The sequence below is a fragment of the Rattus norvegicus genome, chromosome X (assembly GCF_021556685.1).
Source record: "Rattus norvegicus strain SHRSP/BbbUtx chromosome X, alternate assembly SHRSP_T2T, whole genome shotgun sequence".
Classification (NCBI taxonomy): Eukaryota; Metazoa; Chordata; class Mammalia; order Rodentia; family Muridae; genus Rattus; species Rattus norvegicus.
The window spans coordinates 80601125-80673213 of NC_141554.1; the positions used below are offsets into that span (position 1 = coordinate 80601125).

The window sequence follows — 72089 nt, forward strand, 5'->3', positions numbered from 1 at the left end:
TTCCTAGTTGAAGTTAAGGACATCTGACTTTGATAGATGTATAAATAGAGTGACAGTATTAAGATCACAGCTGGTAAAATATTTTCTTAGATTTATTTATGTTCTTTTGTATATATGATTATTTCCCCTGCATGTAAGTATGTTTTCCACATGCATCCCTAGTACTCTGGAATTAAAATATGGATGGTATGGTCTCAGAATTTAAACCTAGTCTTCAATGAAAGCAATAAAATAGCTCTAAATTACTGAACTATCTCTCCAAACACTTGCCTCTTCTTTCCGTTAGTGCAGTCATGGGCTCATCATTCATATTTTGTTCCACATTTCATAGATCACAAACTTTGAGTCCATACAGTTTGAAATGTCTTCTTTTTACTTTCCTGACCATAGATGAGGAGAGAATGAAATGAACACACTGAACACAGAACTTCAGAACAAAGAAATATTTAATATAGCTTTTGAGTCCAAATTTATACCACAGAGACATATAGTTAAATTCAGAATAATGTTGCATGACCTTGGCTTTCTCTGGCAAAAAAATACAAAGAAATTTTAGCAAAATGAAAAATATAGGGGAGCCCAGAAAGAAGAAAATACCACAAACTCTTCAAACTGTTGTGTTTAGACAGTAAGGTCAGAGGAATCTAAGAAAAGAAGAAATAGAAGATCAAAATCATAGCAACTTTTTTTTTAAGCACTCACCTATTTAGAAGAATTCTTGGTTGACAATGTGTAATCATCCTCAGCATGGCTGCTACTATAATATAATAATATGTCATAAATTTTCTTTCTGATTTGCTGCGTTCCTCAGTTTAAACTCCTGGGAAAGAGTTTTTTGATGGGTTCAGATTAAGTGACTTGCCAAGTTTCCTCGTCTGTTCAGTTTCCACATTGAAAACCTGGAAGTAGACGCGAGGCTGAGGAATTCATGTGGAGGTCAGAGCGGAAACAGGTGTGAGTTGAAGCAACAGAAGGAGTCATGGCTGCCAAAGTGTTTGAGTCCATCGGAAAGTTTGGCCTGGCGTTAGCAGTTGCAAGAGGCGTGGTGAACTCTGCTTTATATAACGTGGAAGCCGGACACAGAGCTGTCATCTTCGACTGATTCCGTGCCGAGCAGTACATCGTGGTAGGGGAAGGGACTCACTTCCTCATCCTCTGGGTACAGAAGCTTTGACTGCGGCTCTCGACCTCGGAATGTGCCGGTCATCACGGGCAGCAAAGACTTGCAGAATGTCAACATCACACTACGTATCCTCTTCCGGCCGGTGGCCAGCCAGCTTCCTTGTATCTACACCAGCATTGGCGAGGACTATGATGAGCAGGTGCTGCCATCTAGCACCACAGAGATCCTCAAGTCGGTGATGGCTCGATTCGATGCTGGAGAATTGATTGCCCAGCGAGAGCTGCTCTCCAGGCAGGTGAGCGATGACCTCACAGAGCGAGCAACAACTTTCGGGTTCATCCTGGATGAAGTGTCCCTGACACATCTGACCTTCAGGAAGGAGTTCACAGAGGCGGTGGAAGCCAAACAGGTGGCTCAGCAGGAAGCTGAGAGAGCCAGATTTGTAGTGGAAAAGGCTGAGCAGCAGAAGAAGGCGGCCATCATCTCTGCTGAGGGGGACTCCAAGGCAGCCGAGCTGATCACCAACTCGCTGGCCACCGCCGGGGATGGCCTGATCGGGCTGTGAAAGCTGGAAGCTGCTGAGGACATTGCTTACCAGCTCTCCCATCTCGGAACATCACCTACCTGCCAGCAGTGCAGTCCTTGCTCCTCCAGCTCCCCCAGTAAGGTCACCGCCTGCGTCGCTCTGAATGACGCCTTCCTTGTGCCCCACCCCAGAAATCACTGTGAAATTTAATGATTGGCTTAACATGAAGGAAATAAAGGTAAAATCACTTCAGATCTCTAATTATCAAATGAAGCTTTTATTGTTACACTCTACCCACTTTCATAAACAAAATTGCCAAGTGCCTATGCAGACTGGCCTTCTACCCTGGGTGCTGGCAGTTGGCAGAAGAAAGGCAGGGCAGTGTGTGTGGTAGACCGGGAGCCAGCTGGCAGCCTGAGTAGACCTAGAGCCTCCATTCTGTCATATATTGAAGATTTACAGACAGTGGCACACACACGTGAACCAAAAGGCAAGCCCTCAATTTTCCCAGCCATATGAACCCGGACAGAGGCAGCTAAGGAGGGCCGGAGAAAGTGGTCTGCCTTAACTGTAAGGCCATTCCCTCTTAACCGTGACCAGCGGAAGCAGGTGTGTGTGTGCGACTAGGGCATGGAGTGAAGAATCTGCCCATCAAGGTGGGTGGGCCTAATTTTGCTGCCCCCACCAGAGACCTAAACCTTGGATAGACTTGGATAGGACAAGAGGCCTGGACTGAGATGTGAGTCCTGTGGAAGACTTCCTGTCCGACCCCCCACACACACATCGGTCCTCTCAAATACCCAATGGGATTCCAGCTTGAAGGATTGCATCCTGCCTGCCGGGGGGGGGGGGGGGGGGGAGGCTGAGCACACCTGCCAAGGACACGTGCGTCTGCCCTCCCGCTCCCTCTCTCCGAGATTGCCCTTCCTTCCCAAGGGCTGTGGGCCAGTGCTCCGAAGGAAGCAATCAAGGAAAGAAAACACAATGTAAGCTGCTGTCAACAAATGACACCCAGACCCTCAAAAAAAAAAAAAGAAAAGAAAAAAGAAAGAAAGAAAGAAAGAAAGAAAAGAAAAGAAAAGAAAAGAAAAGAAAAGAAAACATAGAAGTAGTAAGTAGCAGCAAATGAACGGAGAGGATTATTGCTGATATTAGACCTATTGGGCAAGTGTTAACTTTTCAGGCATAAAATAGGATGTTATTAGGAAGGGTGTAGCTTCTGGTAGACAACTTCTGCCCTTGATCTGATCAGTAGCTACCTTAAACCATCTTTGTAGGTTTAAACCAACTGTAGGTTCCATTCACATTATGTATTATTTTATTATGATATTCATATTTTGTTTCGTGACATAAACCAGTCTGGAAGTCTGCAATCCTTGGAACTTACAGAGTAAAGAACATTAGACGTGTCACTGAGATGTGGTTAACTTTAATTCCTTTCTGTGGAAACATGGATTAGTGTAACTGCTCAAAGGCTGACATCTTCTTCACGGATTTTCACAAAAAAGCATTCACAAAAGGTTTCACTATCCCAAAGCTGAACCTGACAATGTGAGTGTCAAACTGCCTAGAATTTCCCAAGTTTTGAATGTTCAGAGCATGCCTCCACCTTGCTACAAGTTGTAAATAATAAAATAATATTACTTCAAGAGATGGTGAAATTCTCTCTGACTATTTTGCAAAAGCATTGTCCAATTTAACTTAAGGCCTGGACTATTTGTTTTCCTTGGTCTTCTTAGTTTGCTTTGATTTTATTGTATCTTTGGCACTAACTTTAGTAATTGGATTAACAACCTAATTTGTCTGGGGACTGAATTCCTCGATCTATTTCCTGGTTGTGTCTTAAATCAATAAATACGGTGCTTATATTCTTCTGACTTCGTTACATCAATTTTAACTTACTCAGTCATGACTGCCTTTTGTCCCTGTGCTTAAGGCCCGAACAGTGCTTTTGTGGCCAAAGCAGGATGTCTAATACAGTATATCAAGATGTATTTTGTTGATGTTTTTAGTTTCCTTTTGTGTGCGGTTCTTTGTTATGAGTTCTTAAGTGAGACAACAGATTATAACTGCAGTTTGCTTTGTTTCTGCTCCGTCCTCCCACCCCTTTCCCAGTATGGGCTGGTCTTTTGCTGCCCTCTGGTGGCAAGCAGTTACCAGCTTCCCTGGAGCTCTCTATAAAACCTAGGAGGATGAAACACCAATTAGAAAAGATGCTTAAGACTTCTCAGGTTTTTCTCTACACCAAAAAGCTCGGACACACACTTAAATTCTATGCATGATATTATGGATACAAGCAAAGTTTAGTGAACCGTACTGAGATTAAAAAAATAATAATACCTTTCTACCAAGAACATCAGTCTTCAGTGATGTTTGATCCTTGGGGGTTATACAGATTGTGAGACATCGGATAAGATCACATTTGATGAAAATAACAAAAGAAGAGGATAAATGTGAAGGAACAAAATATACCAATGTGATTTTATAGTTAAAATAAGAACCATGCTCTTTCTTTTAGAGAACCAAACCATTCTCTTATTTTGTGTATTTACTGAAAGGAACGGGAATAGATTCATTGGCATAAGATTGAGCTATGTTCTTTAATTAACTTTATCAGTTGTGCCAACAATTTCTTAGTAGACAGCTGTAGCTGGGAAGGAGGGAGGGAGAGAGAGAGGGAAGGAGCAAGGGAGGGAGGGCCAATGAAAACCTATCTTTAGCACTTTGACTTAGTTCTCATAGTACTGCTGTTACAACAGTGAAGACAAAGCTCACTGTCACTGCCACAGCTAGCAGACTTACTTGACAGCAATGAATAGATTACAAATTCACTTTTTTTTTACCAGCCAATGTACTGTTTACATGCATTTTACCACAATATATTGAAACAGATTTAGTTTTTTAAAATTTTATAAAGGAATTTTAATCTGGTAACCTGGCTATTCTGGCTGAAATACAGACACACCTTTAATCCCAGGAGACAGAGGCAAGCAGAACTCTGAGTTCAAGGCCAGCCTGGTACAGAGCAAGTTCCAGGTATAGAAAAGCTTAGGTCCAGGTGTGGTGATATGTGCCTTGAATTCCAGCACTCAGGAGTCAATTCTGTGTAATCAATTGAGTTCAGCGCAGTGGAGTAGAGCTCGTCGGTGGGGTATCAGTGCAGTGAGTACAGTGCTGCCGAGTTTGTGAGTGCAGGTCAGTTCTGTGCAGAGCAGCAGAGGCAGCTGAAGTCAGAGAATAAGAAGAAGTCAGGAGATTAGAACAAATTACCATAGAATAAATTAGTTTGAGGCCAAGCAGATCAATTCCGTGAGAAGCTGAGAGAAGCCAGATGGAATCAGTCAGCTTGGAGAGGAATTCGAGCCAGAACAGCTGAGTTTAACCAGACAGCCAGAGTTCAGAAAGAACTAGAAAGGGCGAGCTTACCCAGCTGTAAGCCTGTTACTTTTGTAAATTTTAATATGAAAATATCAAAGCTTAGAAAAGCAGGGTACCTTTTTTGGCTATATGACTAGTTGGAGGCAGAGGTTGTATACAGACACAATTTATTTATACATCCAAGTCTATTTACCTCTTCTGTAAGAACTCAATTGAACAAAAAATTTTATTAAGAAATGCAGCCTGTAACAGGAAAGTTTATAAATTTGCAAATTTTGAAATTGATTTATCAAACACATCCAACAATGTCCTCTGCCTCTTCTCATTTCTCCTCATTGTTTTATAAATTGCGATCCCCCCCTCCAAAGGCTTGACTAACAGTTCTGAAGGATGGGATTTCTGTTCACTATGTCACTAAGCACACACGAGTATTCTCTGCCATTTTCAAGGTCTATTAGTTTTGTCTTCTTCCAAACCTAACAACATCATTTAAGCAAAGGGTTAATGGTTCAAAATTCTCCATGTGACTGAGTATTAAGGGCTCAGGGATCAGTGACTGGGAATTAGAGTGTAGTGGGGTGGGAGACAAAATAAAAGATGCAATATAATTGTCATCATAGAGGTAAATCTTTGGAACAAAATGAGCCGAGTGCTGGAAAGTCTAAGAATCTGAAATGCAGGAGGCAAAAGTGGTGCAAGTAGGTGGAAGTCTCGTAAGTAAATAGGTTAAAGGGATAAGAACATAAACACCCAAGTCCCTTAAAAAGGTTTGCTCCTTGGGTATTTCGTGGAGAGTTGGCTCAGCAGTTAAAAGCAGCTAACCATCAGACAGAGCACGTGACCCCAGTGGAGGAGTTAGAGAAAGGACTGAAGGAGCTGAAGTGGTTTGCAACCCTATAGGAAGAACAACAATATCAACCAATCCCCCACCCACCCAGAGCTCCCAGTCACTAAACTACCAACCAAACAGTACACAGGGAGGAACCCATGGCCCCAGCCACATGTGTAGCAGAGGATGACCTTTTCAGGCATCAGTGGAAGGAGAGGCCCTTGGTCCTGTGAAGGCCTGATGCCCCAGTGTAGGGGAATGCCAGGACGGGGAGTCAGCGGAGAATGGGTGGGTGGGTGTGGGAGCACCCTCATAGAAGCTGGGGGATGGGGAATGGGCGAAGGGAAACCAGGAAAGGGGATAACATTTGAAATGTAAATACAGGGGGTTGGGGATTTAGCTCAGTGGTAGAGCGCTTGCCTAGGAAGCGCAAGGCCCTGGGTTCCGTCCCCAGCTCTGAAAAAAAGAACCAAAAAAAAAAAAAAGTAAATACAAAATACCCAATAAAAAAGAGCACTTGCTCTTGTAGAGGACCCAGGTTAGACTCAGCACCAACATGAAGCTCACAACCATCTACAACTCCAGTTCCAGGGGATCTGAGGCCCTCTTCCGACCTCCATAGGCACCAGACACTCACATGATGCACATACAGCATGCAGGTACTCACAAACATACATACAATACATAATACATCTACATAAAAAGAGTATTTCATTTTAAAATGCCACATTGGTGATATTTTACTGATAAATGAGAAATTGCACCTATATAGAGATGTCATATTGAATAAACACACACTTATGAAATCACCACCTCACCATTGTCATTGAAAAAATTATCCCAAACCGCCATAAATTTACCATCACTGTCATTGTTTTTCTCATTATATTCATTCATTCGTTCGTTTATTTTTATTCTTATCCTTTGTACTTATATCATTTAACATAGGAGATTATGGAGGGCTGGGTGGAAGAATACAAGGGAATTTGTTGGAATGGGGATAAAGTATAGAAGGAGAATCAATGAAACGAATGCCATAATGAAGAAGATCTGACCTAAATGCCCCCTCCCCGAGGACAAACTTTTAAAGGACTGGAAGGAAGGTGCTATACAAACTACTAGGAGGAAAGCAATCAATAGTCCTAGCCATCTGTGATGCTTGTGGACCAGAACTTTGAGCAGCATGACAAAATAGTAAAGGTAGAATAGTGGCACTTAAATCATGGAGCTAACCAAAAGCTATCTAATTTGGTCTTAAGACTGGTTTGACAGGACCAAACTCATGACAGATGTTGGAAACATACTCAATCTTACCTGGGGCTAGTGAGGTCACGGATCTTAGAGAACTGTCTGCCACCACTACTAAACTAGCATACTTTCTAAAGGAGTTATATTATTTCTTCTTATACCCACAGATAAGTGCAGCTCTCACCCTTCATCAAAGAAGCCTCTCTTTGTAGCTGACAAGACCATTACGAAAGCCATATGTTATTAAAATGCAGAGACTAACTGGTTCTAGGTACCCAGCTCCAATTGATACAACTACAACAACAACAACAACAACAAAACAACCGAGAGCTCAGGAACATTGCAGAGGCAAGAGTAGAGAGGACTGTAAGAGCCACAAGTCTAGAGAGTCTGCTGTGAGGTTATGTCTTCTAGATATGACAGAGAAGTTCCATCCATAAAATCTCAGTGGGATGCCGGTCTATAAAGGACCTGAACTGTGATAGCTCCTGGGAAAAGGAAAACCAGTTTTCTTCAAAGGCACGACACTGGGCCTATCAACCACTCTGTAGAGCAGGCCTCCTGCTAAGGAGTAGTTGGCCAACACAGAATGAATCTACATTTGTTTTTGTTTTATTTTTATGCATTTTTTGCTTTTGTTTTTCTTTCAAGAGAGAAACAATGTGGAGTTGGGTGGGTAGCAGATGGGGAGAATCTGACAGTAATTGGAGAGGGGAAAGAATACGGTCAAAATATGATATGAAAAAATTAAATCAATACATAAAAGAACCAATTTCCAAAGACAATGACTAGAATTGATATCTAACATCAAGAAAGTGTGTGTGGGTGGGGGGGGGTAAGGTGATATAAAAATCTTACTATATAAGCATCAATACTCAACTCATTACTTACCCTTTTCCAGATGCCTAATTTAAATATGATTTATTTTTTCTTTTCTTTCTTGTTCTATGCTAGTAATATGTGATCAGTGGTGTAATTTGTTTCTGAAATGAAGTTAAACTACATAGGCCAGGCAGATTTTCAGAAAATATATTTCAACTTTCTAATGATTCTAGAACAAACTGCAATTACCCTTCCGATAATAGCTACTTAGCACTACCATATACCACATTAGCATAACACTGACATTGTTATTGAGTTGCATAAAAGTTCCTATATAGCCACCTAGATATGCAATTTTACTGGGGTGGTTTTAGTTTCACTCCTCAGCAGGATTTGTTAACCATTGGACATGATACTAATCAACTCTACAAAATAAATTTTAAATCTATTTGTATCTTTTATGGAAATCAATTGAAAATGGTTTAAACATGACCAGAGATTGTCCCTTCTATGGGCATTAAACTGTTTGGTACATCTTACTCAGATATTTAATTCCACGTTTAATGGAATTAGATCATGCAGTACATACCTCTTTATGAACGGTACACCATAATGACTAAATTAATCTAGCTAAGTGGATCACATGCTTACAACCTGGTTCTCCCATCCCTATACCTTTCAAATCTATGGTCCTATGTCTGATTCTCTAGAATAGCCCCTTAAGGATGTAATAAAAGATTACAAGAATCTTAGGGATGTAATAAAAGATTACAAGAACCTTAGGGAAATATAGTCTGAAAAAATTAAATAAAAATATTGTACTTCTTTTGAAATTTAAACAAATTTCATTCACTTATTTTTTTAAAAAAAAAACTTGCTCCAACAAATAAATCTAGCACTATAATGGAGAGAAACAGGGGAATTGACATCCTGTTCTTTCCTATTTTAGAAGACATGGTTTTTCTTTTTCACAATTGACTGATGCTAGTTGTGAACACACCACTTTTATCATGCTGAATATTATTTTTCTGTATGCGTTAATGAGATTGCTTCCATAAATAAATATTGAATTTTGTTAAATGCTTTTCTGCATACATGGAAGTGATATGATCTCATCTATTATTTTGTTACTCTTGTCTACTGTATTTATTGATTCACAGACGCAGGTGCCTTTGTTACTTCACAGGAACAAATTTATTTAATCTAATTAATCATTGTGTATAGCCCTTTTTATACTTTCAATGCAACATTTTGCTGATGGTTTTTACATCTCTGTAAAAAGGGTATTTATCTAAAAATTAGTTTCTTGAAATGTCACTGCCAGGAAAAGTTAGAATATGCAGAATTAGATTGGAAGCATTATCACCTGCTTCTCTTTAATTTTAGAAGCATTTGAGGAGGGATTATCATTATTTGTTTATTTTACTTTCACTTATGAGTTTGTAGCATATGCACATTTGTGTGTGTTTGGGTACATGTGGATGTACACATACGTACATGGGCATGTAGACACCAAAGGATCATGTTGGCACTTTCTTAATGTTTTTCACCTTCGGTTTGAGACAGAGTATCTCACTGACCATGGAGCCCATCAATTTTGCTAAGCTACTTGTAAATAAGCTCCGTGGACCCACATTTCTTTACCTCTGCTACTCTGGCATCACAGAAACATTTTAGAAACCCAACTTTTAGATGGGGACTGCTTTGTCTCAAAAAGCAAAGTTTAAACTATGAGCTCAGATGCCTACCCAGGGATGTGGCCCTCACATAACTTGTCAGTCATAGCTGTGCCCACTGTGTTTCCTGCCTTTCCGATGGAGGACAAGGATTCCATTCTGCCCTCGAAGCTTCAGGGAGCCCTGGAACACATTTTGGAGCAGAGGAATGATCAGGCCTGTGACTAGGAAAGAGGCCCACTGGACTGTGTGCATGGTAAATACCAGCGTCTCAGAACAACTGGCCAATGGCTGAGTGAGAAAGCAGGGTTATGAGGAAAGAATGGGGTTCAGTCCCTCACCTGGATTTCATCCCAGTATTAATCATAGGAACTTAGCATTACCTCCCATTTAGGTTGTAAAATACCTCTAAAAAAGAGAAAAAGGCATCTTTAAGTTCCTTTTCTCTTGGAAGGTCACAGGTGACTGTGGAGGGAAGTAGCTATGATCAATAACTGACCTGGGAAGAAGGAGGGAAGGAAGGAGGGAAGGACAAGGGAGGGAAAGGGGGCAGGGAGGGGAAGAGGGGAACGTGATCAGGTATTGGGTTGGGGGAACAGGAGTGAAGCCCTGAGGGCCAGCAGAAAGAATGGAAACAGGCAACCTCGGAGGTTGGGAGAATGTACCAGAGACCTGGGAGGTGAGAGACTCTCAGGACTCAAAGGGTGAGACCTTAGATGAAATGCCCTACAGTGGGGAAAGGGAACTTGTAGAGCAGGTATCAAGTGAGGTATGGGGTTGCCATCCCACAGTCAAAACTCTGACCCACAATTGTTCCTGTCTGAAAAATCTACAGGGGACAAAAATGGAGAAGAGCCTGAGGAAAAGAAGATCCAGCAACAGGCCCAAAGTAGGACCCAGGTCAAGGAGGGGCCTCAAGTCCTGACACCATTACTGAGTCTATGGAGCGTTCACAAAAAGGGACCTATCATGACTGCCCTCCAAAAGACCCAACAAGCAGCTGAAAGAGTCAGATGCAGACATGTGCACCCAACCAATGAACAGAAACTGCTGACTCCTGTGGTTGAATTAGCAAAAAGCTGGAGGAAGTTGAGGAGGAGGAGGATCCTGTAGGAGGACCAGCAGTCTCAATTAACCTGGACCCATGAGCTCTCTCAGAAACTGGATCACCAACCAGGCAGCACACACCAGCTGATGTGAGACCCCCAGTACGTATACAGCAGAGGATTGCATGATTTGGCCTCAGTCAGAGAAGATGCATCTAACCCTCAAGAGACTGGAAGCCCCAGGGAGTGGGAGGTCTGGTGGGGTGGTGGTGGGCATGGGGGGTGGGGACATTCTCATGGAGATGACTCAGGGAGGAAGTAGGAGGTATGGGATGTGGGACAGTCAGAGAGCAGACCAGGAGGCGACTAAAGTCTGGACTGTAAAAATAAGATTCGATAAAATTAGAAAAAAAAGGCAATATTTTATCAGCAGGGCAGTGGTGGTACAGGCCTCTAATCCCAGTATTTGAGAGGCAGAGGTAGGTGGATCTTTGAGTCCAAGGTCTGCCTGTTTTACAATCTGAGTTCCAGGATACAAAGAAACTTTATCTCGAAAGAAAAATAAAGCAATCATAGTTTGTGTTTATGTTATATATCTTCTCTTTCAAGAAATTTAATTTTATTTGAATATTATTTCTTTTCTCAATTAGCCTGTTACAAACTTATTAATTTTATTTACAGTTTTCAAAACAACACAAGTTTAATTCTTATAAAAGTAGCACTAAGAAGAAATTTTACATAAAAATCCCAGAAAAGATTTTTGGTAAAAACAAAAACAAAACCTCCTCAGTTATATGACTGAAGGAACTAGAAAAATCAAGAAAAGTAAGCCCAAATTTAGAAGGAAAGAAATAACAAAGCTTACTACAGATATGTGGAGCCCAGCCACAGTGGGTATATCTTATACCAAATTTTGTTACTTTTTTTTGTTTTTGTTCTAGTGTTTTATTTTTTTTGTTTAGTTTTTGGGGTTTTTTGTTTGTTTGTTTGTTTGTTTGTTTGTTTTTTAATCTCTGGCTCAGGGAACATCATAGAAAAAAATAAAGCCTGTAAGTACTGTTGGGAAGCACTCTTGTCTAGAAATGGATACATAAACAAGATTTGAACAATAGCATTATCAATAAACATGCTGGCGTGGAAGGAGTAAAATTTTACATGGTCACGTCCTGAAACAAAGAACTATAGGCAACTGATGACCACAAAAGACGGATAGTTAATCTCGTCCAGGGATGAGTTCTCTGGTTAGTTGTCTATTACAGGGTGGTGAGCCCTGAAGCCATATACACACAAACAAGAAAAATAGAGACTCAGCAAGTTGAATTTATATATTTTGTGTGTGTGTGTGTGTGTGTGTGTGTGTGTGTGTTTGTATGTGTGTATTTGAATATAGCAATAATAGTCAAAGAAAATGAGGCATTCAATTTGAAAGTTGGAAACTGACAGAGGAGAGTGTCAAAAGGGTACATTGGAGAAACTGGGGAAAGAAAAAGGAAGAAGGAAAGTGAGTTGATTCAACTTAATTAAAATAAATATAGTTTTAAACGTTTATCACAGAAATAAAAGAATTATAACAAAAATAACAAAATTCAACAAAAAATGAGTGTTAAATTAGCTTATATTTAAAGATAAACAAAACTAGTTAAATCAAGAAAGATGATACAATTATTAATAACTTTATTTTAAAAGAACACATTATAATGCATGCCATAAGAGCACAAAATATCTCTGTAGAACTTTTGAACAACTCTATGCCAAAAATTGCAACCCTAAAATATGATTTTAATACACACACACACACACACACACACACACACACACACACACACACACATCGGACCAAGGAACAGAAGTCCTTAACCTACAGGTAATGAGTAATAAAATTGAAACTGTAATTTAAAAGGTCTCCCAGCACAGAAACCAAAACAAAATTTGTTGTTTTGTTTTGTTTTGTTTTGTTTTGTTTTGTTTTTGACACAGGGTGTCTCTATGTAGTCCTGGACATCATGAAACACATTCTATACACCAAGCTTGCCTCAAACTCAAAAGATCTCCTTGTTCCTGCTTCACAAGTGTGGGTTTAAAGGTGCATACCACTACCACTCAGATAAAGAAGATAATTTAACTGCTGAAAGATGTCAACTTTTCAAAGAATCTCCAGCAATTCTTAACAAGTTATTCTGAAAACAATTGAAAGAGAAGGCTTCTAAATATTTTCTTTGGGTTTGGAGCAGATTCTGAAGAAATGGCCACTCAGAGCTTGCCCTACCTGGGGATCCAGCATATATATATATATATATATATATATATATATATATATATATATATATATATCCACAAAAACTAGACAATATTGATGAAGACAAGAAGTACATACTGAGAGGAACCTGATATAGCTGTCTCCTGAGAGGCACAGCCAGAGCATGTCAAATACAGAACCAAATGTTAGAGCCAACCATTAGACGGAGAATGGGGGTCCCTATTGGAGGAGTTAAAGGATTGAAAGAGCTGAAGGGGTTTACAACCCCTAAGAACAACAATATCAACCAACCAGAGCTCCAGGGACTAAACCACTACCCAAAGTATAAACATGAACAGATTCATGGCTCCAGGTGCATATGTAGCAGAGGATGGCCTCGTTGGGCACCAATGGGAAGAGAAGCCCTTGGTCCTGCCAAGGCTGGATCCCCCCAGTGTAGGGGAATGTCAGGGCAGGGATTCAGGAACGGGGTGGTTGGGAGGGGGAACAGCCTTATAGAAGAAGGGGAGGGGGGTGAGATAGTGGGTTTATGACTGGAAAACCGGGAAAGGGAATAATATTTGAAATGTAAACAAAATATATCCAATAAATTTTTTCCTTTGAACAAGACATTGAACCCAAGAACTTCCACAAATGCTGAAGCATTGAACTATATATTGCCAGGTCCTAAATACAGTCACTAATTAAGATTTATTCTAATAGTGGGAAATTATTTCAACATATGTTTATCAATAAACATGATACATCAATAAAGTTGACGGAATCAGAGAAAGAACTGGAAGAGCTTGAAGGGGCTCGAGACCCCATATGTACAACAATGCCAAGCAACCAGAGCTTCCAGGGACTAAGCCACTACCTAAAGACTATACATGGACTGACCCTGGACTCTGACCTCATAGGTAGCAATGAATATCCTAGTAAGAGCACCAGTGGAAGGGGAAGCCCTGGGTCCTGCTAAGACTGAACCCCCAGTGAACTAGACTGTTGGGGGGAGGGGGACAATGGGGGGAGGGTGGGGAGGGGAACACCGATAAGAAAGGGGAGGGGGGAGGGGGATGTTTGCCCGGAAACTGGGAAAGGGAATAACACTCGAAATGTATATAAGAAATACTCAAGCTAATAATAAAAAAAAATAAAAAAAAAATAAAATGAAGAGCAAAATAAATCATTACCAATAGATATAAAAATGAACAAAATTCAACATTATTACATGGTAATAAATGGCACCAAATAATTTTTATGGGAAAAGTACCTCAACAAAATAAAGACGATAAACTAAATCTATAATAAATTAATCACACTATTGTGTATTATATGTACATATATATGTTAGTATGTTTATTTTCATAATTTTTTAAATGAAGTTATGCCACTTGGGCTGAGAGTGCTTCCCACTAAAAACCTGGCAATACAAGTCTTCTTTTGAGTTATTGGCGAGGGTAATTAAAACAACTCTAATACGTGTGTGTGTGTGTGTGTGTGTGTGTGTGTGTGTGTGTGTGTGTGTTATTGCCCTGGGTTACTTGTAGATTTAAAATAAGGCACTTTTGCTCAATAACACACACTCTGAATACAGGACTTGGAAGGTTTGAGCTGGACGTGATAGCTATTATTGGTTTTCAACTTGCTACATTTAGAATTAACTAAAATAAAAAAAAAACAGGGGGCACAATTGTGAAGGATTTCTGCTTAATTTAAAGTAGGAAGGCACACGTGAAATCTGAATCGTGAGGTGGGAAGACACACCTTTAATCTTGGCCATACCTTCTGCTGAAAGGGTATATAAGGACATGGAAAAAAGAAGCTGTTGCTATTTGCCTGATTACTCCTGTCTTGCTAGAAAGTCCACTATTTCACTGTCATTACAGCCTACTTCTTCAGAATTCCATCATCTACTGAAGACCCACTGAGACATCCAACCTTGTGGCCTGAGCAATTTCTGGATTTTTAGACATTCTGTACATAGGCGGCCATTGCTGAAGAAACTGGATCACAACCCATAAGTCATTCTAATAAATCTACTTTATGTATCATTTCTGTTACTACACATCTGGTCAATAACCTCTGGCTAGTGAGGTCATGGATCATAGAAAGAAACTTATCACATCTTTACCTGACCAAAATGATTCCTAACTGAACACTAAAATGTATCTTTATACCCACAGATAAGTATATCTGACTACATCAAAGAACCTTTTGTTTGCAGGAAAGAGATTATTACAGAAAACCACAACTGAACGTTATTTCTGAGAAATAAGTAATCATGGGATCTCAGACTCACACATACATCTACAACACAACTCCTGCACCTAAGGGTCAGGCAACATTGCTCTTTTCAGGAGGCAGAAATGAGCCAGATGACAAGAAAGTCAACTAGGAGAGTGTGTCTTCTAGAAATGCTGGCCAGCTATACCCCATGATACCTTAGCAATAAGGGCACCTAAATATGACATTTACAATATCAATAGACATGATAACACCAAAATGAAAAATCTCAAAGCCCACCCCTAGATAAGGAGCTCTGGACAAGTAATAACTGCTGAGAAGGATAATTAGTCTTTCCTAGAGATTTGCCCCCTTATTGGATATCCAATTCAAAATAGACAACCCTAAAACCCTATACACATAAACAATATCAAGTAGACTGTGAAAGTGCCATGTGGCGTTGAATCAGGAATAAGCAGCCAAAGGACAGTGGAATCTTATCAGAGAACCTAAAAGAGAAAAATTATACACACCCTAAAGTTTGAAGTTCTAGAGAGGAGAATGTAAACTGATAGGATAAATATTTCTTAGGCTGACTTACAGTCCTCCTTATTCTCAAGTTATCAGGGGGATAACCTCAGAGCCCAAGCTTCTTTATCATCCTAATCACTCAAAAGGTGTCCACAAAGCCTTTGCTGATAAGCCTGATGACTGGCATTTGAGTCAGAGAAAACTGACTTCTAGAACTTTCCTCTCACCTCCACATAAGTGCTATGGCACACACACACACACACACACACACACACACACACACACACACACAAATAAATGGAAAAGACTTCTTAAAGGTCTCAAAAAGTGATTGTGTGATATGTTGATGTCTGTTTCCTTCACTGAACTGGCCTGGAATTCCTACAGTCCTCGATCAAGAAGTCATAATCTACTGATTTTGTCATTAATATGTAACTTATTGACTTTTTGATCCTGGGTAGGAAATTGGGAAGCATGGTGCGCTTTTTGCAAAGCAATAAAATTTATGAGAACAAATCATTGAAGTGTTCTCTTTAGAACACTAAGAGCAGAATTCTCAGTCACTTAAAATATTTTCTATAAATATTTGCTTCTCTGTCTCATAGATTTGGAAGGAGGAGGAAAGTTGGAATGCAGCCCAGGTAGTTCACAGAGAACATTGCATGGATCATAGCTCAGTAATCAAAGACATACAAAGAAGGATGATACGAGACACTGGGGAGTGACTGGCAGCCACCAGGTGAAGGTTGCACTGGGCTTCTCAGAATAAAGATCCGATGCTTGACACTTAATTTTCTCCATAAAAGTGACAATCTCCACTTCTTCCCATGATCAAAAAGCCAAAAACTCACATATTTATGTCAGAAATCAGTAGAGTCTGACTTCATGATCAAGGATGGTACAAACCCCAGGCCAGTTCAGTGAAGGAAATAGGAAATCAGATATCAAGTTATTAAACACAAGATGTTACAGCACAAAGAGAAAGGAGTTAATTTACTTAATCTAATAAGCTTGTTGAAGGAATTATGGGTAATACTGAATATGTTTTGTCCCTGAGGCACTATATATTAAAAAATTGACAACCAAATATTCATTGTTTACCATTTTATCAGTAGCATGTGAAATTTGGATACTTTCGTGCATTAATTACCACTCTCCTTTCATTAAAACCTATAAATAATAAAATACTTTAATGTATAAATATATTCAAATGCTATCATTAATAAACAAAACACATTTCCTTGTTTGCTCTTTATCTCTGACACTAACTTTTCACTTTTCTTCTCAGGAAAATCAAAGTCTACAAGCTCTCTTTCTACTGCTTCATGTTTTCTTTTTTAATTTAACCTGATAATATTTTGACAACTTCCCTCATGTTCATATTTCCTACATGCTAAAAAGTTAGTATGTCTTCACATATACATATAATGGTATTTGCTCACATATACTTCCCTAGGAATTCATTCTTCCCCCTACTATTGGTTCCATTCCTCTTCTCTTCACATAGTGAGTACCCTTTACTTTTCCTATTTTAAAACCATGTTTTTAATTAGAATAGAATTCTACCACTTTCCTCTTCTTCCTACCTCCAACCACTCCCAGTCTGAACTCTCTTCCATCTTCCTACTACTCTTAAGTTGATAATCTCTTTTTCTTTTATTATTACTGTTACTTATGTCATGTATGTATATGTGTCTATGTTAAAATACATATAACACAAGGAAAATACAGGAGGAAGGACAAGGGACAAGTAACATGAAAGTGTTTCATAAAGCCTTAATAAATCATATTATTTTATATTTTTTATTGATTTTTATTGAAAATTGCTTATTCTTTCATATAATACCTCCTAACCAGTTACTCATTTTTCAACTCCTCTCAAATCCCCAACACATCTCCCCTTTTCCCAGATTCACTTCCCTTTCATTTGCTCTTCAGAAAAGAACAGGCCTCCAAGAAACAACAGCCAAACAGGACAAAACAAGACACAATAAGATATGGCAAAAGCCCTCATATCAAGGATAGACAAAGCATCCCAGTAGGACGAAAAGAGTGCCAAGAGTAGGGAAAAGAGTCAGATACATACTTGCTCCCACTGTTAGAAGTCCCACAAAAAAATCTAATCTAACAGTCAAAACATATATGCTGAGGACCTTGTGCATACCCTCAGTAGCTCCATAATTGCTACTTCAATTTCTATAAGCCCATATGAGCCCTGCTTTTGAGGTGTCCTTGATCCCCTCTGACTCCTACAGTCTTTCCACCACCTTATCTATGGGGTTCCCCAGTTTCTGAGGCGAGGGACCTCATAGAGACCACTAATTTAGAGTCTTTCTCTGACATAATATTTGGGTGTGGGTATCTACACCCATTCTGATCTACTTTCAGATCTGATACCTACTGTAAAAAAACATCAATATGTATGTAGCAGAATATCATTAAGAATCATTTCATTGATATTTTTGTCTGTCATATTTAGTTCTCCCCTAGGTCTCTAGGTTATCTAGTATCTAGTTCTTGGCTGTCTATGCAGTTTGGGGCATGGACTCCCTCTTAGGGCATGGTTTCATCTTCAAGTTAAACCAAGTATTGGCCACTCTCACAACTGCATGACTATTGCCACAGCAAAACTTGCAGTCAGGACACACCGTAGATGTAGGGTTTTGTGACTGGGTGGGTGCCCAGGTCTCCCTTTCTATAGCCTGCAGAATACCTTCTCTTGCCAAAGATATTAGAACTTTGGGGCAAAAGCTCCATTCAGACACCAGATCAAACTCTTTAAGATCAGTGAGCTGCGTAGAAGTTGTTCTTGGCAGTGGGGACCCACTGTCAGTTTGTAGAGGGTAAACATATGTCTTAGCATCAACCTTGGTTATTTAAGGATTTCCACGGGACCCTGTGGCCAACAACTCAATTAAGTATAACCTAGTCCCACCACTGGAATCCTTGCATGTCTACAAAAGGTGGCCAGTTCAGACTCCCGTCCTCCATTACTAGGAGTCCTCACTAATACCAAACTCATTGATTCCAGAAATTTTCAACTGCACTGAGTTTCCACACGACTCCTCAACTGCCCAAGCCCAATTTCAGCCATCTCTCCCTGCACTCTTTCCCTTTATACTCTCACCTGAATCCTCCCACCTCCATCCCTACCAACCTGAAGTCTACCTATGAAAATCTCTTCTGTCTCCTTCCCAGGCTTGTCCATGTGTCCACCCTCAAGCCCTCCTCATTACCTAACATCACTGGTTCTGTGCATTCTAGCTTGGTTGTCATTTACTTAACAGCTAGCATCTACTTATAAGTGAACACATACCATATTTGTCTTTCTGGGTCTGGAGTACCCTACTCAGGATGATTTTTTTTCTTGTTACATTCACTTGTCTGTTGGGGTGGTTTGAATAAGTTTGGCCCCCATCGATTCATGTGTTTAAATGCTTGGCCATAAAGAGTGGCACTAGGAAGAGGTGTGACCTTGTTGGAGGAAGTGTGACTATATAGTGCTTTGCAGGCTCCTATGCTCAAGCTCCACCCAGGGTAAAATCTGAGCCTCCATTTGGTTGCCTTCAGAAGACAGTCTGTGCCTGGCTGCCTTCGAATCAAGATGTAGACCTCTTGGCTCCTCCAACACCCACCAAGTCTGCCTACATGATGCCATGCTTCCCACCGTGGTGATCATGAACCTCTTAAACTTCATGTAAGCCAGCCCCAGTTAAATATTTGTCTTTGTAAGAGTTGCCTTAGTCATTCTGTCTCTTCACAGCAATGAAACTCAAACTAAGACATCTGTAAATTTTTAGATGTCATTTTTTAAGAGCAGAGTAATATTCCATTGTGAAAATGAACTATATTTTAATCCCTTTTTGAGGTGTTTTTCCCATTAATTAATTTATTCACTTTACATCCTGATCATATCCCCTTACCTCCAAGTCCCTCTATCACATTACCCCTCCCCTATCCCTTCCCTTTATTTCTGAGAAGGGGAGGTCCCCCTCACGACCACACCAACTCACACTGGCACCTCGAATCACTGAAGGACTAGGGACATTCTTTCCTACTGAGGGAAGACAGGGCAAACAAGTTAGAAGAACAGGATCCACAGGCAGGCAGGCAACAGAGTCAGGATAAGCCCTCATTCCACATGAAGACCAGATCGCACATCTGCTACATATGTGCAGGAGGCCTAGGTCCAGCCCCTGAATACTCTTTGGTTGGTGCCTTAGTCTCTGGGAGCCCCAAAAGATCCAAGTTAGTTGACTCTGTTGGTCTTCTGGTAGAGTTCCTGTCTCCTACAGGTTCCTTAGTCCTTCTCCCAACTCTTCCATAAGATTTCCCAAGCTTGGTCTAATGTTTGGCTGTGGATCTCTGCATCTGTTTCTATCAGCTGCTAGTTGAAGCTTTTTAGAGGACTGAAGTGCTAGGTTCCTTTCTATGAATCCAGGCATACAGATAGAAATATAGACTGAGGCTGCAAGGTAGTTAGAGGAAGGCAGGCCTGCAATGTGTCCCTATTGATCCTTGGAGAACTACTCAGCACACACACACACACACACACACACACACACACACACACACACACGCAACTCACACACACAACTCACCCAAATTGGCAGGTATTGTTACTGCATTCATTTATGTTCTCCTCAAGGCCAGCACTGACAAATATAGCTGTCAAAAGTGTCTTCATATGTTGTGTCCTTGTGATGAGGTTTTGATGAATAAAGGCATAAAAGTCTTACAGTCCCCGTGAATCCACTACCCATGCAGTCACAATAGTAGTTGTTTCCTCCATCCACACATAGACCTCCATGGAGATTTGGCTGACTGGCACATTCATCAAAGCTAAGTTCACAGTAGTCGCCAAGGAATCCAGGTACACAGTCACAGAAGTAAGCCCCAAGAACATCCTGACATGTGGTACCATGTGGACACAACTGAGATCCATTTTCACCAATTTCTAGGTCACAGCTCACACCACAATACTCTTGAGAGCAGACACACGTATTTCTTCCTATTTCATAGAGGCATACATCCTCATTCTCATTTATTCATGTAGGGGTCAAAACCATATTCAGCCACTTGTAAGTCACACTGCCTGCCTTTGTATCCAGGCACACAGAAGCAGGAGTGGCCATTGATTCCATCCTAGAACACAGCCCCATTGTGGCAAGGGCTGGAAGCACACTCATTGTCATCTGTCTCACAGAACCTTCCAGCATATCCAGCAGGGCAGATACAGAGTGGTTCAGATCTTTATGGCAGGTACCTCCATGCTGGCAGGCATTCCCTCCACAGGAATTAGTAGCAGTTTCATAGATCAGCCTCCTGTGCCCAGGATGACATTGGCACAGGAAATCCCTTTCTCCTGGAGTATTCACAAAAGTGATAATTCCTTGGCACAGACAGAAGAAGCACAGGTCTTCTAGATCTCCACAGTCTTTGTCCAAATTATTGGCTACGTCTAAGTAACAATGGTTGTCTTGTGAAAAACCCTTATCCACAGACTTGTTTTGACCAGAATTTAAAAGATATCTAGTATTTTTTATTGTAAAATGATTCCTGGCAACTTAAGTCACTACAGGATTAGGTATATTCTCTCCCACTGAAGCCAGTCAAGGCAGCCCAGTTAGGGGAGCAGGATCCACAGGCAGGCAGGCAACAGAGTCAGGGTAAGCCCTCATTCTAGTTGTTGGGAGACCCTCATGAAGACCATGCTGCTTATCTGCTACAAATATTTCCATCAGTTCCTGGTTGGAGCCATTCATAGGACAGTTATGCTAGGCTCCTCTCAGCAAGCATCCTGTCCAGAATAGCCTTAATAGTGTCAGGGATTGGTTCTTGCCCATGGGATGAATCTCAAATTGGGCCAGCCATTGGTTAGCTATTCTCTTGGTTTCTATGACATATTTGTCCCTAGACTTCTTGTAGGCAGGGCAAATTTTTTTTGATGAAGGTTTTGTGGGTGGGCTGGTGTCCTTATTCATACACTGCGAGTCCTGCCTGGCTACAGGAAGAGGGCACTTCAGGCTTCATACTCCCTACTGCTAGGAGCCTCAGCTAGAGCCACCCTCATAGACTCTATGGAGCCTCCCCCACCCCAGGTCTCTGGCACATCCTATAGATGCTCTCCCCTTCCTCCCTCCATCCCTCACCAATTTCTGTTCTCATTGACTCTACGTACATCTGATGCCACTCCCATTCCCCTGCCCATTTCCTCTTGCACCCAGTTTCTTCCATCCATTCACTTCTGATGACCATTTCATTTTCCCTTCTGAGAAAGCATCCTCCTTTGGGTCCTCCTTGTTTATTTAGCTTTTTTTTGGTCTGTGGATTTTAGCATGGTTATCCTGTACTTTATGGATAATATCCACATAAAAGTGAGTACAACCATGCATGTCCTTTTGGGTCTGAGTTACTTCACTCGTGATGATATTTTATAGTTCAATCCATTTCCCTGCAAATTCATAATGTCTTTTTCAATATTTGAATAGTATTTTATTGTGTAGATGTACCACATTTTCTGTATCCGTTCTTTAGTTGAGGGACATCTAGGTTGTTTCTAGTTTCTGGCTATTACAAATAAAGCTGCTATGAATGTAGTTGAGCAAGTATGTTTGTGGGGTGGTGGGGCATCTTTTGGATATATACCTAGGAGTAGTATAGCTGGATTTTGAGGGATAACTATTCTCATTTTTCTGAGAAACTGCCAAACTAATTTCCAGAGTAGATATACAAGTTTGCACTCCCACCAGCAATGCATGAGTGTCTGCCTTGCTCCATGTCATGGCCAGTATACTCTGTCCTTTGAGGTTTATTAATTAATTAATTAATTAATTAATTAATTTTATATCCCATCACTGCCACAATCCCAGTCACCCCTTACAGGGTCCTCTCCCTCCCCCTCCCCTGTTTTTTTGAGAAGGTGGACCCCCCTGGTTATCCCCCTACCCTGACACATATAGTCTCTGTAGGGTCAAGCACATTCTCCCTCACTGAGACCACACAAGGTAGCCTTGTTGGGGAATGAATTCCACAGACAGACAACAATTTTAGGGATAGCCCTTGATCCCGTTGAGGGACCCACAAGGAGACTGAGCTGCACATCTGGGGCCTTCTTCCCCGCATGTGCTCTTTAGATAGTGGCCCAGTCTCTGAAAACTCCTATGGGTCCATATTAGTTGACTCTGCTGGTTTTACTATGGAGTTCCTGTCCCCTTCAGGACCTTCAGTCTTTCCCTTACTCTTCATAATACTCCCCAATTTCTGTCCAATGCTTGGCTGTGTGTATCTGCATCTGCTTCAGTCAGCTGCTGGGTAGAACCTCTTAGAGGGGTGTTATTTCAGGCTCCTGCCTTGTTCTGGGCAGAAGCAGTTCTCCTGGGAGGCAGGCAGAGGTATGGGGTGGAAAGTGGAGTGAAAACCCACAATTGCCGATAGTGTTGTAGACCAGAAGGAAATTAACCACATTTTCTTTGTCCATTCTTTTTTTTTTTTTTTTAATTTCTTTTTTTTTTTTTTTATTAACTTGAGTATTTCTTATATACATTTCGAGTGTTAATCCCTTTCCCGGTTTCCGGGCAAACATCCCCCTCCCCCCTCCCCTTCCTTATGGGTGTTCCCCTCCCAACCCTCCCCCCATTGCCGCCCTCCCCCCATAGACTAGTTCACTGTGGGTTCAGTCTTAGCAGGACCCAGGGCTTCCCCTTCCACTGGTGCTCTTACTAGGATATTCATTGCTACCTATGGGGTCAGAGTCCAGGGTCAGTCCATGTATAGTCTTTAGGTAGTGGCTTAGTCCCTGGAAGCTCTGGTTGCTTGGCATTGTTGTACTTTTGGGGTCTCGAGCCCCTTCAAGCTCTTCCAGTTCTTTCTCTGATTCCTTCAATAGGGGACCTATTCTCAGTTCAGTGGTTTGCTGCTGGCATTCGCCTCTATATTTGCTGTATTCTGGCTGTGTCTCTCAGGAGCGATCTACATCCGGCTCCTGTCGGTCTGCACTTCTTTGCTTCATCCATCTTGTCTAATTGGGTGGCTGTATATGTATGGGCCACATGTGGGGCAGGCTCTGAATGGGTGTTCCTTCAGTCTCTGTTTTAATCTTTGCCTCTCCCTTCCCTGCCAAGGGTATTCTTTTTCCTCATTTAAAGAAGGAGTGAAGCATTCACATTTTGATCATCCGTCTTGAGTTTCGTTTGTTCTAGGGATCTAGGGTAATTCAAGCATTTGGGCTAATAGCCACTTATCAATGAGTGCATACCATGTATGTCTTTCTGTGATTGGGTTAGCTCACTCAGGATGATATTTTCCAGTTCCAACCATTTGCCTACGAATTTCATAAACTCGTTGTTTTTGATAGCTGAGTAATATTCCATTGTGTAGATGTACCACATTTTCTGTATCCATTCCTCTGTTGAAGGGCATCTGGGTTCTTTCCAGCTTCTGGCTATTATAAATAAGGCTGCGATGAACATAGTGGAGCACGTGTCTCTTTTATATGTTGAGGCATCTTTTGGGTATATGCCCAAGAGAGGTATAGCTGGATCATCAGGCAGTTCAATGTCCAATTTTCTGAGGAACCTCCAGACTGATTTCCAGAATGGTTTTACCAGTCTGCAATCCCACCAACAATGGAGGAGTGTTCCTCTTTCTCCACATCCTCACCAGCATCTGCTGTCACCTGAGTTTTTGATCTTAGCCAATCGCACTGGTGTGAGGTGAAATCTCAGGGTTGTTTTGATTTGCATTTCCCTTATGACTAAAGATGTTGAACATTTCTTTAGGTGTTTCTCAGCCATTCGGCATTCCTCAGCTGTGAATTCTTTGTTTAGCTCTGAACCCCATTTTTTAATAGGGTTATTTGTTTCCCTGCGGTCTAACTTCTTGAGTTCTTTGTATATTTTGGAAATAAGGCCTCTATCTGTTGTAGGATTGGTAAAGATCTTTTCCCAATCTGTTGGTTGCCGTTTTGTCCTAACCACAGTGTCCTTTGCCTTACAGAAGCTTTGCAGTTTTATGAGATCCCATTTGTCGATTCTTGATCTTAGAGCATAAGCCATTGGTGTTTTGTTCAGGAAATTTTTTCCAGTGCCCATGTGTTCCAGATGCTTCCCTAGTTTTTCTTCTATTAGTTTGAGTGTGTCTGGTTTGATGTGGAGGTCCTTGATCCACTTGGACTTAAGCTTTGTACAGGGTGATAAGGATGGATCGATCTGCATTCTTCTACATGTTGCCCTCCAGTTGAACCAGCACCATTTGCTGAAAATACTATCTTTTTTCCATTGGATGGTTTTGGCTCCTTTGTCAAAAATCAAGTGACCATAGGTGTGTGGGTTCATTTCTGGGTCTTCAATTCTATTCCATTGGTCTATCTGTCTGTCTCTGTACCAATACCATGCAGTTTTTATCACTATTGCTCTGTAATACTGCTTGAGTTCAGGGATAGTGATTCCCCCTGAAGTCCTTTTATTGTTGAGGATAGCTTTAGCTATCCTGGGTTTTTTGTTATTCCAGATGAATTTGCAAATTGTTCTGTCTAACTCTTTGAAGAATTGGATTGGTATTTTGATGGGGATTGCATTGAATCTGTAGATTGCTTTTGGTAAAATGGCCATTTTTACCATATTAATCCTGCCAATCCATGAGCATGGGAGATCTTTCCATCTTCTGAGGTCTTCTTCAATTTCTTTCCTCAGTGTCTTGAAGTTCTTATTGTACAGATCTTTTACTTGCTTGGTTAAAGTCACACCGAGGTACTTTATATTATTTGGGTCTATTATGAAGGGTGTCGTTTCCCTAATTTCTTTCTCGGCTTGTTTCTCTTTTGTATAGAGGAAGGCAACTGATTTATTTGAGTTAATTTTATACCCAGCCACTTTGCTGAAGTTGTTTATCAGCTTTAGTAGTTCTCTGGTGGAACTTTTGGGATCACTTAAATATACTATCATGTCATCTGCAAATAGTGATATTTTGACCTCTTCTTTTCCGATCTGTATCCCTTTGATCTCCTTTTGTTGCCTGATTGCTCTGGCTAGAACTTCAAGAACTATATTGAATAAGTAGGGAGAGAGTGGGCAGCCTTGTCTAGTCCCTGATTTTAGTGGGATTGCTTCAAGTTTCTCTCCATTTAGTTTAATGTTAGCAACTGGTTTGCTGTATATGGCTTTTACTATGTTTAGGTATGGGCCTTGAATTCCTATTCTTTCCAGGACTTTTATCATGAAGGGGTGTTGAATTTTGTCAAATGCTTTCTCAGCATCTAATGAAATGATCATGTGGTTCTGTTCTTTCAGTTTGTTTATATAATGGATCACGTTGATGGTTTTCCGTATATTAAACCATCCCTGCATGCCTGGGATGAAGCCTACTTGATCATGGTGGATGATTGTTTTGATGTGCTCTTGAATTCGGTTTGCCAGAATTTTATTGAGTATTTTTGCGTCGATATTCATAAGGGAAATTGGTCTGAAGTTCTCTTTCTTTGTTGTGTCTTTGTGTGGTTTAGGTATAAGAGTAATTGTGGCTTCATAGAAGGAATTCGGTAGTGCTCCATCTGTTTCAATTTTGTGGAATAGTTTGGATAATATTGGTATGAGGTCTTCTATGAAGGTTTGATAGAATTCTGCACTAAACCCGTCTGGACCTGGGCTCTTTTTGGTTGGGAGACCTTTAATGACTGCTTCTATTTCCTTAGGAGTTATGGGGTTGTTTAACTGGTTTATCTGTTCCTGATTTAACTTCGATACCTGGTATCTGTCTAGGAAATTGTCCATATCCTGAAGATTTTCAAATTTTGTTGAATATAGGTTTTTATAGTAAGATCTGATGATTTTTTGAATTTCCTCCGAATCTGTAGTTATGTCTCCCTTTTCATTTCTGATTTTGTTAATTTGGACACACTCTCTGTGTCCTCTCGTTAGTCTGGCTAAGGGTTTATCTATCTTGTTGATTTTCTCAAAGAACCAACTTTTGGTTCTGTTGATTCTTTCTATGGTCCTTTTTGTTTCTACTTGGTTGATTTCAGCTCTGAGTTTGATTATTTCCTGCCTTCTACTCCTCCTGGGTGTATTTGCTTCTTTTTGTTCTAGAGCTTTTAGGTGTGCTGTCAAGCTGCTGACATATGCTCTTTCCTGTTTCTTTCTGCAGGCACTCAGCGCTATGAGTTTTCCTCTTAGCACAGCTTTCATTGTGTCCCATAAGTTTGAGTATGTTGTATCTTCATTTTCATTAAATTCTAAAAAGTTTTTAATTTCTTTCTTTATTTCTTCCTTGACCAGGTTATCATTGAGTAGAGCATTGTTGAATTTCCACGTATATGTGGGCATTCTTCCCTTATTGTTATTGAAGACCAGTTTTAGGCCGTGGTGGTCCGATAGCACACATGGGATTATTTCTATCTTTCTGTACCTGTTGAGGCCCGTTTTTTGACCAATTATATGGTTAATTTTGGAGAAAGTACCATGAGGAGCTGAGAAGAAGGTATATCCTTTTGCTTTAGGATAGAATGTTCTATAAATATCCGTTAAGTCCATTTGGCTCATGACTTCTCTTAGTCTGTCTACATCACTGTTTAATTTCTGTTTCCATGATCTGTCCATTGATGAGAGTGGGGTGTTGAAATCTCCCACTATTATTGTGTGAGGTGCAATGTGTGTTTTGAGCTTTAGTAAGGTTTCTTTTACATATGTAGGTGCCCTTGTATTTGGGGCATAGATATTTAGGATTGAGAGTTCATCTTGGTGGATTTTTCCTTTGATGAATATGAAGTGTCCTTCCTTATCTTTTTTGATGACTTTTAGTTGGAAATTGATTTTATTTGATATTAGAATGGCTACTCCAGCTTGCTTCTTCTGACCATTTGCTTGGAAAGTTGTTTTCCAGCCTTTCACTCTGAGGTAGTGTCTGTCTTTGTCTCTGAGGTGTGTTTCCTGTAGGCAGCAGAATGCAGGGTCCTCGTTGCGTATCCAGTTTGTTAATCTATGTCTTTTTATTGGGGAGTTGAGGCCATTGATATTGAGAGATATTAAGGAATAGTGATTATTGCTTCCCGTTATATTCATATTTGATGTGAGGTTATGTTTGTGTGCTTTCATTCTCTTTGTTTTGTTGCCAAGACGATTAGTTTCTTGCTTCTTCTAGGGTATAGCTTGCCTCCTTATGTTGGGCTTTACCATTTATTATCCTTTGTAGTGCTGGATTTGTAGAAAGATATTGTGTAAATTTGGTTTTGTCATGGAATATCTTGGTTTCTCCATCAATGTTAATTGAGAGTTTTGCTGGATACAGTAATCTGGGCTGGCATTTGTGTTCTCTTAGGGTCTGTATAACATCAGTCCAGGATCTTCTGGCCTTCATAGTTTCTGGCGAGAAGTCTGGTGTGATTCTGATAGGTCTCCCTTTATATGTTACTTGACCTTTTTCCCTTACTGCTTTTAATATTCTTTCTTTATTTTGTGCGTTTGGTGTTTTGACAATTATGTGACGGGAGGTGTTTCTTTTCTGGTCCAATCTATTTGGAGTTCTGTAGGCTTCCTGTATGTCTATGGGTATCTCTTTTTTTAGGTTAGGGAAGTTTTCTTCTATGATTTTGTTGAAGATATTTACTGGTCCTTTGAGCTGGGAGTCTTCACTCTCTTCTATACCTATTATCCTTAGGTTTGATCTTCTCATTGAGTCCTGGATTTCCTGTATGTTTTGGACCAGTAGCTTTTTCCGCTTTACATTATCTTTGACAGTTGAGTCAATGATTTCTATGGAATCTTCTGCTCCTGAGATTCTCTCTTCCATCTCTTGTATTCTGTTGGTGAAGCTTGTATCTACAGCTCCTTTTCTCTTCTTTTGGTTTTCTATATCCAGGGTTGTTTCCATGTGTTCTTTCTTGATTGCTTCTATTTCCATTTTTAATTCCTTCAACTGTTTGATTGTGTTTTCCTGGAATTCTTTCAGGGATTTTTGCGATTCCTCTCTGTAGGCTTTTACTTGTTTATTAATGTTTTCCTTGCTTCCCTAAGTGTGTTCAGGTCTTTCCTGAAGTCCTCCAGCATCATGATCAAATATGATTTTGAAACTAGATCTTGCTTTTCTGGTGTGTTTGGATATTCCATGTTTGTTTTGGTGGGAGAATTGGGCTCCGATGATGGCATGTAGTCTTGGTTTCTGTTGCTTGGGTTCCTGCGCTTGCCTCTCGCCATCAGATTATCTCTAGTGTTACTTTGTTCTGCTATTTCTGACAGTGGCTAGACTGTCCTATAAGCCTGTGTGTCAGGAGTGCTGTAGACCTGTTTTCCTCTCTTTCAGTCAGTTATGGGGACAGAGTGTTCTGCTTTCGGGCGTGTAGTTTTTCCTCTCTACAGGTCTTCAGCTGTTCCTGTGGGCCTGTGTCTTGAGTTCACCAGGCAGCTTTCTTGCAGCAGAAAATTTGGTCTTACCTGTGGTCCCGAGGCTCAGGTTTGCTCGTGGGGTGCTGTCCAGGGGCTCTCTGCAGCGGCAGCAACCAGGAAGACCTGTGCCGCCCCTTCCGGGAGCTTCAGTGCACCAGGGTTCCAGATGGTCTTTGGCTTTTTCCTCTGGCGTCCGAGATGTGTGTGCAGGGAGCAGTCTCTTCTGGTTTCCCAGGCCTGTCTGCCTCTCTGAAGGTTTAGCTCTCCCTCCCACGGGATTTGGGTGCAGAGAACTGTTTATCCGGTCTGTTTCCTTCAGGGTCCGGCGGTGTCTCCGGCAGGGGTCCTGCCGCTCCTGGGCCCTCCCCCACGGGAGCCCAGAGGCCTTATACAGTTTCCTCTTGGGCCAGGGATGTGGGCAGGGGTGAGCAGTGTTGGTGGTCTCTTCCGCTCTGCAGCCTCAGGAGTGCCCACCTGACCAGGCGGTTGGGTCTCTCTCTCACCGGGTCTGGGAGCAGAGAGCTGCTGCGGGCCGGGATCCGCGGGTGTGGGACTTCTGGTAAACACAGAACGTGCCCGGTTCTAGAGAAATTCTGCTTCCGTGTGTCCCAAGCTCACCAGGCAGCTTTCTTGCAGCAGAAAATTTGGTCTTACCTGTGGTCCCGAGGCTCAAGTTCGCTCGTGGGGTGCTGCCCAGGGGCTCTCTGCAGCGGCAGCAACCAGGAAGACCTGTGCCGCCCCTTCCGGGAGCTTCAGTGCACCAGGGTTCCAGATGGTCTTTGGCTTTTTCCTCTGGCGTCCGAGATGTGTGTGCAGGGAGCAGTCTCTTCTGGTTTCCCAGGCCTGTCTGCCTCTCTGAAGGTTTAGCTCTCCCTCCCACGGGATTTGGGTGCAGAGAACTGTTTATCCGGTCTGTTTCCTTCAGGGTCCGGCGGTGTCTCTGGCAGGGGTCCTGCCGCTCCTGGGCCCTTCCCCACGGGAGCCCAGAGGCCTTATACAGTTTCCTCTTGGGCCAGGGATGTGGGCAGGGGTGAGCAGTGTTGGTGGTCTCTTCCGCTCTGCAGCCTCAGGAGTGCCCACCTGACCAGGCGGTTGGGTCTCTCTCTCACCGGGTCTGGGAGCAGAGAGCTGCAGCGGGCCGGGATCCGCGGGTGTGGGACTTCCAGTAAACACAGAACGTGCCCGGTTCTAGAGAAATTCTGCTTCCGTGTGTCCCAAGCTCACCAGGCAGCTTTCTTGCAGCAGAAAATTTGGTCTTACCTGTGGTCCCGAGGCTCAGGTTTGCTCGTGGGGTGCTGTCCAGGGGCTCTCTGCCGTCCATTCTTTTGTTGAGGAACATCTGAATTGTTTCCAGCCTCTGGCTATTATAAATATTCCTCAATGAACATAGTTGAGAAAGTGCCATTATAGTACTATGGAGCATCCTTTGGTATATCCCAGGAGTGATATAAATGGGTCTTGAGTTAGATTGCTTCCCAACTTTCTGAGGAAATTCTGTATTGATTTTCATAGTGGCTATAGAAGTTCACACTCCTACCAGCAGTGGAAGGAAGCTCCCTACTCTCGATCCTCACCAGCACGCGCTGTGACTTGTGCTATTAGCCATTCTGACAGGTGTAAGAGGGAATCTCAAAGTAGTTTTAATGTGCATTTCCATAATGCCTAAGGACGTTTAACATGTCTCAGACATTTGAGATTCCTCTGTTGAGAATTCTGCTTAGATCTGTAACCCAGTTTTGGTTTCTTGGTGCCTATTTTTTAAATTTCTTTATATATTTTGGATACCAGCCCCTTGTTGGCTTGGTGAGGATCTTTTCCCAATTTGATGGCTACTGTTTTGTCTTGTTGATGGTTTCCTTTGCCTTACAGAAGCCTTTCAGTTTCACGAGGTTCCATTTGTTAATTGTTGATCTTAGTGACTGCACTATCGGTGCTCTGTTCAGAAAGTTGTCAGCTGTGCCAATGCATTCAAGTCTATTTCCCACTTTCTCTTCTATCAGGCTCAGTGTGTCTGGCTTTATGTTGAGGTCTTTGATCCACTTGAATATCAGTTTTGTTCAGGGTGATAGATATGGATCTATTATTTGTCTAAAAGACATCCAATTAGAATGTCACCGTTTGTTGGAGACACTTTTTTTTCCCATTGTATCCTTCTGCTTTTATCATAAATCAGATGTCCACGGGTGTGTGCAATTATGTATTGGTCTACTATTCAATTTATCTGGTCAAGGTTCCTGTTTTTATGCCAGTACCATGAGGCTTTTATTGCTATTACTCAATAGTACAGCTTAAAGTCAGGGATGTTGAATCCTCTAGAAGTCCTATTATTGTTAAAGATTGTTTTAGCAATCCTGTGTTTTTGTTTTTCCATATTAAGTAGAGAATTTTCCTTTCAAAGTCAGTTAATAATGGTGTTGGAATTTTAATATGGATTGCATTGAATCTGCAGATTGTTTTTGGTAGGATGGCCATTTTCACTATGTTCAGCCTTATGGCCTATGAGCATGGGAGATCTTTCCATCTTCTGATATCTTCAATTTATATCTTGAAAGATTCAAAGTTTTGTCATACATGTTTTTCACTTGCTTGGTTAGAGTTACTCGGTGATGTTTTGTATTATTTGTGGCTATTGTGAAGGGTGTTATTTCCCTTACTTTTTATTCAGTCCATTTGCCACATGTATACAAGAGGGCTACTGATTTTTTTTAAATAATCTTATAACTAAACACTTTGCTGAAAGTATTTATAAGTTGTAGAAGTGCCCTAATGGAATTTTTAAAATTATCTATCCTATCACATCATCTGTAAATAAGTATACTTTGCTTCTTCCTTTCCCATTTGTGTCGCTTGATCTGTTGCAGTTGTCTTATTGCTTTATGTAGAGCTATAAGCACTGTATGTCTTATTTAGGGTTTTGCTGCTGTGAACAGACATCATGACAAAGGCAACTCCTATAAGGACAGTATTTAATTGGGGCTGGCTTACAGTTTCAGAGGGTCAATTCAATATCATCAAGACAGGAGCATGGCAGCATCCAGGCAGGCATGGTGTAAGCATAGCTGAGGGTTCGACATCTTTATCTGAAAGCGTCTAGTTGAAGACTAACTTCCAGGCAGTAGGGTGAGGGTCTTATAACCCATACCCACAGTGACACACCTACTCCAGCGGGGCCACACTTTCTAATATTTCCACACTCTGGGCCAAGCATATAGAAACCATAACTATATTAAATAGATATGGGGAGAGTGTCTTGTCTTATTCCTAATTTCAATGGAATTGTTTGGGTTTCTCTCCACTCAATTTGACGTTCCTATAGGATTGCTATAAATTGCTTTTATTATGCTGAACTATGCCCCTTCTATTCCTGATCTCTCCAAAATTTTTATTATGAGGAGGTACTGTCAAGGGTTTTTTCAGCATCTAGTAAAATGGTTGTGTGTTTTTTTCCTTTCAGTTTATTTATTTATAGATGATTACATCAATAGATTCTTATATATTGAACCATCCCTGCATCTCTAGGCTGAAGTCTACTTGGTCATTGTGCATGATCTTTTTGATGTTTTCTTGAAGTCATTTTGAAAATAATTTAATGTGTATTTTGCATCTATGTTTATAAGAAAATAAAGAATTGATGGTGAACATCTGGTCCTAGCCTTATGGATTTACCAAAGGTGGTTGGTTTGGGAAACCAAATGCCAACAGAGAAGTAACTTACTCAGAAATGGTGGTTCAAATACAAAAAAGACACATGGGACACATGTCTGGAGGTAAGTATTTGGGTTTGCAGGTTGTGGTAGGTCTTGAATTTTTTTATAAAATTAATTTTTAATTAAAATATTAGTACATCATTTTCTACCTCCCTTTTGGTTTTATGTATTTTTTTATTTCTGTAATAAAATACAATGATCAAAAATGACTTGGGGGTGGAAAAGGGTTCGTTCAGTTTTTGGTCCATAATCCAAAGAAGCCAGGAAAAGAATAAAGGTAGAAACTCAGAAGCGTGAACTCAAGCAGAAGCCACTGGAGAAATTCTGTTTACTATTTTGCTCCATAAAACTTGATCGGGCTGCTTTCTTTTTTTTTTTTTTTTTTTTTATTATTAACTTGAGTATTTCTTATATACATTTCGAGTGTTATTCCCTTTCCCAGTTTCCGGGCAAACATCCCCCTCCCCCCTCCCCTTTCTTATCGGTGTTCCCCTCCCCACCCTCCCCACATTGTCCCCCTCCCCCCAACAGTCTAGTTCACTGGGGGTTCAGTCTTAGCAGGACCCAGGGCTTCCCCTTCCACTGGTGCTCTTACTAGGATATTCATTGCTACCTATGAGGTCAGAGTCCAGGGTCAGTCCATGTATAGTCTTTAGGTAGTGGCTTAGTCCCTGGAAGCTCTGGTTGCTTGGCATTGTTGTACATATGGGGTCTCGAGCCCCTTCAAGCTCTTCCAGTTCTTTCTCTGATTCCTTCAACGGGGGTCCTATTCTCAGTTCAGTGGTTTGCTGCTGGTATTCGCCTCTGTATTTGCTGTATTCTGGCTGTGTCTCTCAGGAGCGATCTACATCCAGCTCCTGTCGGTCTGCACTTCTTTGCTTCATCCATCTTGTCTAATTGGATGGCTGTATATGCATGGGCCACATGTGGGGCAGACTCTGAATGGGTGTTCCTTCAGTCTCTGTTTTAATCTTTGCCTCTCTCTTCCCTGCCAAGGGTATTCTTGTTCCCCTTTTAAAGAAGGAGTGAACCATTCACATTTTGATCATCTGTCTTGAGTTTCATTTGTTCTAGGCATTTAGGGTAATTCAAGCATTTGGGCTAATATCCACTTATCAATGAGTGCACACTATGTGTGTTTTTCTGTGATTGGGTTACCTCACTCAGAATGATATTTTCCAGTTCCATCCATTTGCCTATGAATTTCATAAAGTCATTGTTTTTGATAGCTGAGTAATATTCCATTGTGTAGATGTACCACATTTTCTATATCCATTCCTCTGTTGAAGGGCATCTGGGTTCTTTATGGTTGTTTTATAAAGATGGCATAATTATTTGCCTAGATGCCTAAAGGCTCTATAAAAACATATAACAATTTTGATAATGGCTGTATGGAAGGTTTATAACTATTTGGCAGTATTTTCTCCTCATATAAATAGATATAGATAAAGATATATAAATAGAGACAGAGATAGATATAGAAATAGATATAGATTAGATATAGGTGACATAGATAGATATAGTTGTGGATAGATGAGATAGAGATAGAGATAGATAATGAGTGTGTGTGTGTGTGTGTGTGTGTGTGTGTGTGTGTGTGTGTGTGATCTGTACCATAATAAAGAAGATCTATCTGTTTTTTTTTAAGGTAAGGTTTCACTGTGCATCCTGGGCTGCCTGTAACTCTGTAGACTATGCTGGCCTCAAACTCACTGAGATGTGCCTGCCCATGCCTCCCTAGTGCTTGTATTAAAGGTGTGCACCACAACTAATGATCTATGTGTAAATCTCTGTATATTTTTTGTCGAAACGTGATCCAAGAATAGAGCCAAGTGGGGACAATTCTGAGTACTTGTGAGAAAACTCCAAGAATCCAAGACAGGGGGTCTTATGACCTCAGCTTCTTCAAAAACATACATTCGTTCCTGGAATGTGTTTTCATGCCCCTCCCATGTGTAGCAGATAGGAATATTCACTTCATATTATTCATTACTGACTTTTGTTATTTGTTTTATATTCCACTATGGAAATCATGTTTTGCCACATGAGGCTTCTCTCCCACGTGTGGTTTATTCTTGGGATTAGATATTTTATTCATGTGGTTCTTTTAATTCTAATAGTATAAATTGTCTGATGCTCTGAGTAAAGTTAGCTGTTGCTTGAGACTTTAGTTCACCTCATTTATACTTTCCACTCTCACATCTTGCACTACCTGGAGACTGGTGACAGTCTTAACCTGAAACTCTGGGAAGTGGCTTCACACCATTTGTTTCTTTAATATTTCATGAGCATGCTAGTTGTATTAAAGGATTTATGAAAATGTGAAAATGGAAGAATGGACAACATTTTATTTGTTGAGCCAGAAAATGGAGGATATTTAATTCACTCGGTGTGCATTAAGCAAAGTTATTTATTAATTTTATTTTTGTTTTTGTTTTGCTTTCGTTTTTATTGGTTATTTTACTTATCTACATTTCACATGTTATCCCCCTTCCTGGTTTCCCCTCCACAAGCCCTCTATACCATCCCCCTCCCCCTGCTAACATGAGGGTGCTCTCTCACCTACCCTCCCATTCGGCCTACACTGTACATTGGGGCATTGAGCCTCCACAGGGCCAAGGGACTCCCCTCCCACTGATGCCAGATAAGGCAATCCTCTGCTACATATGCAGCTGCAGTAACGACTCAAAGTGTCATTGGATCTTTATCGGCTTGGAATTCCAACAAAAAATAAATAAATCAGGGATGTGAACAGAAATATTTTATAGTTGTAAGGAATGTGAATGCCATTTTGCATGTCAATTATTTCTAAATTCATTTGGAAAGCTACAGACATTCCAAAGATGCTGCCTTAATCACACATGAGTGATTTTATGAGTATTTTAAGTTTATGAGTATTGATTCTAAGACCTCTTATTACATTAGATAGGAGTTGTATCCTTGAAATATATCCAAGGTCCTCAAATTTTTTTAACCTAACATTTTTATAGATACTCTGAGAACTTTACATCATGCAACCCAATCATAGTACAGACCACAAACATGGCCCCCAGCTTCAGTATGACCATGGACCTCAGAGGCACCCTGGACCATCAACATGACTTTAGGTGGTAGCACGGGCCACTCACATCAACATGGGTTCAGGCTGCAGCACAGACCAGGGATATCTGTACGGCCCTTGGAGGCAAATGGGGACATGGACAGCAACACAGAACCTGGCCACAGCAGGACCATAGACGCAGACATGGCCCTCAGTGAAAGCATAGGCCCAACATCACCATGGCCTCAAGTGACAGTGCAGGATGCTCAGACCCTTATGACCAAGGCCCTCCGGCTACTTTCTATTTTGAGATAGAGTCTCATTAAATATCCCAGGTTGGCCATGAGCTTAAGATTCTCTTGCTTTGGCCTCCTAAACAATTAAGCTGCAATTTCAGATCTGTGCTACTACTGTAAAAATGATAGCCTCTTTTTTTGAATATTATTGTCACACATATATGTATGCATAAATATGCACAAATATGTAAATACAACTTGCTGAGTCTGTTTTTGTTTTTTGTGTGTATGTGGCTCTAGGACTGACTATTTTGTATTGGGTAGCTAATTACTGGGCTCGTCTCTTACAGAGGCTAATTCACCAGTTATTCATTTCCATTAGTAGCTTTTTCTGTAGAGATGGCCACGAAAGAATTTTCTCCTTTCTGCATTAGCATGGCTATTGATATTGACATCATTGCAGTCTTGTTTATGCAGATATTTCTAGGAGAAAATGTTTCACTGTAGACTTCTTGGTATTCTAGCTCTTACAGTCATTCTGGTACCATTTACTGATATTCCCGAAGTCATATCTGTGGGAACTGTGGTGCAGATGTATCCACTGGGGCTTCGTTCTACACTATCCACTGATCTACTTGCTCTTTTTTTTTTTTTGTTATGGTCTCCATTTTCTGTAAAGAGAAGTTTATTTAATAAGGGGTAATAATTACAGTTATGCAACAAAGGCAGCTCATGAATAAAGGGAAGCTGAGCTTTACATGTAGTGTGCATAAGAAAAAGAATCTTGAAAAATTAACATTTTCATTATTGACTTATTTTTCTGTGACTTACTCATTTTGCCTAAAAACTCACCTCAGGAAAAATAAATAAAAAATAATACAGCAAAAAATTTTCCATTTTTTTCTTTTTTTTATTGGGTACTTTTTAATTTATATTTCAAATGTTATTCCTGTTCCTGATTTCTCATCCATAAGCCTCCTATGCCATTCCCCTGCCCCTTCTTCTATGAGGGTGTACCCACTCCCCAACCACTTCCCACTTCACACCCTGACATTCCCCTACACTGGGTGGGAGGTCCAGCCTTGACAGTACCATGGACTTCTTCTCCCTTTGGTGCCCAACATGGCCATCCTCTGCTACATATGCAGCTGGAGCCATGGGTCTGTCCATGTGTATGTACTCTTTGGTTGGTGGTTTAGTCCCTGGGAGCTCTGGTTGGTTGATATTGTTGTTCTTATGGGATTGCAAGCTCCTTCAGCTCCTTCAATCCTTTCTCTAACTCCTCCAATGGGGACCCCATTCTCAGTTCAAACGTTCGATGCGAGCATTTGCCTCTGTATTTGCTATGCTCTGGCTGAGCCTCTCAGGAGACAGCTATATCAGTCTCCTGTCAGAATGCACTTTTTGGCTTCATTAATATTGTCTAGGTTTGGTGGCTGTATATATATGTGGGCTGGATCCCCAGGTAGGGCAGTCTCTGGATGGCCTTTCTTTCAGTGTCTGCTCCAAACGTTGTCTCCCTATCTCCTCCTATGAATATTTTTTGTTCCCCCGTTTAAGAAAGACTGACACATCTGCACTTTGGTTGTCCTTCTTCTTCAGCTTCATGTGGTCTGTGGATTATATCTTGGGTAATTCGAGCTTTTGGGCAAAAAAAATTATAAATTTAATTAATCATTTTATTTATTTACATCCCAAATGTCGTCCCCTTCTAGTCCCCCCTCACAGAGTTCTTCCCCTTTTCTCCTCTCCTTCAGTTCTGAAGTATGCCTGTACTGGGCATACCCCCTTTTAAAAGGCCCACTGTGTACAATAAATGTGTTCCACTATTTGGTATTTATTAGTACTCAGTACTGTTTTAATTAATTATCATTTTAGTAATACAGGATTTTGGAGAAACATTTAATGGCATTATTTTTTTTTTTGCTTAGAAGATTTTATTTTATGGTTCTTTTTGGGAGACATATATCTTCCCTTAATCTTCCCAAGTCAAATCGCTATTTCTCCCTCCATCTTGTGATATGTTACTTTTAGCCTCACTTTCAGAGCTAAGTTATTTATGTGTATATGTTTCTCATTGGTTATTTATTCCTAAATATGTTTTTCTAGAATGTTAACTTTTGAAACATTATAAAATATTATTTAATTCTATTACAAATACATGCCAAAACCTATAAAAAAATCATAAACAGACTTGAACATAGGTTTTTGTAACCATTACTATATGCTCATTTCCACTAACCTTACTGCATATTTGTATTTTCCTAATGACAAATATAAGATATGATGTTTTTCATGTTCTCTCAGCTCTAATAAAAGGATTTCTGCAGATAAATGATGACAAATATTAATTCGATTTAATTAGGATGTTACAAGCACCAATTCAAAAGGAAAGGAAACTGGAAATCAGGAGTGTTTAGAAGCACTTAGACAAAATAGTCAGTTAACATCCTACTATGCATCTTACAGGAATGCTTACAATTTTTTTCCTGTCAAGTCTTCCTATTTCAGAGCATAAACAAAAGTATTGTTATAATTCAATTGTAATTACTTAATCTATGGAAGAAAAAAGTTCCTCCTGCAAAGACTGAGAGGAAAATAAGGAAATTTATAAGTAAATGCTTTCATCACATACTATACACTTTATATATATATATATATATAACATATTTATATATTATTATATACATAGGTCTAATAAAAATCATCAGTCATGCTGTGGCCAGCACTACTGACACCGATACAATGAGTACAATCACCACATAGAAATTCTATTAGTTCTTTTTATGTACTAGTCAGAACTGTTTTTCTTTATCCTAAAGGAAAAAAGCTTTATGTTAGTTTCTTCCGAAGAGACATGGCAAAAATAATTTAGAGGAGGATTGAGACACTAACACCTTATGTGCAGCAATCAACTGCAGAGCTAAAGCGACCTAACACAGGCACTCTGAGCAGAAACAGTGTTGGTGGTTTTCCACAACAGGATTTCCATTGTACGTGACATTCACAAAGGTCCTTAAGACCACTTTTCTAAAGAAAAAAGAAAAAAAAACTCAACTAATTCATTTCTTTAAATATACAAGAGAAAAAAACATTTCAAAGTTCTACACAGTATTTTTCTCATGGCCTGAATCACTGTTTGGCTAAGAAACATGAAAGTATAAAACCTTTTCTATTTCAATCTTCTATAGAACACTTGATAACTGATAAAACAATTGTTTTTCTTACATAGACCTACATTTAAATATTTGTCTCACACAGCCAAGAGCTACTTTGGCCAATATTTTTTTCCATCTTTATTAACTTGAGTATTCTTTTTACATTTTGATTGTTATTCCCCTTCCCGGTTTCCGGGCCAACATCCCCCTAACCCCTCCCCTCCCCTTCTGTATGGGTGTTGCCCTCCCCATCCTCCCCCCATTACCACCCTCCCCCCAACAATCACGTTCCCTAGGGGTTCAGTCTTTGGCCAATATTTTTTTTAACCAAATACCTCACATCACTCAATAATATTGCTTTTGGTTATAGTCAAATTCAGGCTTTTTTTTTTTTGAAATATGATGATCCACAGTTGCCTGCAAGCTTTAGTAGTAGGCATTTTATTGAGTTTAGAATTCAAAACATCTTAATCTGTTATCTTACTTTGGGTTACATTTCCTTAAGTACCCAATATGGGGACAGATGCCTCAGATCATGCACAGCCTGGAGCCTCCCTCCTGGGTGTTTACCTCATAGTAAGGTTTATGTCTCTCCTCACTTCAAACACCTGCTTCAATGTACAGTTCATGGAATCCAGAATTAGTAAGAACTGGTCCACATTTGAAGTAGTAGACATCATAATCTTATTCTCTGAGTAAAAGCTTATTTAATTTCAGATGGCTTTCATTTCTTTAAAAAAGAGTATTTATTGAGTGTTCTTACTAACCACTGCTGTGGTAACTTTAGCTGATACTGTTGAATAACATCCATCGAAGCTATGAAAAAGAAATATAAAATATGATGTTTATAGAATCAGTAAGTTCTGATGAACATAGGACCTCAGTAATAAATACATTGTGCCTCCTCTCTCCATCTGAAATCCTTCACCTATTTTAGCCTGAGTCTTGATCCAGTCCCTAATTGCTCTCTTACTTTCATTTTTTCACTTTGTTTTTTGAAAGCATTTAAAATATTTTATTTATTCTTAGATAATTACATTTTGATCAAATCCTTTCCCCTCCCTCAATTCTTCTCATATTTTCCCCACTCCCACTACCCAAATTCATGTTCGGTCTCCCTCTTAAACACCACACATACACACACACACACACACACACACACACACACACACACACACACACACACACGCACAGCCTCACACTCTCATAGAGTCCACAGTTTAGGTTGCCTAACTACTCATGAGCATGGGGAGTGCTCTAGAATGTGGTTGTTATAAACCATGTCACTTTATTGTAGAGAGCTGACTTTTAGACATTCTCTAATCTAACCACTATCAATTGCAAATAGCTTCTTAGATGGGAGCAGGACTTTGAGCCTACATGATGGCACTTTGTCTTGTTTGAGAAGATGCAGGTCTTGTGCATGCTGTCACCCTTGGTACTAATTCTAAATGAACCACTTTTAGTCAAAGCTCTGATACTGTTAAATGGGTGCCGGGAACATTCAATTTAGCATATAGTATATTCTGTGTTTTGACTGATATATATATGTATATGTGTGTATGTATATATATGTGTGTGTATATGTATATGTGTGTATGTATATATATGTGTGTGTACATATATATATATATATATGTACACAGTCTCATCTTCCATATTTCACATAAACTAATGAACCAGCCTGCCATCATCTTAGGCTTAGAAGACATCATACGGTAAAGAAAAATTAGGATTGGGCTATGCCCCACCTGTGTAACCTTAACTACAATGTTTCTGTGCTGCCTGTTCCAGGAATCTGCAACCATGTCTGTGTTTCACAATATTGTTTGCAAGCATTTTGCAATGTTACCCTTGTTTCAAAAGGTTATGTCTACCTTGTTATGACTACCTGTTATGACTATTTTATATTCACCTTGCAATCATGTCTTTGTTTCCAGAGGTCCTTTTGAGTAACTTGCTGTGTTTATGTTCTACTCCTGTAACCCCACCTATCTTGTCTACCAAATTCCCCATTTGAAAATTCCCTACCTCTGACCTATAAAAACGTTGTCTTCCCATGCCCAATGACCTCAGGAACCCTGCTTTTAAAGGAAGACAACCTTTACATGAATAGAAAAATTTGCTTCAATTAGTTGATTGCTTTAATTAATTTGGCCATGATTTTGGTCAGTGGTCTTTCTCCTTGAATCTTTAGGGTTAAAAGTACCTCTCTTTTGAGTGTAATAAACACACAGGTTTTATATTATAATTTTATACCTAATATAATGCTTTTGTGTAAAACTATTGCTTAAAATGCCCTTAACTTCTCCTTCATAATTTGCTTATACTGTTTTTAAAATCTATCAATGAGCATCATAATCTACAAGGACATGTTCAGATTACTTCCTGTAGTATATACTTACAGCAGTCAATGTGTATCTTTATTATGGCAGTTGCTATATAGAGTAGGCCTTGTTAAGCTAATAGCATCTACTCAATGCTGTGCTTTTCAGTGTACTTGTCTCTTTCTTTCTCTAACTTGTTGGCTCCAAAAGGACAGGCACTTTCTCTCATTTGCCATAGTGACGTTCTGTATGTGTCCTATGGAAGGTACTTTAGAAATGTTTTTAATGAGGAGAAGGCAAAATAGAAAGAATGAAACAGAAGGAGAAAAAGAATAAATAATCTGAAAAGTACCAAGAATGGAGTTAAAGACAGGAAGAAAAGAAGGCATATAAGATCCCGGTTCACAAAAGGAAAGCAAGCAGAAAAAGAAATAAATTGTGGAGAATATTTAGAGTTTCTCCACTGATTAAAAAAGTAAAAGAACTTGTTTTAGAATCATTAAAAAGTATTTTGAAAAGACAAGCAAAAATTTTATTATATCATCAGTAATTATCAAGGTGCATAAAAGTTTAAGGAAATCTTAGAATACAATATGATCATTGCTTTTTCTCTTTTGTGATTTATTCTTTATCATGTATACTAAAGTTCCTAAACTTTAAGTCTTGGATTGTTTGTGAGTGAGCTTGTAGAGCATAATTACACTCTTCAATTAAGATAGACTTTGTAAAACGCAGAATTATACTTTCCTTGATGTGAGTAAACTGTAATTTAATGCAAAAGGTTCTGCCATGTTACATTTTCCAGAGCTTTCGTTCATTCTTGCTTAGTAATTACAAATGGCTTACGAATAAACACTTGGGATGATTTCCCAACTGTTATGTATTTACTTATGAAGCTGGAACTTCCATCACTGGGTTACTTAAGTGGTTTTGAAAGATTGTGTACAGGTTCATTTTACAACGCATTTGAAGTTTGTAATCCTGCTTAAATACACAAAAATAGGAAGGATTAACAAACTGCCGCTTGGAAACCAAGAGAAGACAGAGAGAAGGGCAATCAAGTCAGATCCTGCAAGGAACATGAAATCAATTGGTCAAAACGTGGAAGACTGTCAACAAAAATAATGTTATGGGCCCTCAAGGCTTTCTGTTTATGCTAGAGGAAGCCTAAAATAATCTGTGGTTTTTGATGCTTGATTTAGTTTTCCCCAAGCCTAATTAACATCAGATTAAGTTCACTGCCACTATAGTTTATCCCTGAGACTGACAAATAGTTGGTGTTTATTTGCCTGCTCCTCAGAAAGACTAGCTGCAATAATGTAATGACATATTTGATAACATTGAGAGCAATATAATAGTGATCATGTAAAGAAATTCGTAGGCTATTATAATAATTTTAAAGAGCTAATTTTATAATGAACAAAAGTACCCCAGAAACAACTAAATCATCTCATGTTCTCTTTGAGCGTGTCAACTGGTTGAATTAAATTAAGTACAACTAAATAATATTTTAAATTTTAAGGTAGGTCTCCTTTGCTTTAGTAAAATTAAATATGATGTCAATTTCTTTGAATTTATAACCAAGGGTCAAATCTCACTGTCATGTACAATGTATGGGAACATTTTCAATTGTATATGTTCAGTGCAATGCAACGGATAAGTGCACAGTGAAATATTCTCTTGCCAACTTCTAGGCTTTTGGTTTTCCATTTTTATAGGACCAGAAAACATTCTCTCATCCCACCTCCGAAGCTGTTGATTTAGATTACAATTCAAGGTCAAGTTGGAATTGTGCTACTTATTTGCTTTGCTTTGGATCTTTCAGTTCTGTGCAAGAATTCCTAGGGACACAATAAAGCATGTTTGTTTATGTATGTGAACAAACTGGAGCTCAGATTTTCATCTTGCTCCCTGAATGCTCTCCTGACTTCAAAGACAGCTTGAGTTGGAGAAATATGCAAGAGGTTACAGCTGGCTAGGAAATCAGTATGAAATGACAGAATTCTTCATGCACAGAATTATGTATGACATATACCAGGCGTAAACTCTCTACTGCCACTCTTTATAGAGACATGAAGGTTGAATAGCACAATCTAAAAGAGATTTGTTTAAATGCAATGATTTATGTAAACATAAATAGAGATGCTTAAGATTTTCTTTCTTTCTGCCTTCACTTAGTCTAGACTTTCCAGTGGCCATGGCTTACCAATACCCTCCCCCACAAAGGATAGAAATAGTCCTTCCTTTTACTAATATTTATTGAGTCCCCCTTATGCTCCAGATAATGTGTTTTATCCCAATCTGCCATATTATAATTCCTTAGAAAATAAAAATACATGTATATCTCTTTCTAGTAGACCCCTGCAAAACAAACAACTCAAGTACAGCAACATTGACCAGGAAAACTGTACCTATAAGAGTTCCCTAAAACCATTTATTTCCTCCTTTAAAAAAAAGGTAGATAGCAGGAAAAGAGGATAGTTTTCAATTTGACCACATTAGAAAGTGGCCCAGTGGGGTTGGGGATTTAGCTCAGTAGTAGAGCGCTTGCCTAGGAAGAGCAAGGCCCTGGGTTCGGTTCCCAGCTCCGAAAAAAAAAAAAAGAAAAAAGAAAAAAAATGTATGAGAAAGTGACCCAGTGAAATACATTGGTCTTCCTAATTTTTAATTGAGATTAAAGTTTTACCAGTGGGCCAAGGATATGCACATCTAGGCAGTCTCACTCTAGGTGTGGTCACACCCACTAAGGACCTATCATTGCCTGGGCTTCAGCCTCATACTGCTAAGTGTCCTGATAAGCTGTTAGAATTATATGAATCTATTTCCAGGAAACAAGTTCCCCTCTCAGTGGAGTCTTTTCTTTCTCCCAGCATGAGAGTTCTGGAGAAATTCTCATTTCTTTGATTTCAACAGCCTGAGAGCCAGGTTGAGAGCCACCAGCACTTACTTATGGCAAGCACTTGGGACTGAAGCAGGAGGATCATGTTTGAGAACAGCCTAGATTTCATGAGGAGACTCTGTCTAAAACAGACTAGATGGAGTTGCTTATGCCAGCTTTTCCAAGAGTTACCAAAAGCAAGTAGTTATTTTAAGATGTGTGTGTTTACCTGGATCTATGCGCTAACTATGGTCTCTATTTGCTTTCTATCATATTATATTTGTTTCAGACACAGGCATATTTCAACTCATGACTGAGGTATTAAAACAAAGCTTGGAGAATTGCAAATGAAGATATTCTCTTTTTTGAATGATATATGCTTTCTAAACTATAGATGACTAGAAAGTCAGTTGTTAAAGAATATCAAAGTAAAATATAATAGAAGTAGCCGTGTTCTGTTTAGCCTCAAACTGTTTCAAATCCCATTTGAGTTATGTTGCATGTCTTTGAATGATCAGTGTAGGTTTCTTCTCATAAAAGATATTGACTGTAGAGATGGCACAAAGATTAATAAGATTAATGATAACCCACCAGAGATGACAACTCAGACAGTTTTAGCTAATTGACTCTCTATTCCATCAGACTATAACCACACCTAGGTATTCGAGGAAGCCTGTTGTGAATCCAAGTGTTCATCCACAAAAGGATTTTTTAAAATTGAGTATTTGTTATTTATATTTCAAATTTTATTCCGTTTCCCAGTTTCCTGTCCATAAGCCCACTAACCCCTCCCCTCCCTTTTTATAAGAGTGTTCCCCTCCATATCTACCACGCTTACCACCACCCCATCGACAATCCCGTACACTTGGAGTCCAACCTTGAAAGGACCAATACCCACTTATCAACGAGTGCATACCAAGTGTATTTTTCTGTGATTGAGTAACCTCACTCAGGATGATATTTTCTAGTTCATTCCATTTGCCTATGAATTTCATAAAGGCATTTTTTGATAGCTGAGTAATATTCCATTGTGTAGATGTACCACATTTTCTGTATCCATTCCTCTGTTGAAGGGCATCTGACTTTTTTCCAGCTTCTGGCTATTATAAATAAGGCTGCTATGGACACAGTGGAGCTTGTGTTTTTGTTGTATGTTGGAGCATCTTTTGGGTATATGCCCAAGAGAGGTATAGCTGGGTCCTCAGGTAGTGCAATGTCCAACTTTCTTAGGAACCTTCAGACTGATTTCCAGAAAGGTTGTACCAGTTTGCAATCCCACCAACAATGGAGGAGTGTTTCTCTTTCTCCACATCCTCGCCAGCATTTGTAATCACCTGAGATTTTTATCTTAACCATTCTGACTGGTGTGAGGTGGAATTTCAAGGTTGTTTTGATTTGCATTTCCCTGAGGACTAAGGATGTTGAACATTTCTTTAGGTGCTTCTCTTACATTCGATATTCCTCAGCTGTGAATTCTTGTTTAGTTCTGTATCCCCCCCCCCTTTTTTTTCAACAAATGCTTTCCTTTTTTTAAATTTTTTATTAGATATATTTCTTTACTTACATTTCAACATTTATTCCCCTTCCCAGTTCCCTGTCCATAAGCCCTCATCCCCTCCCCCTCCCCCATACGTGTATTCTGTCCATACATCCCCTTTACTGCCCTTCATATTCCCCTGCACTGGGGGTCCAACCTTGGCAGGACAAAGGGCTTCCCCTTCCACTGGTGCCCCAACAAGGCTATTCTCTGCTACATATGCAGTTGGAGCCCTGGGTCAGTCCATGTATAGTCTTTCAGTAGTGGTTTAGTCCCTGGAAGCTCTGGTTGGTTGGCATTGTTGTTCTTATGGGGTTGCAAGCTCCTTCAGTTCTTTCAATCCTTCGTCTAATTCCCCCAAGGGGGTCCTGTTCTCAGTTCGGTGGTTTGCTGCTAGCATTGACCTCTGTAAAACGTAATAAAAATGTCATGTCTATTTATGGAATTCACAAGATAGTTGTTTTCCCATTGGTTGGGTTTGAATGTTGACATTTATTATCATTTATTTCCTGTTTTAATAGTGTACTTAGATTTGTAAATAGAATATTTTCCAGATAGAGCTTGCCTTGGAAACTCTAAGCCACAGTTTCAAGTTTTTATCATTATGGAGATAATATTATTACCTGTTGATATATAAAATGCATTCTAGCAATAATTATTAGCCTCTGCTTGGATAGAATTTAATCTCTCAAAAATACACTTTCTTTTGGAAAATGTTACCCTCAAACTACTGAAATATCTGATGTGTTATTCAATTTCCCCTTCCTGTACAAATGTGAATCAGGTTAATTTTTTTTATAAATAAGAAAGTCTATTCAGCTCATACTTCTGGAGCTTCAAATACATAATACTTACATCTTTGTACTCATAGCTCAGCTCTGCAAAGACCTCAACACAGAATGTATCACAATAGAGTAATTATGGCCAGAAAAGATGATAGGAAACAATAGGAAACATGTCAGGGATCTGGTATATACACACACACACACACACACACACACACACACACACACACACACACACACACACATATATATATATATATATATATATATATATATATATATATATATATATACCTTAATACAGTGGTGCAATTTTAAAATTCCCCATTACCTTTCTTTAGTCATGCTGATGACCAGCACTCTAGTATTTGAACCCTTGAAAGACAAATTATATTCAGACTACATCATTTAGTATAATATTATATAGTTACTATATCTTAAAAATGTCTAAATTTGGGTTCCTTTCTTTGGTTATAATCTTTCTGGTAACAAAATTATCCTGTGTGACAAAAATGATATATATTCCTTTGGAATATTTTCTTAGATTATTATGTAAACAGTCACAAGATGCCATGTGATAGCTTTTTATGACATTTATGCCATCTAATATCACCTTAGATTTTATATCTTTGAAATATCAACTGCAACATCCTCAGTAATTATTTTATCTTTGCACTACATATAAATTTTATAACCATTATTATATTCTCAATCATGGTTTTTAAAAATGTAGATTGAAAGCACTGTTGACAATTTTAATAATTTTTAAAGTGCATCTTCACTTAAGGGCTCTCTCTCTTCCTATCTTCATAGCTGCTAATAGCATGAAACATTTGCATATAAATTATAAAGAAAGCATTAACGGAAAGCTGTAACATTAAATTTTTAGACTCAGTATGTACCAGTGAGGAAACATTAGATTACGAGAGTCCAACTCAAAGTGATGCAAAATATAAAAATTTATTGAAATTAATGCTATATTTATGGATATATTCTATCTTGTATTTCAGTGCATGTCTTCATTCATATTTAGTAAGAAAAGTAAGGTAACCTAGTTATTACCATGTATAGGTCTAAGATACATGTTTTTTGGATATCTAGTACTGTGAATCTAGTGACTCCTTTTGTTGAATGGGTGATATTAACGTAACTAGTAGAGATTCCTGATGATACAGCACTATCAGTGGGAATGGAGGCACTCACATCTAACTTTTCTGGCAGACAACAAATGGGAGAAAAATGAGTCATATTAGAAAGTAAATATTTATGGCAGAAAGTCTGTTTAGTTGTCATTAATTCATTTATTTCAGTTTGCTACAATTCCCATTATCATTAGAAGACATTTTCTTTGATATCTGGCTTCTAAAGAAAGGTCTTCTTCTTGAAGGAACTGTTGCATCAACTCTGCTTAAATTCTGTCAGTGCAAAAGACAAAGAAACTAATATAAACTTTAAAACACAATGTGCTATACATAATAAACTACTGCAGTCCAACACATGAGTTAAATACGTTGGCTGTTCTATCACATTTCCAGGAACATATATAACACAGTGACAAGAGCAACAAATTGAAGTGCTTAATTCTTAACCCAGTACTGCTAATGAATAGCACTACTCCCCAGCTAGAGTAAATATCGCCAAACAGAAAGCCCAAAGGATCATATGAAAATACTACTTCAGAGCAGAATCTTCGTATCAAACAGCAATCCAAAGGCAAATTAGTAGTTAAACCTTCCTTGCCGCATAAACAATAGTATGATGAAGGGAGTTAGCAAATAAATCCCCTGTGATTATATGTTTACTCATATGTCATAACAACTCGTACCCAATTTGCTTCCATACTGCTATCCACATACGGATGTAGACAGTGAAATGTGAAAAGAAATTGCACTTATTCTCCTACTTCCATGAAACATTGTTAATAATAAAATATTTTAAGTATATGCTCATTTTCACTTCATTGTAACTTTGAGTTTAATTTTTCCTGTGTATTTTATGTAACACTTATACCATTTACCAAATTAAATGAGATTTTAATTTTAAATGGAGAATATAACTTTTTATGAAAAAAGAAACAGGCTACTTTTTTAGGTTTTCATTTCATAAAATCTTCCTATGGTTAAATTATTTAATGTCACCTATTGAATAATCATATATCATTCGTAGAATGTAAAGAACTTAGAAAAGAACAAAATGGAGTCACAATATATTAGAATAAAAGAAATGTTGAGCATTATTTCACCACAAATCTTTTTTTTTTATTAACTTGAGTATTTCTTATATACATTTCGAGTGTTATTCCCTTTCCCGGTTTCCGGGCAAACATCCCCCTCCCCCCTCCCCTTCCTTATGGGTGTTCCCCTCCAAACCCTCCCCCCATTGCCGCCCTCCCCCCATAGACTAGTTCACTGGGGGTTCAGTCTTAGCAGGACCCAGGGCTTCCCCTTCCACTGGTGCTCTTACTAGGATATTCATTGCTACCTATGGGGTCAGAGTCCAGGGTCAGTCCATGTATAGTCTTTAGGTAGTGGCTTAGTCCCTGGAAGCTCTGGTTGCTTGGCATTGTTGTACTTTTGGGGTCTCGAGCCCCTTCAACCTCTTCCAGTCCTTTCTCTGATTCCTTCAACGGGGGTCCTATTCTCAGTTCAGTGGTTTGCTGCTGGCATTTGCCTCTGTGTTTGCTGTATTCTGGCTGTGTCTCTCAGGAGCGATCTACATCCGGCTCCTGTCGGCCTGCACTTCTTTTGCTTCATCCATCATGTATAATTGGATCGCTGTATATGTATGGGCCACATGTGGGGCAGGCTCTGAATGGGTGTTCCTTCTGTGTCTGTTTTAATCTTTGCGTCTCTATTCCCTGCCAAGGGTATTCTTGTTCCCCTTTTAAAGAAGGAGTGAAGCATTCACATTTGGATCATCCGTCTTGAGTTTCATTTGTTCTAGGCATCTAGGGTAATTCAAGCATTTGGGCTACTAGCCACTGATCAATGAGTGCATACCATGTGTGTTTCTGTGATTGGGTTACCTCACTCAGGATGATATTTTCCAGTTCCAACCATTTGCCTACGAATTTCATACAGTCATTGTTTTTGATGGCTGAGTAATATTCCATTGTGTAGATGTACCACATTTTCTGTATCCATTCCTCTGTTGAAGGGCATCTGGGTTCTTTCCAGCTTCTGGCTATTATAAATAAGTCTGCTATGAAAATAGTGGAGTACGTGATTTTTTATATGTTGGGGCATCTTTTGGGTATATGCCCAAGAGAGGTATAGCAGGATCCTCAGGCAGTTCAATGTCCAATTTTCTGAGGAACCTCCAGACTGATTTCCAGAATGGTTGTACCAGTCTGCAATCCCACCAACAATGGAGGAGTGTTCCTCTTTCTCTGCATCCTCGCCAGCATCTGCTGTCACCTGAGTTTTTGAACTTAGCCATTCTTACTGGTGTGAGGTGAAATCTCAGGGTTGTTTTGATTTGCATTTCCCTTATGACTAAAGATGTTGAACATTTCTTTAGGTGTTTCTCAGCCATTTGGCATTCCTCAGCTGTGAATTCTTTGTTTAGCTCTGAGCCCCATTTTTTAATATCACCATGTGTCTTTATTTTGCTAAAGAGCATCTGAAGCACGTGGAAGGAAATTCATGTGCACTTGGATTCCAGAAGCAGTTTTCAGACTAATCAAAATCTTCGCAGGTTTTAAAGGAATCCCTTGATTGTAAATATATATATATATATATATATATATATATATATATACACACATACATACATATATGTATGTATGTGTATATATATGCAATGCTTTCTGAAATTAGAACTCTAACACACATGTATTCACACTCTTATACATGTACACACACACACAACATTAACTGTCCCAAATGTAAACAAATCTCTTTAAAATTCTCCACATGAAATAAACTTAAAATTTTTTAAAGCTCCTTTTCACTCTACCCAGATCTCTTACTATTTCTCTGCCAAGGAATGAGCTTCTTCAATTAAGATGAGCTCAATCCTCCTGCTCAGAATTTTTATTCCTTTCACAGAGTTTTGATCACTGATGAACTTTTGAGGTCTAACTGCACAGATACTGTCTCTGAACTCGGCCTTAACTTTGCACTGCTCACTTCACAAATACTCAATATTCAAGAAAATTGTGCATGCAAAATTTGTTAGTTTCCATGTAATTAGAGCAAAGAAAAATTTAATTCTTGACTTTTAGAAGCTTAATATCACAAAAATATGAATGTAACTCAGAAGCAACCACTCTGTGACAAGTAGTAGATTCTAAGCAACATTTCAATTGGCGTTCCCTGGTATCACCCAGCCTCGGAACAAGAGGGGAGCGGAGTACAGAAGAGCAAAAAAGAAGGTGTTTCTTCCTTTTTAAAGCTATGACTTACAGTCTACCAAATGGAGTGTCTACCAAATCCTTGAGAGTTTAAAGGTATTTTTGTGCATAATATATTTGGCCATAATAAAAATCTTTTCAACTTCAATGATAAAGGAATTGAATAAGGCACAAATGATTAAATGGCTAAAGGCCATGACAGCAGAAAGTGGCAGGATTCTGAATAGATACCAATATTTTCTAACTTCAAAATTGAGGTCTAAGCATAGTCTATTGATATTTTAATCCAAGGAAAAGTAATGAAAGCCTGATACATATATGGCATACTGAAAAGTACTGTTTATCACTGTTTTCCTTTTATTGGTGGGACAAATGACAAATGAGAGTATTAAATCACAAATGAGAGTATACAATTTAATGATATTTAGTATGTGTATAATTATGAAACATCATTGCTTAATTTTAGAGCATATCTAAAGTTTCTTATCATATTTTTGTTCTTATCATGTTTTGCTCAAATTTTAAACATATTTAAATAGGAATTGGGATTCATTGTGAATATTTGTACACATGGATAATTCACATATTAATCACATCCATTACAATACTAATCACTTAAAATAAATCATATTTCACTGCCAACATACCAAGTCCACACAACCACTAAAATGCTTCATTTATATGAATTCACTAGTTGTAGTCATATCATGTAGATGATCCACACAATGGTCCTTTAAGATTGCCTTATTTTACTTAACATCTTTTGATACCATGCATCACTAAAGAGCCCATGCTTTTCTTGCATTCAACTTACTATTTATTGTAGTCTGACAATCAACACACAATCCACCTACCGCAGTTTTTAAAGTGTTGATATTACAGATTATATTATCATACCCAGCTAATGAAGCATGCTTTCAAGGTTCATTTATAATGTAACAGGTGGTATTAATTCATTCTTGTTTTGTATTTGAATAACATTCCATTATAAGTTTATATCATGTTTTATTTATATATTCTTCAGTTTAATAGTCATTTAGGCTTTTTCCATTTCAAGCTATTATCAATCACACTACTATAAATAATCACATAAATGTATATTTTAAATTTTAGGTATGTTTCTAGAAATGGAATTGTTAGATTATGTGATACTTCTACATTTAACATTTTAGAAACTACAAAATTGTTTACCAAAGTCTCCAGATTTGATTTTCTATTTAATTAGATTGTTGGTTCTAGAAATTAAGTGCTTTATTCAAAAAATGCAATTACAGTGGGATAAACAATTCTTCACACATGTAGAAATTCCCTAATTCTTCCTAGTGTTTTCCATACTTAAACACTGGAGCTATGGAATTATTGCGTAGAGAACATAGGATTCTATTAGGAGGTTGTGCAGTGTTGCCTACTATGATTTGTTTAAGAATCATTTATACTTTGACTAAGGTCATCCCCATTGAGTCCTGGGAACCTCTCACAGCCCAAGTCTCTGGGACTTTCTAGAGCGTAAGTGAGGTAGTCCATAGTCCCTGGCACATATGTAGCAGAAGACTGTCTTGTCAGTGGGAGAGGATGTGCCTAATTCTGTAAAGACTTGGTGCCCCAGGAAAGGAGAGTACTCTCTAAGAGGCAGAAGGGGGTGGGGAGTATAGGGTAAAGAACTCTAGGAGGGGGACCAGGAAGGGAGCCAACATTTCAAAGGTAAATCAATAAAACAATTACAAAAAAAGAATCATTTTTACAGTGGAAAAGTTTCAGTCGTTTCTGAGATTTTAAGATGTTCTTCTGAGTGGTTTTACAGGACTGTTTACTCCTGTATTGTTGATATTTTGACAGGAACCAGAAGAAAGTCAGCTCTTGAGAATTTTCCAATGTGATTCTAAAACTGAACTGACGGAAATCCCATTTCAAAGACTGTTTTCCTGGCACTTCCTAAACAAATTCTAGTCTCTAGAGGTGAGTCTCCTTTGATTAGCTGAATGTAAGCAATTATAGATGGAATTGTCAACAATCCTCTCCCCAAGAGCTACTTCCTAAGAACTAACATTAACGAGCAAGAAACAGCTGCTGCCATTGTGAATGCAATGTCCCTGCCACAGCCCTGCTGTCACTACTCCTGATATTGTAAGTGCAGCCTGGAGTAATTTTTATAGGTCATTAATATTTTTCTGTTTCTATCATTAACTGATTACGAAAGAGATTGTAGAGTCTATAAATTTACCCTGATTATCTGTTTTGGACAGTCCTCTAATAAAAAAGCAAGGACCACTCCCGTTCCTGTTACCGTGTCTTTTATAGTGCTTACAAATTTATCTGCTGGGGACAGTGTAGTCCACACTGATTGTTTTCTTTTTAAATTTTTAAAATAATTTTAACTTTAGAGACTTGTAATATCTATTCTCTGACTTCAAAAGTGTATCAACTTTGAGTAATTAGATTCTAATAAACTTACACAGAACTGTGATTTATTAAAAATTCTCCAGTTTTAAAAAGACAGGATTCTGTTTTCCAGAATTGTTATCAGAGACGAATGACAGATAAGAAATTTGGGTTCATTTAAACTACATTTCAACCCAAGCTTCACATTTACCAGTTATTTTAGGGCCCAAATCTTCTTAGGATCAACGTGCTTACCTCTAAGATGAATAATATAGAACTCCCCTGCTGTTATATCTCAGCCATTGATGAAATTAAGCAAGAATATTCATGAAAATATTTAAAAAGTATGCACTGTAATGGAGGAACTATTTGATTAAAATAGAATTCTAATGACAGATAAAAAACAAAAATAGAAGGTCTTCACTTTGTACCACTGTACGATAAAAGAAAAGTGGTCATGGGAGTGGAAACTATGAAGGTTCTTTTCAAATATCAAAGCAAATATGATTGTGATTATATAAAATTTTGTTTATATATATTTATATATTGTGATTATATAAAATTTTGTTTATATATATAAAATTTTTTATTATATATGAAGTACAAGATTGTGAAGACATCTTTTAAAAATTAGTCATTAAGAATAAATCCATCCTTATACATCCATATAAATTGATTTTATTATATTTACCCCCTCCAGAACACTGTTCACAGGTACACATGACTGATACTTGCCTTTCTCCTCTGATAGCATACATTGCACCTTCCTACATTCTGAATGCCAGTGAATTGGGATAAAGCTTCCATGACTTAAGCATGAGGTAGCTTCATTAAAAGGGTCTTATTCTAAACTTCTGGAGGATAATCAAGAGCAATGGTAATATTTGGAAATATATGGGACCCTACTGAAAAACAACCCCAAAGTCTTTGCCCCATTTCTAGCACTAGATGTTTTGATCATCTATAGTGTCTAGGAGGAACGTTGTCCCCTTGCTCTTGCTATAGGATAAAGGCATTTAATATCTCTCTCTCTCTCTCTCCCTCTCTCTCTCTCTCTCTCTCTCTCCCTCCCTCCCCCATGTGTGTCTTTGTATGTGTATGCATATATATATATATATGTTTATATACCATTCATCCTTTATACATTTAACCACCTGCAACCTGTCACTCCTACTTAACCAATGCTTGTTATAGTTTCCTGACCTGTGTATATACCAATTTAAATAAAGGTAAACTAAATATTTAAACTAACATTCACATAAAAAAGAATATACAATGTCATCTTTCTTTGGGTCACCTCATTCAGAGTTATTTCCATCTCCATCCAATTATCTAGAATTTTCATAATTTCTCTTTTTACAGTTGAATTTATAACTGAAAATTTATAATTCATATAATATACATGAATGTGTTTTTGCTGGAATAATTTCCATTCTCTTCTTTGTGGTTTTGAAAGTTGTACATTCAGTTTTCTATAGTTTACATCCAAATTTTAGCACATATGTTACATTTTTATATGTTTACATTTTTAATTTTGTGACTTAGAGTTCATCATATGGATGTATTCTTTAATTTTTTAGGAGATGTTTAGTGTGCCTCATAAAGTAAAACTTATTTTATACCAGAAATAAACAAAAACATTATCAAACTGCCAAAAGATAGAACAGTCAAAAATATTAAGTACATTGTACAAAAGTCCACTCAACTGTGATCAATTATTTTGATATAAGATTTGGAACTAGAGGAAAGCATATAGGAAATATTTCAACATATTACCTAAGATGACTGCTATTTTCTGAACTCCAAAACTGTAGGAAATGAAAGATAAACTAAGAAATTAATATCAAACCAAAGAGCTTATTCAACACAAAATAAACAAACAGAAGAATGAAGAGACAATATACAGAATGGGAGAAAATACTTGCCAACTAATCATTTGACAAAGGGTTCATGTCTACAGTACTTAAATAACTCAAAAAGACAACACAATTAGAAAAACAAACAATTCAATATTAGCCCGAGCAAGTGATCTGAACTCACATTGCACAGAATAAGCAGACCAAATGCTCAGTGGACATGTGAGTAAATGCTCACTGTATTTACCCATCTGATAAATTCAAATAAAAAAATACACTGATTTCATCTCAACACACAGTAAATGTAAGTGACTATAAATTTAATGATGGTAAAGAAGTGCAGTTAAAAGAATTCTCAACTAACAGAGAACTAATATCCAAAATATATAAAGAACTCAGGAAATTAGACTCCAACAACCCAAATTATCCAATTTTATTTTTCCCCTCCCCCCTCTCTCCAAAATTATCCAATTTTAAAATGTGTTCCAAACAAAGCAGAGAATTCTCAACGGAAGAATCTCTAATGGCCCAGAAGCACCTAAAGAAACGTTCGATGTTCTTAGTCATCAGGGAAATGCCAATCAGATGATTCTGAGATTCCACCTTACACCTGTCAGAATGGTTGAGACAAAAAACTCAAGTAACAGCACATGTTGGTGGAGGATGTGGAGAAAGAGGAACACTCCTCTATTGCTGGTGGGAATGCTAACCTGTACAACCACTGTAGAAATCAATTTAGTGGTTTCTCAGAAAATTGGGAATAGTTCTACTTCAAGACCCAGCTATACCACTCTTGAGCATATGCCCAAAAGATGTTCCACCATAGCTCAAGGACACTTGTTCACCTCTGTTTATAGCAAGTTTATTTATAATAGCCAGAAGCTGAGAACAACCCAGATGTCCCTCTACTGAAGAATGGATAAAGAAATTGTGGTACATCTATCCAATGGAATACCAATCAGCTATTAAAAACAAAGACATCATGAATTTTACAGGCAAATGGTTAGAATTAGAAATATCATCCTGAGTGAGATAACACAGACCCAGAAAGACACACATGATATGTACTCACTTCTAAGTGGAAATTAGCCATAAAGTATGGGATAACCATGCTACCCAAAAAGCCTAAGTAACGGGGAGGACCCCATGAAGTGTGCTTAAATATCACCCAAAGGAGATATGAAATACACACTGGAGGTGGCTAGAGGAAAGGAACTTGATGAAAGACGGGTTAAGGAGGGAGCAAAGCTGGGGCACGGGTGTGGGGAGGAAAGAGGGGGGTTTGGAAGAGAGAATTATAATCTTTGTGGGAGGCACTACACATATTTGGGATAAGTCAGAGACCTAGAACAGAAGAGGCTCTGGTATATCTAAGAGGATGAACCTAGCTGAGACTCCTAGCAGCTGGGACTATGGGGACTGAAGTTGCCGCCTCCTGTAGATAGACAGGGCTTTCAGTGGAGGAAGGGGTGCAACAACCCATTCACAAATCCTTGGACCCAAAATTTGTTCTGCTTACAAGATGTGCAGGGATAAAGATGGCCAAATACAGAGGGAATGGGCCAACTTGAGACCCACTTCATCAGGGAGAGCCAGTCCCTGACACTATTAATGGTACTCTGTTATGCTTGCACTCAAAAAGCCTAGCTTAACTGTTTTCTGAGAGGCTTCCACCAGCAGCTGATGGAAACAGATGCAGTGACCTATAGTCAAACATTAGGTGGAGTTCAGGGAGTCTTTTAGAAGAGTAGGGGATAGAATTGAGTGAACTGGATGGGTCGAAGACATCACTAGAAGACCTATAGTCAACCTGGGCCAGGGAGCTCAGGGCTTGCATAGACTCCACCTAAGCCCACTACACATTTGTAGCAGATGTGCAGTTTCATCAGTATGTGGGCCCCAGACAGTTGGAGTGAGAACTGTCTCTAACTCTGCCTGCGTTTGAATCTCTTTCCCCTAAGTTGGGCTTCACTGTCTGGCCTCCATAGGAGAGGATACACTTAGTCTGGCTGTGACTTGATGTGCCAGGACAGGTTGGTATCCATGGGGGTTTCCCATTCTTTGAGGAGAAGGAGAAGGGTCAATGGGGTACAGGTATAGGACACTGGAACTGGAAGGGGCTCTGATTATTATGTAAATTGAATACATAATGAAAAAATGCAAAAGAAACTTCAAATATAAATTAAGATAACAACTTTAGAAAAGATAAAAAGGTTCCTAAGAAAAATAAAAAATAGGACAATAATATGATCCAGATATCCCACTCTTTGGTAATATATGTGAGGGCTAATTTTGGTTACCAACTTGACTATGTATGAACTCAATTGAAAAAGCAGACTCAAAAGGAAATACAAAATAGAAAACATGGCAACACTCATTAGAAATGTGGTTACACATATTATAATTGGGTTTTTTCATTAAATTCGGTAAACTCTACATATTAGTTACTTGTTGCTGTGACAAAATATCTGGTCAAAGCTACTTAAGGTAAGAAAGAATTTGTATTGTCTTACAGTTTGAGAGACTACTCATTCATGGTTAAGAATGAAGAAGGCAAAAACTTGAGGCAGCTGGTCAATTATATCCACTGTCGAGAAGTAGAACAATGGAAGTTAGTGCTCAGATTACTGTGTACTTTCTATTCAGTTGTGACCCGACTTATTTGATGGTGCCATAATCAGTTAAGGTGGGCCCTCAACATTCTAAGATCTCCACTGCCACATAAACTTTACCCTCACAGCTTCAAGGAGCTCAGGGCCTCCTTCCAGGCATCCTACCCTGTTATACATTGCTTAGCCTCAGCAGCATTCCTTGCTAGGATCTCTACTTCCCCTTCTTTCTTTCCTGCCTACAAAATCAGTACCACATGGATGAGTCCTCCAAGTTATTCTGTGTCCCCTTGGATCACTGTTGTAGGCATTTGATATCGTTGAATGACTGAGTCTTCAAAACACTACCTTCCTTTGTCTTCTGAGCAGAAACTCCTTTTAAAAACTTATTCTTTAATCCTTCTTTACACTCCAGACTTTATACCCGTCCCAGTCCACCCTCCAACTGTTCCACATCCCACACCTCCTTCCCCACCCGCCCCCAAGTCTTCAAGAGGAAGTCCTCACCCCACCCCTACCAGAACTCCCCACTCCCTGGGGCCACAGGTCTCTCCAGGGTGAGGTGCACCTTCTCTGACTGAGTCCAGACATGGCAGTCCTCTGCTGTCTATGTGTTGGGGATATTCTCAATTGAAGGTTTGTCCTTTGAAATAATATGACTGTTAAATAATTTTGAAATTGTAGAGATCCAAGAATTTAAAGAATTTTGGTGTAAGAAGATATAGGATCTGAATTTTCAAAACATTTACAGTTAATAAAAATTGAACAGTAGGCTGGAGATGTGGCTCCGTGATTAAGAGCACTTGCTGCTCTTGCAAAGGACCTACCTGTGTTGTTTCTTTTCACCCCTTGGTGGCTAACATTATCTGTAACTTTCATTCCAAAGATTCCAGCACCCTCTTCTGTCCTCCAAGGGCATTGCATGCACTTGGCTCACTGAGATACATGTAGACAAAATACTCATACACATAAAATAAATACAGTTTTTTTTTGCAAATTGGTAGATTATCAGATATAATAATTCTAAAGATCAAATTAACTTGCTGAGACTAAAAAAATAAAAAATAATCAATCTACATGGCAAACTGCCAAAAAGACACATTAATGAAAAACAATCTGTATTTGTCCAAATGTCAATGTGATTAGGTCTGAAGAAAAGGTTTACTAGAACTCTGTAAAAGAGGAGGAGCTCAAAAAGTGTTCGAACTTAAATAAGCTGAATTAACAGGAATATCTCAAATATTTTACTAGAAGGCAGGCTTACGTGGATTAATAATCTTTATTGGGCTCTTATCACCATAAAAACAAGACCTAAGTATACTTATAAATCATAATTTCTCATCAAAACACTATATACCTGCCTGATTAATCTGGAGTATAGAATGCACTAGTCCTGTGGATTCACCTTTTAGTGATTCTACTACTTTTGACTCAAGAGCCAAGATCATCTTATTATTTTTTTTTGTGAAGTTCCTGTACATAAAATAAAAAGAAACAAACAAAATACAAAATGAGGAGCTTCTAAAATTCAGGGAATTCAGAAAATAAAAATCTTCACATGCTAACACATGCTGTAATGCACAACATGTGATAAGCATTAAAACAAATAATATATTTTAATAATTAAAACTTAAAATGAAATATACATCTAGTAAATTGATAAATTACCGGATAGAAAATTTGAGAGTCTATGTCAAATAAATCTTAGCAGCCACAAAACAAATGTATAAGTACAAAAATAGTTGAAAAAAATCTGTAAAACGAGGAGGTAAGGTTGCTAGAATGATAGATCAATTGGCACACAATTATGTGACTCTCAGTAGCTTAACTACTAATGCTGTTAGACGTTTCTTTCAGGAGGAGAAAACTGGAATAATTCTGTTTTGCTTTCACACTCTTTGTCAATGCTCGACATTGACAGATATCAGCTACTTATTAACTGCTAAGATCATATAGGACTCATAATTCTCTAGCTTCCAATTATCTGAGAATACAATGAATATTAAATTCTGAGTGTGGAACTCAAAGCTAACAGGCAAATAAAGTGATCCATCTTCCTGATACTACGGTTGTTGTGCTTTATAAAAAGAAAGAGAAGCCAGGGATATGTTTAGTAGAGGTGAGGTATGGTGTGGGGAAGGGGGTGCCTCTGCTGGCCCATGAGGAGACATCCCTTCCCCCTGAGGGACATAGTATAGAATAGAATTTATTCAGGGCATAGGGAAGGGAACTGAGAGGTTAGAGACAGAGAAAGGCAACAGTCAGGGAAAACCCCTACTCCAGTTGTTGGGGACCTGCATAAAGACCAAGAGGGACTAGGTCCAGCCCATATATGCTCTTTGGTTGATGGTTCAGCCACTCAGATTCCCCAAGGGTTTAGGTTAGTTTATTCTGTTGGTCTTCTTGTGGAGTTCCTATCCCTCCAGGGCCCTCAATCTTTGCCCCAACTGTTTCACAAGGCTTCCTGAGCTCAGTCTAATGTTTGACTGTGGGTCCCTGCACCTGTTTTGGTCAGCTACTGGGTGGGGTCTCTCAGAGGACAGTTATGGAGGCAGCCCAGATGTCCCTCAACCAAAGAATGAATACAGAAAATGTGGTTCATTTGCACAGTGGAAATTTTGCATAGTAATTCAGCTATTGGAAACAGACACCATGAAATGTGCAGGCAAATGGATGGAACTAGAAAAATTTAATCTTGAGTTAGATAACTCAGAACCAAAAAGACATGCATAGTATGTACTCATTTATAAGTGGATATTAGCTAAAAAGTACAGGATGATACCCATGCTACAATCTGTTAAGGGACATTTTCAGCCATCTCAGAAACAAGTTCTACCTTGATAACAGGGTCAAAACTGAGTTCATATCCCCAGGCCTCGAACCCAACTCCTATCCTGATTCTTATGTTTCATGTTTGTCTCTTTGTTAACCAGTAAAGAACGTAAAGTGTGAAGTTGCTGTTATCCTGTTGGCTAAACTAACGAAGAGAAGTCATAAATGTGCTGTCTGGCTTGACTTAATGACTGCATGCTGCTTACCCACTCCTGTTTTCTTATATCATTCAAAATTCCAAGTCAGTGTCCAGGAGGGGACCTGACTGCAAAAGCTGTCTCAAGGATCCCGAAACCAGGTGATCTGGATAAGGGCCAGTCACCAAAGTTAACTTCCTTGTTTAACCTCTTGTGTAAACATATGATTGGTCAATGCAACATCCCATCCCCTTCCTCTTGCTTTGTGTTCCCATCCTAGAAAAATAATTTACAGTCTCTGTTCAGGGATGTGGATCAGATCTCAACCTGGGCACCTCCCTGAACAGATACAGAAGGACAGAAAGAGAGAAGAGGAAAGAGGCTGGCTGAGAACATATGGTGAGAAAGACAGAGAGGGAGAGAGAAAGAGGGAGAGGGAGGGAGAAAGAGAGGGAGGGAGAAAAAAAGAGGCCAGTGTCCTTTCTTAGCAAGTTAGGCTCATAGCTGGCTGTTGCTAGGTAATTGTTGTGCTGATAACATGTTATGAGGGTGATGAACATTCAATGAAGAGTACAGTCTGCCTGCTATTTTCAATGTACTATTTTTCTCTAGTATTTGAGATACACAGTATGAGCGAATGAACATCAAATAAAGACTTCCTGATGTAAATGTATAAACTGAAGGCATGACTACTCACAAGGTATGGTTGAGGGGAAAGTTTTTAGTGTAGATATGAGGGAGAGTGCAGCTAGAAGGATCTGGAAGACCCCAGTATAGAGAGAAAAAGCAGTAGACAGAACATGACAGGCAGACTGAACTTGGCCATGGGGGAGGGAGCTAAAGAGGAAGACAGAGTACGGGTAAAGAACACCAGGAGAAGAGGGCAGGAGAGGAAGACAAAAGCCAGAGTTGGCCAAAATACAGAGACATAAGAAGAGAAGCTGGGGGAAGGGAAGGGAAACTGGAGATGTTTAAAGGAGAAAGTGAGAAGAACTAGTTTCTAGTGCCACTGTGAGAGCCTGGCCAGCATGTGCTTTGACATGCTAATAGGCACCACAGGTAGACAAATGTCCTTTCTGCAGGTGATTAGGAAGTGACTCCTTTAGTAGATTCCTGAGGAGCAGAGTTTCCTTTGGATCTCAGGTAAAGATTCCCTATATTAAGAGGCTCTTGGTCCCGTGAAGGCTCTTTCTTGCCCCAGTGTAGGGAAATGCCAAGACTGGGAGGCAGGACTGAGGGGGTGGGAGAGCACTCTTTTAGAAGCAGGAGGAAGGGGGATGGGAGAGGGGGTTTCTGGAAGGGAAACCAGGAAAGAGGATAACATTTGAAATGTTAAAAAAAGAAAGGGTTGGGGATTTAGCTCAGTGGTAGAGCGCTTGCCTAGCAAGCTCAAGGCCCTGGGTTTGGTCCCCAGCTCCGAACAATAGAAAAAAAAAAAAGACATCCAATAAAAGAAAAGGAAAAAGGAAAAAAATAGATTTCCTATACTCTTTTAAAGGATGTTTAGTTGCAAATCGACGTGCACTTTCACACAAATATTAACATATCTTGAATAAATGGAATCTTTGAGAGTGAGTCAAAGAAACCTATGCCACAGGAGGAGTTCTCTAGTGGCTGAGAGTTTTCTGTTTAATGAGGTATAACACCACTTAGATAGCTGGATTTGAAAACGGAAACACTGTGGGTGTTTGCAGACTTTGCCATGCTGCCACCACTCTCTAAAGCCAGCGCCGTCTCTCGCTTGCTGAGTTTCAGCCTAAGGAGAAGGGGGTTAAGTAAGGAGGTGCTCATACAAAGCAGACTGCCTGCAAACCCACCGGTGGTAAAACGCCTAGGAAACAACTGGCTAGAAAATTCGCTCGCAAAGCGTACGCCCTCTACTGGAGGGGTTGAAGAAACCTCATCGTTACAGGCCTGGTGCTGTGGCACTCCATGGAATCAGATGCTATCAGAAGTCCACTAAATTTCTGATTCGCACGCTCCCCTTTCAGGGTCTGGTGCAAGAAATTGCTCAGGACTTCAAAACAGATCTGCGCTTCCAGAGTGCAGCTATTAGTGCTTTGCAGGAGGCAAGTGAGGCATTTTCTGGTTGGCCTTTTTGAAGATAACCTGTATACTATCCGTGTCAAACGTGTAACAAATATGCCAAAAGATATCCAGCTAGCACACCACACACGCGGAGAACGTGCTTCAGAATCTACTATGAGGGGAAACATTTCATTCTCAAATTTTTTTTTCCTTCTTCTTGTTATCAGTAGTTCTAAATGCTAGATATTTTTTCCACCCAGTCAAAGGTACCTAAGTCTCTGATTGTGAGTGGAAACACAGGGACAGAATCAGGTATTAGCAATTTCTCCACGTTCAGTTGGGTGTGAATTTTTAATATAAATGCAAGATATAAAGCATAATGCAAACGAAATGTTTCAGTGAACTCATTCTAACAGTTTAACTTTATAACAGTTATAAATAAACCTGTTAAAATTGTCTGGACAATGCCAGTATTTGGTTTTTTTTAAATAAGTAAATTTCTTATTGAAGGCAAAACGAAAAAGAAAAAAACAAAAGAAAGAAAAAAGAAAAAAAGAAAAAAAGAAAATGGAGGCACTCCACACTGTGTAGCCTTCTGAGGATCCAGACTGGCTTATGTGCTGTAGAAAACTATTTTTTTTTAAATAAAGAATCCTACCTTATTCTCTTATAGCATGAAATTCCAACAGTTTTTTTTTCTGGAAGTGAATCAACAGAATCCTTAAAAAGAGACATGATTTTTAACTATGTAGGAAAGTTAAAGGAACTAGATATCTATAAAGCAGTCAAGGCTCTGGAATTTTCTGAATGTGGCAGAGGTGTAAGAATAGGAATATGAATAATGACGCCAAAAGATTTACAGAGAATGAAGATTGCAAATTTCCATTACATATGGAAACTAAAACCTCAGTTTCAAAGAACTGGATTGAAATATGTGGTTGATAACAATAAACTGACGATTTCAAAGAATCTGATAACAAATATCTTGATTTTTCCTACTGTAAGACTCAAATTTAAGGACAAAGGCTGCCTTAGGGAAGCAACAGGTGGCTGGGACTTAAATACACAGTCCAAAGAATTTAGAATAGCACCCTGTTCCAGGAAATGATCTAACTGCCCTTAGCAGTTCCCCATCCAGGTGAAAGTGCTAACCGTGAAAAGGGAAGGGCCTTTAGCAGTCTCCCATCCGCATGCCAAAGATATCTCACCATTGATGAATGGAAGGATCAATGTGCATCATCAAGGACCAACGCATGCTGTTCCACTAGTGTATAAAAAGTGTGTGTTTTTGTTCTTTGGGGTTGCCTCTGTCCAGATTACAGGGACACTCCAGTGTGCTGGATCATTAAACCTCTTACTTGATTGTATCACTCTCTGTTTTCATGAGTGCGATCTCCCGAATATAGAGTCGATCAACTCCTACCTTACCACAAAAAAAAATTATACTGTTTAATGTGATGGATACTCCACTTAACCTTGATCTACCAATTACATATTTACTATGCTATAAAATATTTCACATCCTGATTAATTTTCATAAGTTCACATACACACATTAAATTGTCCATCTGTCATCAGAACATAAGTTATCCAGATATGTTTTGTAATCTGGTAGGACACAGTATCTTAGTGGGTCCATGCTGAGTCATTCCCATCACTGGAGGTATTAGCCATAAGGACAGGTCTAGTATAAAATGAAGTATATTTGGGACATGGGAAGGGGATGTGGAGAAGGGAGTAGGGGCAGAGGAAGAAAGGGAACAGAGAAGGGCAGAAAGAGGAGAGAGAAAGAAGGGAAGGTTGGCTGGGAACACATGGAAAGAGAGAGAGGAGAGAGAAAGAAGGGAAGGTTGGCTGGGAACACATGGAAAGAGAGAGCAAGAAGGAGAGAGAAAGAAGGAGGGAAAGAAAATAGAAGAGAAAGGCCAAGAGAGAGAGAGAGAGAGAGAGAGAGAGAGAGAGAGAGAGAGAGAGAGATGCAAGAGTGGGGGGATGCAGAGAGAGAGAGAGAGAGAGAGAGAGAGAGAGAGAGAGAGAGAGGCCAAACACTTGTTTTATAGTAAGTCACAATTTTACCTGGCTAGGTAACTGTTGGGCGAAGCCTAGAAGAAATGCTAACATATTCCATATAAGCCAGACTCATACCTGCCTGTTGCTAGGTAGCTGTTGGGCGGAGCGTAGAATTGCCAACAAATGCTGTATACCATTCCTAAACTATCTGGTATCTAAACCTGAGTTATTTTTCTGTTAGTCTTCTTTCATTTAATATTCATATATGATAGAGTTAGTATTTTTCGATTTTATTACTTTCTATAATATTTTCCTCTAGTTTCTTGGTTCATTTTCAAATATTTGCACTTAAACTAATTCTGAACCTAAAAATTTTGTGGATAAGGATGGAGGAGCCGCATGTCTATATAGTAATGTTTGAAATTATATTGGTTTAAGAAGATGGGAGTAGTAGATTTTTCTGTTCTATTTATGACTTCTCCAGCCAGAGGTAGTTAGCTAGTTTTATTGCACCAGAAAAGGGAATTGCCCCTTATTGGGTATGCCTTAATTCCAAACAGACTGCCATTGGTTAAATCCCAAGATACAAGTGAAATTATCAATGCCTTTGGGTATCTTTTTTTTTTTTTATTAACTTGAGTATTTCTTACATACATTTCAAGTGTTATTCCCTTTCCCGGTTTCCGGGCAAAATCCCCCTCCCCCCTCCCCTTCCTTATGGGTGTTCCCCTCCCAACCCTCCCCCCATTGCCGCCCTCCCCCCATAGTCTAGTTCACTGGGGGTTCAGTCTTAGCAGGACCCAGGGCTTCCCCTTCCACTGGTGCTCTTACTAGGATATTCATTGCTACCTATGGGGTCAGAGTCCAGGGTCAGTCCATATATAGTCTTTAGGTAGTGGCTTAGTCCCTGGAAGCTCTGGTTGCTGGACATTGTTGTACTTTTGGGGTCTCGAGCCCCTTCAAGCTCTTCCAGTTCTTTCTCTGATTCCTTCAACGGGGGACCTATTCTCAGCTCAGTGGTTTGCTGCTGGCATTCGCCTCTGTATTTGCTGTATTCTGGCTGTGTCTCTCAGGAGCGATTTACATCCGGCTCCTGTCGGTCTGCACTTCTTTGCTTCATCCATCTTGTCCAATTGGGTGGCTGTATATGTATGGGCCACCTGTGGGGCAGGCTCTGAATGGGTGTTCCTTCAGTCTCTGTTTTAATCTTTGCCTCTCTCTTCCCAGCCAAGGGTATTCTTTTTCCTCATTTAAAGAAGGAGTGAAGCATTCACATTTTGATCATCCTTCTTGAGTTTCGTTTGTTCTAGGGATCTAGGGTAATTCAAGCATTTGGGCTAATAGCCACTTATCAATGAGTGCATACCATGTATGTCTTTCTGTGATTGGGTTAGCTCACTCAGGATGATATTTTCCAGTTCCAACCATTTGCCTACGAATTTCATAGACTCGTTGTTTTTGATAGCTGAGTAATATTCCATTGTGTAGATGTACCACATTTTCTGTATCCATTCCTCTGTTGAAGGGCATCTCGGTTCTTTCCATTTTCTGGCTATTATAAATAAGGCTGCGATGAACATAGTGGAGCACGTGTCTCTTTTATATGTTGAGGCATCTTTTGGGTATATGCCCAAGAGAGGTATAGCTGGATCCTCAGGCAGTTCAATGTCCAATTTTCTGAGGAACCTCCAGACTGATTTCCAGAATGGTTTTACCAGTCTGCAATCCCACCAACAATGGAGGAATGTTCCTCTTTCTCCACATCCTCGCCAGCATCTGCTGTCACCTGAGTTTTTGATCTTAGCCATTCTCACTGGTGTGAGGTGAAATCTCAGGGTTGTTTTGATTTGCATTTCCCTTATGACTAAAGATGTTGAACATTTCTTTAGGTGTTTCTCAGCCATTCGGCATTCCTCAGCTGTGAATTCTTTGTTTAGCTCTGAACCCCATTTTTTAATAGGGTTATTTGTTTCCCTGCGGTCTAACTTCTTGAGTTCTTTGTATATTTTGGATATAAGGCCTCTATCTGTTGTAGGATTGGTAAAGATCTTTTCCCAATCTGTTGGTTGCCGTTTTGTCCTAACCACCGTGTCCTTTGCCTTACAGAAGCTTTGCAGTTTTATGAGATCCCATTTGTCGATTCTTGATCTTAGAGCATAAGCCATTGGTGTTTTGTTCAGGAAATTTTTTCCAGTGCCCATGTGTTCCAGATGCTTCCCTAGTTTTTCTTCTATTAGTTTGAGTGTGTCTGGTTTGATGTGGAGGTCCTTGATCCACTTGGACTTAAGCTTTGTACAGGGTGATAAGCATGGATCGATCTGCATTCTTCTACATGTTGACCTCCAGTTGAACCAGCACCATTTGCTGAAAATGCTATCTTTTTTCCATTGGATGGTTTTGGCTCCTTTGTCAAAAATCAAGTGACCATAGGTGTGTGGGTTCATTTCTGGGTCCTCAATTCTATTCCATTGGTCTATCTGTCTGTCTCTGTACCAATACCATGCAGTTTTTATCACTATTGCTCTGTAATACTGCTTGAGTTCAGGGATAGTGATTCCCCCTGAAGTCCTTTTATTGTTGAGGATAGCTTTAGCTATCCTGGGTTTTTTGTTATTCCAGATGAATTTGCAAATTGTTCTGTCTAACTCTTTGAAGAATTGGATTGGTATTTTGATGGGGATTGCATTGAATCTGTAGATTGCTTTTGGTAAAATGGCCATTTTTACTATATTAATCCTGCCAATCCATGAGCATGGGAGATCTTTCCATCTTCTGAGGTCTTCTTCAATTTCTTTCCTCAGTGTCTTGAAGTTCTTATTGTACAGATCTTTTACTTGCTTGGTTAAAGTCACACCGAGGTACTTTATATTATTTGGGTCTATTATGAAGGGTGTCGTTTCCCTAATTTCTTTCTCGGCTTGTTTCTCTTTTGTATAGAGGAAGGCAACTGATTTATTTGAGTTAATTTTATACCCAGCCACTTTGCTGAAGTTGTTTATCAGCTTTAGTAGTTCTCTGGTGGAACTTTTGGGATCACTTAAATATACTATCATGTCATCTGCAAATAGTGATATTTTGACTTCTTCTTTTCCGATCTGTATCCCTTTGATCTCCTTTTGTTGTCTGATTGCTCTGGCTAGAACTTCAAGAACTATATTGAATAAGTAGGGAGAGAGTGGGCAGCCTTGTCTAGTCCCTGATTTTAGTGGGCTTGCTTCGAGTTTCTCTCCATTTAGTTTAATGTTAGCAACTGGTTTGCTGTATATGGCTTTTACTATGTTTAGGTATGGGCCTTGAATTCCTATTCTTTCCAGGACTTTTATCATGAAGGGGTGTTGAATTTTGTCAAATGCTTTCTCAGCATCTAATGAAATGATCATGTGGTTTTGTTCTTTCAGTTTGTTTATATGATGGATCACGTTGATGGTTTTCCGTATATTAAACCATCCCTGCATGCCTGGGATGAAGCCTACTTGATCATGGTGGATGATTGTTTTGATGTGCTCTTGAATTCGGTTTGCCAGAATTTTATTGAGTATTTTTGCGTCGATATTCATAAGGGAAATTGGTCTGAAGTTCTCTTTCTTTGTTGTGTCTTTGTGTGGTTTAGGTATAAGAGTAATTGTGGCTTCGTAGAAGGAATTTGGTAGTGCTCCATCTGTTTCAATTTTGTGGAATAGTTTGGATAATATTGGTATGAGGTCTTCTATGAAGGTTTGATAGAATTCTGCACTAAACCCGTCTGGACCTGGGCTCTTTTTGGTTGGAAGACCTTTAATGACTGCTTCTATTTCCTTAGGAGTTATGGGGTTGTTTAACTGGTTTATCTGTTCCTAATTTAACTTCGATATCTGGTATCTGTCTAGGAAATTGTCCATTTCCTGAAGATTTTCAAATTTTGTTGAATATAGGCTTTTATAGTAAGATCTGATGATTTTTTGAATTTCCTCTGAATCTGTAGTTATGTCTCCCTTTTCATTTCTAATTTTGTTAATTTGGACGCACTCTCTGTGTCCTCTCGTTAGTCTGGCTAAGGGTTTATCTATCTTGTTGATTTTCTCAAAGAACCAACTTTTGGTTCTGTTGATTCTTTCTATGGTCCTTTTTGTTTCTACTTGGTTGATTTCAGCTCTGAGTTTGATTATTTCCTGCCTTCTACTCCTCCTGGGTGTATTTGCTTCTTTTTGTTCTAGAGCTTTTAGGTGTGCTGTCAAGCTGCTGACATATGCTCTTTCCTGTTTCTTTCTGCAGGCACTCAGCGCTATGAGTTTTCCTCTTAGCACAGCTTTCATTGTGTCCCATAAGTTTGGGTATGTTGTATCTTCATTTTCATTAAATTCTAAAAAGTTTTTAATTTCTTTCTTTATTTCTTCCTTGACCAGGTTATCATTGAGTAGGGCATTGTTCAATTTCCACGTATATGTGGGGATTCTTCCCTTATTGTTATTGAAGACCAGTTTTAGGCCGTGGTGGTCCGATAGCATGCATGGGATTATCTCTATCTTTCTGTACCTGTTGAGGCCCGTTTTTTGACCAATTATATGGTCAATTTTGGAGAAAGTACCATGAGGAGCTGAGAAGAAGGTATATCCTTTTGCTTTAGGATAGAATGTTCTATAAATATCCGTTAAGTCCATTTGGCTCATGACTTCTCTTAGTCTGTCGACATCACTGTTTAATTTCTGTTTCCATGATCTGTCCATTGATGAGAGTGGGGTGTTGAAGTCTCCCACTATTATTGTGTGAGGTGCAATGTGTGTTTTGAGCTTTAGTAAGGTTTCTTTTACGTATGTAGGTGCCCTTGTATTTGGGGCATAGATATTTAGGATTGAGAGTTCATCTTGGTGGATTTTTCCTTTGATGAATATGAAGTGTCCTTCCTTATCTTTTTTGATGACTTTTAGTTGGAAATTGATTTTATTTGATATTAGAATGGCTACTCCAGCTTGCTTCTTCTGACCATTTGCTTGGAAAGTTGTTTTCCAGCCTTTCACTCTGAGGTAGTGTCTGTCTTTGTCTCTGAGGTGTGTTTCCTGTAGGCAGCAGAATGCAGGGTCCTCATTGCGTATCCAGTTTGTTAATCTATGTCTTTTTATTGGGGAGTTGAGGCCATTGATATTGAGAGATATTAAGGAATAGTGATTATTGCTTCCCTTTATATTCATATTTGGATGTGAGGTTATGTTTGTGTGCTTTCATTCTCTTTGTTTTGTTGCCAAGACGATTAGTTTCTTGCTTCTTCTAGGGTATAGCTTGCCTCCTTATGTTGGGCTTTACCATTTATTATCCTTTGTAGTGCTGGATTTGTAGAAAGATATTGTGTAAATTTGGTTTTGTCATGGAATATCTTGGTTTCTCCATCAATGTTAATTGAGAGTTTTGCTGGATACAGTAACCTGGGCTGGCATTTGTGTTCTCTTAGGGTCTGTATGACATCAGTCCAGGATCTTCTGGCCTTCATAGTTTCTGGCGAGAAGTCTGGTGTGATTCTGATAGGTCTCCCTTTATATGTTACTTGACCTTTTTCCCTTACTGCTTTTAATATTCTTTCTTTATTTTGTGCGTTTGGTGTTTTGACAATTATGTGACGGGAGGTGTTTCTTTTCTGGTCCAATCTATTTGGAGTTCTGTAGGCTTCTTGTATGTCTATGGGTATCTCTTTTTTTAGGTTAGGGAAGTTTTCTTCTATGATTTTGTTGAAGATATTTACTGGTCCTTTGAGCTGGGAGTCTTCACTCTCTTCTATACCTATTATCCTTAGGTTTGATCTTCTCATTGAGTCCTGGATTTCCTGTATGTTTTGGACCAGTAGCTTTTTCCGCTTTACATTATCTTTGACAGTTGAGTCAATGATTTCTATGGAATCTTCTGCTCCTGAGATTTTCTCTTCCATCTCTTGAATTCTGTTGGTGAGGCTTGTATCTACAGCTCCTTGTCTCTTCTTTTGGTTTTCTATATCCAGGGTTGTTTCCATGTGTTCTTTCTTGATTGCTTCTATTTCCATTTTTAATTCCTTCAACTGTTTGATTGTGTTTTCCTGGAATTCTTTCAGGGATTTTTGCGATTCCTCTCTGTAGGCTTTTACTTGTTTATTAATGTTTTCCTGTGCTTCCCTAAGTGTGTTCATGTCTTTCTTGAAGTCCTCCAGCATCATGATCAAATATGATTTTGTAACTAGATCTTGCTTTTCTGGTGTGTTTGGATATTCCATGTTTGTTTTGGTGGGAGAATTGGGCTCCGATGATGGCATGTAGTCTTGGTTTCTGTTGCTTGGGTTCCTGCGCTTGCCTCTCGCCATCAGATTATCTCTAGTGTTACTTTGTTCTGCTATTTCTGACAGTGGCTAGACTGTCCTATAAGCCTGTGTGACAGGAGTGCTGTAGACCTGTTTTCCTCTCTTTCAGTCAGTTATGGGGACAGAGTGTTCTGCTTTCTGGCGTGTAGTTTTTCCTCTCTACAGGTCTTCAGCTGTTCCTGTGGGCCTGTGTCTTGAGTTCACCAGGCAGCTTTCTTGCAGCAGAAAATTTGGTCTTACCTGTGGTCCCGAGGCTCAGGTTCGCTCGTGGGGTGCTGCCCACGGGCTCTCTGCAGCGGCAGCAACCAGGAAGACCTGTGCCGCCCCTTCCGGGAGCTTCAGTGCACCAGGGTTCCAGATGGTCTTTGGCTTTTTCCTCTGGCGTCCGAGATGTGTGTGCAGGGAGCAGTCACTTCTGGTTTCCCAGGCTTGTCTGCCTCTCTGAAGGTTTAGCTCTCCCTCCCACGGGATTTGGGTGCAGAGAACTGTTTATCCGGTCTGTTTCTTTCAGGTTCCGGCGGTGTCTCAGGCACAGGGGTCCTGCCACTCCTGGGCCCTTCCCCACGGGAGCCCAGAGGCCTTATACAGTTTCCTCTTGGGCCAGGGATGTGGGCAGGGGTGAGCAGAGTTGGTGGTCTCTTCCGCTCTGCAGCCTCAGGAGTGCCCACCTGACCAGGCGGTTGGGTCTCTCTCTCACCGGGTCTGGGAGCAGAGAGCTGCTGCGGGCCGGGATCCGCGGGTGTGGGACTTCCGGTAAACACAGAATGTGCCCGGTCCTAGAGAAATTCTGCTTTCCTGTGTCCCAAACTCACCAGGCAGCTTTCTTGCAGCAGAAAATTTGGTCTTACCTGTGGTCCCGATGCTCAGGTTCGCTCGTGGGGTGCTCCCCACGGGCTCTCTGTAG

At 39.4% G+C, this 72089-nt stretch overlaps 1 pseudogene; it reads left to right on the forward strand.

Moving 5' to 3' along the window:
* Positions 1 to 974: 974 nt before the first annotated feature.
* Phb1-ps10 (prohibitin 1, pseudogene 10) lies at positions 975 to 2041 on the forward strand (annotated as a pseudogene).
* The last annotated feature ends 70048 nt before the right edge of the window (positions 2042 to 72089 follow it).